General features: G+C 40.4%; 1 protein-coding gene across 3 annotated transcripts; it reads right to left on the bottom strand.

Annotated features, from left to right (window-relative positions):
- Positions 1–12,012: 12,012 nt before the first annotated feature.
- Positions 12,013–29,445, bottom strand: FBXO30 (F-box protein 30). Of its 3 annotated transcripts, XM_059841742.1 has the most exons (5): positions 29,255–29,445; positions 27,985–28,191; positions 24,645–24,749; positions 15,796–17,884; positions 12,013–14,949 (listed from the first exon to the last, which is right to left on the bottom strand). In XM_059841742.1, the coding sequence occupies exons 4-5, from the start codon at positions 17,866–17,868 to the stop codon at positions 14,746–14,748; spliced, it is 2,277 nt and encodes a 758-aa protein (XP_059697725.1). In that variant the 5' UTR covers positions 17,869–17,884; positions 24,645–24,749; positions 27,985–28,191; positions 29,255–29,445; the 3' UTR covers positions 12,013–14,745. The 3 variants fall into 3 exon arrangements, with proteins under 3 accessions (XP_059697725.1, XP_059697723.1, XP_059697724.1); XM_059841740.1 differs by lacking the exon at positions 27,985–28,191; XM_059841741.1 differs by lacking the exons at positions 24,645–24,749; positions 27,985–28,191 and having other exon boundaries at positions 29,255–29,444.
- Between the last annotated feature and the right edge of the window lie 27,227 nt (positions 29,446–56,672).

Raw genomic sequence — 56,672 nt, 5'->3', positions numbered from 1 at the left:
TGTAATAATAAATGCTGTGCATCAGTGCCCCTCACAGCTGTTTAGGATCTCTCAGTATATTTAACTTACAGCAGTTACTTGCTGAGTGGAAGCCTTGACTGACCTCAAATCGAACAGTGAACTAGCAACACAGTGAGGCTTAGTGCCAAGTTTATTTTAAAGCCTTCAGTTTCTTGTTTCTGCTACCATTCCAGGCATTTGCTAAAGCTGTTTCTAACTGGCAAAAGGGGAAGAATTGTATTAAAAAAAAAGAGCCAGCTTATTTTTACACAGCATTAGTGTGCCAGAAGGGACTCAAGAGAACACAGTTTCTGCAAGAATCAGTTGCTTTGTGGATTTTACCTAGATTGTACCAATACATAGTAGCCTTATGTAATTTCTAGCTAATTATCTGGTTTATTATCCAAAATTTGTGCAGGTGGTGGGGATCTCACAGGAGGAATCACTGAGGTCGTGTACCAACTTAACATCAACCCACCATTAGTTATTCCTTCAGGTTTCTGCATAGTGACTGTATCTATCTGAAAGAATTCTAGAGAAAAGTCTGAATGTCCAGAAATTGGAGCTGTGACTTTATTTGCAGACATGTAAAACACATTTAAAGGCATTTTCACTTGCTATGCACTAATCTTTTGCAGAATCACAATTCTAACATTCTGTAGAAGTCTAATTTCTTACAGTGTCTCTTTCAGGGATAAAATTTTCATGGTATTTTTGTGAGCCCAAGAGTTTTAAAGCATTTGTTACAGCCCAAGAAAACTTGGGCAAAATATTGCTGGCTGAAATTTTAGTAGACAGTAGCTGAGAAATTTGACAGTATAGAGCAGTTCAAAATTCAGCTTTTCAAGTGCAAAGGCATATTTTTCTTCACAATTTTCTTATTTGAAAAGTGTCTACTCGGTATAGAGAGAGCACACAGTTATCCGATCAATGTGAACACTACTAAAATGACAGTTGAACTTATTAGTTCCACGTTGGGGTAGCCTGTGTCTGCAGTATAAGTGTTCTTTAGTGACTCCAAAATTTTACCCCATAGCCCAGTTTGCAGCTTGGAACAGCTTTATCTGTTATTGCTGTACAGTGATCTCAGATGATAATATTTCCAAGTAGGGAAATCTGTAGTGAAGAGAGAGAGTTTGAATAACAGAAACAAAACACAAACATGGAAAGATCTGGTTGGAGAAGGAGGGAGTGTCCCTGATTGCAAGTTGTGGGTGATGTTTAGATTAGCAGTGCTCCTTCCTAGACTTGCCTTTCTTCCCTTTTTAGGTCATTTTCTTTCTTGTAAAGATACAGAGAAAGTGTTATTGCAATTCCCAAATGTTTCTGCTAATTATAGAAAAGAGAAAGGCAGCACATGGTACACACTCAGTCTTGCTTGTAAAAAGGCAAACATTTATATTATGTGATAAGCTGATTTAGATGTATTAGTGATTTGGGTAAAATGTTCTTTCCTAAAAAATTTAGACAGACTGTATTACTTCAAAGAGATTGAGCTAAATATAAAAGAAAGCCTATTCTAGTGCAAATAATTTAAGACCACCGGTTTAAGTGAAAGTTGATTATGTTGATCTAAACTAATCGATCTACAGACCCAGACCTTCTAATTGAATTCTAACTGTCCCTCTCATATTAATTCTGATAGAACTATGAACTAATGCTCTCACTAATACTTCTAATTTGGCGATACAGCAGCTAAGAAATACCTTTATAGACTGAAGACTGAAAGAAGACTAAGAATTAAAGAACTTGTTAAGAGATAAGCACTGCTATCCATAATTTTTAGTGTTGTTTTGTGTTGAGCTGTGTCAGAGCAGTGATAACTGCATGAACCATTTTAGCTACTTATTGCTAGGAGCAACCTTTTATGCAGACTAAGCTACAGAAGTTCTGTCAGGACTCACCATTTCTGGAACTGCATCGGAAAATTATTCTGCAACAACAGATAGGACACGATAGGAGATGGTGTCCACTTTTGCATGGGGGTTTTTGTAGCATATTTTAAAAAAAGTTTGTTGTTTTTAGAAGTAACTTGGCAGTATGAATATGCAATAACATTACAGTAAACACTACAGAAATACATACAGGAATAACTGATCTGGTAGGTTTCTTTTTTCAACATCCATTTAAGCCATCTGCATCCTCCCCAGCCTCATACGCCTTGGGAGCTGGAAAAAGTCCCAACATATTTCAGCACAGGGCCCTTTCAGAATGTCCTATTAGCCTCACCAATGTCCAGAAATTAACAAATATCACGGACTAGTCCAGCACATGGCTCCTTTCCTGCCCAGAGTGAGCCACACAGTTTTTGGAAGGATGCTCCATGTTATCTGTGGTGCATTTGCATGCTGTGACCCAACCCAACCCAGAGTTCTAGAACACTAGAACATGGCTCTTCTGCTGGGCACAAGGGGATGAGAGAGGCCAAGTGCTTACTTGGAGATCAAAGTACCTGGAGCTTCTTGAGTGAAAACCAGTATGTAGCAATAATCATTACAGTATTAACTCATTGTAAGCTTCGTTTTGAAACCAGGCTGTTACCACCAATGTTATATCAAGTTTTTCATTAAAATGTCTACTTAAGGGGAAAAATAAGTGTTTAGGCTGTTTAGAAACAAGACAGTGTAAAAACAAATATGTGACTGTATGGAATAGCAAAACTCTATTTCATTAGTTAGGAGGATGCAATCTGACCCAAAACTTATGTGCTATAATATGACATTAATTTTTAAGTAGAACAACGTACCTGCCTTTTTTCTGGGGAGACTTAAATAATCCTTCCACTTTAAAAAGCCAATGCTCACAGATCCTAATAACTGTGTTCCAGTATAATGCACCCTCTGTACCTGTGCAGGGTTTCACTGTTCTTGGGATCTCCAGGAAATTACTGATTGATAGAAAGTTCCTGTATATTATACTCCTGGGGTCATTTTACAAAAAAATTAATTGCTTACTTTTCATTATGCACACCTTTTAATTGCAATTGTTTTATGTATGACCAGCAACATTTCAGGAAGTCACACAGCATTAGATGTGGGGTAAAAGGTAAGAAAAGCAACCATGGGAAAGAAAGTTTGTCAAGAGAACTTCCTTCTCAATATGTGCTTAAGCAATAGGTTTCTAGCTCCAAAGCTGACTGAATTTAATAAACAGCCTAAAAAAATGGAAGTCTTGCTGACAAGTTTGACTAGATTTTAGGTAAGTTACTAATTACTTAAGTTACTATTAATTAGGTTAACTTAATTAAGTTACTGTGCATTTTACTGCATAATGATTAAACAGCTTTGGAACAAAAGCTGTTTGGAACAGTAAAGGTTTCCCTTTACTTGTTTTTTAAAAAAGTAGGCAAGTGAAGGATATTATCCTTCAAGACAGGGACCTATATCACAAAAGGGAACAGAAATGATTATTCATTTAAATATACAATTCTCAGTGGTTATTATATGCACCACATAGTGCAAGAAATCAAACTTAATGGTGACTGACCCTACCAATCAATTTATTGTTCTAATAATATTAAAAAGGTAAAAACAACTTAAAGCCTTTTTCTTAGACTGAAACTGGATCAAAAAATAAATCCAGAAGTTATCTTTAGATCAACACATTATTTTTAAGGTCTAGAAAAAGTGGCAGCAGAAATAAAAAAAAAAATTCAGAAAACACCCTGCTCCCTACCTAACAGTTCCTCAACATACAAAAAGTAAGAAGTGGTTATATCACCAGCTAAATCTTATAAAACAGAGATTTAATGCTCAAGTCTATATAACAGCACACAGACTATCTTACTCTCTTATCTTCTTTCCATGTATAAATCTGTTGCTGTATCACTGCATCAATACAACACATTGCTGTTGCTTATCTCTCTGGTTTCATGTATTTACCAAATTTTCCACTGCACATCTCTTTATTTCAAAGAATCTTTATTTTGGCTGTTTTGGCAAGCTTCCCTAAATTCACTTACCTGGCACACAAATAATCCTTGCTAAGAAACAAGCACTACTTTCATCCAAATAGAAAGAAACTCTGGGAAATGGGAATTGCAGTCTAGAATGAGAGTGTAAACAGCCTGCAACTTAGCAACCTTCCACAGGCCATGGCAACAGCCTGCAGCCAGGAACCAGGAGATGTGTATGACATACTTTGCAGACTAGATCATAGACAGGGGACTCCTGCTACTTAATTTGGAATGTGTATGTTGCTGTGTACCATAGTAACCCGTTTCCACTTGAGCTCAAGTTCTCACACAGATGCCTCCCCATTAGCACAGCCATCCCTCAAGGTACTGCCACAGAAACCACAGCTGAGCTGTACCTGGCCCCTAAGTCAGGAGCTGATCACTTGGTTTTTCTTCACCTGTTTGAAAGAATAATGGATTTTGAAGATCAGCCCAAAACCACATCCGTCGTGTTAATCAACAGTATTACAACAGCCTTGGAACTACAGCACACACTTCAAATATTCTCTGTGTAGAGTTGCACTTGAATTACACATACATTGTCTTGAACATCTATAAGAACACTTGAATTTTCAAATGACATCTTTCTCAGTGCTTACTTTTTATTCTTACTGCATGAAACTATAATGCAAGCTGTCTGAAATTTCTTACACCTGCGCCCTCTAAAGTGCTTTTAGAAAAGGTAACAGATTCATATATTAATACCAGGCATTAATTTAGTCAAAATTGCATATTTCTCAAGTATTACACTCATGACCTCAAATTCCAGGTAAGTGGAATTATTTTCCTAAATTATCAGAATTAGTTTTTGCTTGATAGCAAATTCCTTGTCTGTGAAACTTGTAGAATAAATCCTGATCTGATCTCTCACTTTTTAGGTTCCTGCCCATAAAACAATGAAATGGGAGGTTTTAAAAATATATTTATATAGGAATTGGAACTAGTTCCGTGCAAATTTCAAGCACTTTTTGAGCTCCTGTCAGCCAACTAACAATTCTTTGTTGCATGTAGTAGAATACCATGTTCCAACTTCTCAAGAACATAAACTTATTTAAAGAACAGTTTTTTTACACTGCACACATTTATGAGTAACCTAAATTTATTACCAAATACAGTTATCCCAGTGGCTAAAAGATTTCTAAAGAGGAAAAGGCAAAGCTAATAGAGCTGTAAGACTGGCATGATGGCCAGTCCGGATTGACAGGGGGAGCACAATGAAGCACTTGATGTGCCACTATTAGATTTCCTTTGGAAACATCCACATTTTAAGTGATTTAAACTGAAAGCAACTATTAAGCTCTGCATTTTCACTTTGACTGTAAGTATAAATATGCAAATAAAAGAACTTTACCTTTATGATCAACTTTACCTTTATTTAGTGTTCACTACCCTGAACTGCATTAAATGACACATCAAACAAACTATTCTTCAGCTTTTTGCAAAGACTGGTGTGCTAACTCAATCTGTTGCTTCTATAATCAGAAATTCTGAGAGTATCACTTCTGGCATGGTGAATTTGACTGGTGTTATTGCACAGTTCCTCCTCACCAGAACACCAGTGTATTACATGAGGAGGTACTGACTGTGGGTTTCAAGAATAACAAAGCACTTGTCTTACCTTTGCTTTCTGAACTACCTCACTTTCAGCTGTACACATACTGCTTTCAAATGACATAAACTCTATCAATATAAAATAATAAGCTAAGCTGATTGACAGGGTTTCCTTCAAAGCTAGTCCTAAAGAGTGATTATGCACACAAAAGACACATTTAATATTTTCATGTTGATCTCCATGCTCCTTTAGTCACTGCAGATACTTGTTTGTCTCTATCAGCCATCCTCCTGTGGGTTGGAAGTTAAGTCTGGCAAGTTATCAGTGTCAATTAAAAAAAAAAAAAAAAAAAAAAAAAAAAAAAAAAAAGCCTGTTGCTATGCGTGACCAGCAGAATAATCCTTGCTACAGCATGCTCAAAGCCAAGTTCTGCAGGAGAGGTGGCAATCACAGACCTATCCACATCTGTACAAAACAACCATCTGCAGAACAGCAACATCACTATTCGATTCCAGAAGGATCCTATGCTGAACTAGCATGAGACAGACTTTTTTAGATCTAACATTGCAAGAGCTGAGCCCATCATTATTTGCCTCCAAAATAACTGAGCCAAGGGTGGCATATTGTGTTGTAATAACTCAGTTATATCTACCTTCTAATGCTTTTCCTTTTTATATTTTTAAGGAGAGAGACAAACCAGTATTCATACCATTTTGGTCTCCATGTCTTTGTAGGGAAAGTTAAACCAATCGTACTCAAATGAGGTTCAGCCATGTTTTTTGCAGAGTGTTAAACACTAAACCTCACAAGGTAGGTTTTTATCTCTTCGTATTTAAAAAGCATGAAATAAAAAGCACTGACTGTCAGTGCCTTCATTTGCTAGTAGAAAGATTCAAAGTGACTCTAGCAAAGCCATTCTTTTTTGGAAGTTGAAAGCTAAGACTTTATGAGAGGTAACAGATAAATCCACACCTTCCTTTTACTTTATTACCACATAAAGGATTATGCACCTCTGGAAACATATATTTCATTTTCTGTGCTTTCAGACCATCTATTTTAAGCCATGGGTATTTAACAAAGACGGAAGTTTAAACTTTATGAAAATACAACTGCAGTTTATAAAGCTATGCAAAATGGTCTTTTACATAGATAATTTACACTAGTATGACTGTGGAGTAAGTGTCTTAGTAAGGAACAGCCAGTGGGATATTATTATTTTTTGAACAATGCCAAGAAAACTACAGAAATTAAGGAAAAAGGAAATATTGCAAAGAAGCTCTTCGCTGTCTTAACTATGCAGACACCAAGAGAGACTGATCCTTTTTCTACTGCTTCCCTCAGCCATGTTTTCTTGCAAAGGTCTGTGCATTTCATTAAAGCTCAGAAACAATCAGCTCAAAATGTAAAGGGGACTATTAAATTTCAGCAACTGATTTGGGTACTATGTACATTTTTTTTGAAAACTGCAATTCTCTGCCACTCAGAAATGCTTGCAAATATAACAGCCTTTTCTTTAGGGACAAGTCATTGACTAGAGACCTATAAAAGGGAAAGCCACTGAAATGTTTCATGGCAATGGACTAGAGTGATGGACGAATGGCACACTATTACCTGGAAGGGGCAATTTCAGACCTGGAGAGTCTTTGGTTTATAACTGAGATGTATTTTAAGCTGCAACCCACGTGACCCAGAATAGAACAGCTTGAAAATTGTATGGAAGTCAAATGAATCGCCATTTCCCCACCAACACCTCTTTATGTAAATTTAGCAATAGTGTTGTCATATGACAGAATGTGAACATGTACAAATGTCTATGCCATGAATATGTCTAACACATAAGCTAACAAACTTCAGATTGTTCTACTGAGACCAAAGCCACTCAAAATCTGTGAAAAGTTGTTATGTACATAATAAATCCATCTGATAGTTACTAGTGGTCTTTCTTAATTTCTGGTAAGGTCTAGGTCTATACCACTAGAGAATGAGTAGTTTTATTCTGCATTTATTAATATTTGCTTTGCTGTAGCACATCTTTGTTCAAACATTACTATCTGCATAAATTCAAGGAGACAGAAACCAATTTATTCAATGTATTGATCCAACTAAGCATAAAATTAACTCTACATGGATTTCAAAGAATTACTACAGTCATAGCTTTAGCATCTCACTTCATTTAAATGTGACTAGATCTATATGACCCATATAGTAATAAAGAGTGACTTTTTTTTCCTTACAAGTTGCATTATGGGTAAGTTCAGGAGAACCACTGCAATTACAAGCTGTGTGGTCACAGGTGTCTGGGGGCTGCTTAACCTTACTATGGGTGAGTCCCCAGATAATGATCCTCATGATAGTTTCAGCTTGAGCACAACTCTAAAACTGTACCACCATGGATGCAAGTAGTCACTCTAACCTGGTCAAAATATGGAAGAAAAACATGGTCACATGATCTTCATGCAGCCATCAGGCACTTTGCCTGAGATCTGAAGTCACATGGCATGCATCAGTTGGCCACTTGTTAACTTTTCCCCAAGCTCTGCTAGGTGACCACAGCTGCCAGGGAATATTCATTTACTCCATGTGTTGTTCTCACTAAGTACCATAGTTAACAGTAAGTTGTTCAAATGCTATCAACCAAGAGTGGCTTAAAGTTCACACAGAATGTTCCAAAGGCAGGCTGTGCCCTACCTTTAGAGAAGTGGATTTTAAACCACTTTTGCTGAGAGCATAAATGTGGTCAGAGCAAAATTAAAGAGCAGTTACGATTTACATTAACTGTCAAAAACATAAATGATTCCATATTCTCCACCTATTTTAATAATTCCTTACTTACATTTCATTTCATCTATGGATGTTCTGGCCAACCTTACTTACCACACCTCTGCACAAAGTAACTAATTCACACAGGTTTCTGTGTGTTATTCTGGGACTAGTTAATGTAGTAGGCCACAAAACCTTCTCCTGCATATACTCCCTTCCATGGGTGGAATCTCCTGCCAGAAGCCTGCTCCTGTGGGAGCTTTCCACAGCCCACAGCTTCCCTTTAAGGTAGATCCACCTGCACCCACATGGGGTCCTTCACTGGCTGCAGAGCTGATACCTGTTCCTCTGCAGTCCTCCATGAGCTGCTAGGGTAATGACCTGAGTTACCATGCTCTTTCCACAGGTTGCAGGGGAATCTCTGTTCCCACATCAGGGACCTCTTGCCCCTAACCCTTTGTGTCTGCAGGGCTGTTTCGCTCACGTTTTTGTCACTCTTCTCTCACAGTTACACAGTTGCTGTAAGTGTTTTTCACAGTTTCTTAAATGTCCAGTTTCTTCTCACAGAGCTTCTTCCCTCTGGATGGTAAAATTAGCAAATCTGAGATCATTAAAGTTTTACCTGAATATCAAAATGACAGTAGAAAAGTCGCATTGCCAATCATACAGCTTTTGTAAATGTGTTTAGTTTTGGCTTTGGTTTTCATTAATAAGATGCACTTGCTTATCTACATGCAGATTTAATTTGAACAAAATATGGAAACTGAGTTTTCTGTTTACTTCCCAGGTTCTCCTAACAACCATTAATCAACATTGTTTATACATTTAAAAAAATACATCACTGAGGATTTTTGCAATTGTTGGAGTAGGTTTCTTTTTGGTGTGGGGTCTTTTTCTTGGTTGGTTTGGTTCTAACCTTTATATTAAAGACTTCTGTGTAAATCCAAAAGACCATCTGCTGAAAAATATGATTACAACACCATTTAACTGATGAAAAAGATGCAGGTCACTTGGACAGTCTGTTTTATCACAAAATATGGAAGCAATTTTTTTTGTATGCAATCTCATCTACTCAGTAGTTTTACTGCATTGTTAATTCAAGAATATCCTACCCATCTGTATATTGAAAAACACACGTGCAGTGCTGTACCTTCTAAACATCTTGCTTGCAAGTAAAGCCACCTTGCTTAAACAACACAACATCCAGTCATCCCTTCCTCTTCAAATACACAATGACATGAAACTCCGGACAGCTGATGCTCATAAACAGCTGTCACAGTTCATAGCACTAATACTTTACCTTAACCAAGGTTCAAATCTCTTTAAGCAGCACACTATTTCCTGTTTGCTGCAAAGGCCTCTGGAATCACAGGTGGAACACAACTATATAATTAAAATACTAAAGAGAAAACAATATTCAAAAGATTACACAACACATAACAATCAAACATTAACACTTCTGAACAAAGTCCAATGTAGGTTCATACCAGGTCGTTGATTGTTCATTTGTTAACCAGTCACATAATCAGATTAGTTTTGGCCTGCAGCCTACCCCTGTGCTATGAATACTAATTCCAACCCAACTTTCATTTTACTAGCACAATTGCCTCCATTTAAATCACAATAAACTTGAAGGCAGCTCTGCTGTTACATACTTGGAAAACATAGACGAGGCTGAAAAAAAAGTCAAATGTTAAATGAAAAGCGTATATCAATCTATTTTTTCTGTTCCTTTCTTTAACATCTTGTACAATTCTCAGTTCAATATGACATTATGATATTATGAAACTGAAACAATTTTGTGAGGTCATTTCATCTTTTCCTACTACTGTTTTCCTGCAGCGCGTTCATTTTATGATTTAGTTAAATATCTCAATGTCAGCCCAGTTTAGGACGAAACGAAGAACCAGAACACTGAAATATCCTCAAGGCAAAAATCACATTTTCCTGATCCACTAATCTAGCTCTAATGAAATTCTAGCTTTCCTATATCTTGCAGTTAAACTCTGTATATGTTTTTTTCCTACTACTTGAAGCTGTAAGGAGGCTGTATATCTACTGCTGCATGTATCACAGAATTTAGTCTGTCAAAATGGCAGAGGTGTAGATTTTTGCCATCATACTGCATCTAATGATGATTAATAATGTTTTCTTGACTACCAGTTATTAGAAAGCTACACTGAATGCTATCAGTCTTACTCCTTGCATTCCCTAACACATTTTTGGTAGCTTTTTCTGGCAAATATCAATAAAAACCAAGCAGATGGATCCTCTGTCTCTGAAGGACCTTACTTTTCTATTATTCTTACCAAATACTGATACCACCAGCATGTAGAATCCACATCGAATACATACCTTGCATTCAGTAGTGAGGACTGCATTCAACTTAACTAATAGTTGATTCAGGAATGCAAGCAGTGCTTGGAGAGAGTTTACAACTAAAGCCCATTAAAGCACAAGTAGCAGCAGAATAACTCCTGCTATTATGGAAAAACTGATAAATGGCCACTGAAACACAGCTGCAGCATGTACAAGTCAAACTCCCATATTCTCACACTGTCTCCCAGAAAAGTCTGTATATGCTGGGACTTGATGCCAGAGTTATTCTAGCGTTTCATTCAGTTTCCCTCTCTAGTTTGGATTATTGCTTAAATATTCACCACATGCCAAAAAGTCACAGTATGAGACTCCCATTCTTCAAGCTCTGTTTTACATGCCATATCTTTTTATTAATACTATCTGATTACTACTTTTTTTCAGTGCTGTAAACAACTGCTAGGTTCTGCTCATCTGAAGATGATTAAAGATGTCTGAACCGACATTCTGAAGAAAGGAATTTAAATCTGATATTACAACAGGCATTGAACTGTCCACTGAACTTAAATCTCATTTTAGAAAACTGCATGCAGCACAGAAGAAGTTTAGCAGTAGTAATCTCAGAAAAGCAACCTAAAACATACAGGCAAACCCCCTTCAATACTTTAAGCATCAAGAAAGTTAAAGAAAAATATTTCCTTACACAGGAGAATATCTAATCCAGTTATGGACAGAGAAAACCAAAATGTGGTCTGTCTAAAAAGTGAAATAGGAACAAGTTTTTAGGATTGAACTTAGTGCAGCATGGGTACCATTTTTATTTGTAAAGACTATTAGTATGCCAGTATTAGCAAATGTCAGGGCAAAACATCAATTTCTGAGCACTCTTCTATTTTAATGATGTTTTATTTTGCCATTCCATAAGCAGTCCAAAATACAACCATTATCTAAACACCCCAAATTTTGTTTCTGTACTATTCTAACCTACAACTTCCTAGAAGAAGCTTTACTCACAAAACACCATACTGAAAATGTTCTTTGCAAACAAGCAGCATATCATATTGATCAGACAATCTTTTCAATTTATTATTCAGAAAAATCAGAACAAACCTACAAGCTACAATGTGTCTCAATGTTATGTACTCAAATCTTTAATTGTGGAAGGGAATCCATGCTGCATAATAGACCAAAGCAACAGAAATGGGTAGATAATCTGAAAATGAATGACCAATCTTCATACTGAAATGTGTATAAATATGAATAATTTCCAAATTATGTAATGTTTGAATGTTTGTAAATAGTTTCCCATATGTGATTTTACTCTTGGACTACTTACTGGAATCCTATAGGCAGACACTGAGCACCATGCTTGAACACCCAAAGGCTGGGGATAAGCTTTAAAGAAAATACAATCAATAATACTAAAAGAGAAACTCCAAAAGTTTTATTAAGATTTCAACAGACATTGAAAAAAAAAATTGCATAATGATTGAAAACATAACATCTTAAAGTAGCAATGTGGTATCAAGTAAAAGAAAGACTGGAACAGCTGTCTATATATGCTGTACGGAACATGTACCAGGAAAGGGATATGACATTTTTAAAATTCAAGGGCAAATGTGAACAGGTCACATTTTGATAGACTGACTATACACCATAGATGTTTTACAAACTGCATAGCAGTGTAAAAAAAAAAGTTTTATCCTAAGTATACTGTATTTCTGCATTTGGAGCAGTTTACAAGGCAGATATGTTGTTTACAACATTGATATTTTAATAGCTCTGGATTCTCATAAAAAATAAACTAATTTAACAAAAAAGCCTGTATCTACATTTGAAAATAAAAGTGCATGTATTGAGAAATAGTGTTATTTCTTAAAAAGAGTACTTTAAAAGTTCATTTTAATAGATCAACAACTGATGATACTTTAAATGCAGTTCTGCACTGTGCTACAAGTGAGGTTCTAACACCAGTTCCTCTAACTGAACAGCCTCTTTTCCATAAGCACCAAGACACGTGCCTGCCTACTGTACTTTTCAGGGTTCTGGGGAGTTACAAAGAATGCAGAGTACCAAAACCACCACATTGCTCACTAAAAAATACCAGTAACCCAAGATAGATGTTTTGAAGTAGATTTAGACAAAAATGCGAGCATTATCTCCTCAACTTTCAAGATCCTTCCAGTCACACAACTACTTTTAAACACTGGAAAGCAGCAGCAAGGAGCCATTAGAGCTGAAAGACAACAACTGATGAAAATCGTCTCCTGCCTTGTACTGAAGAATTTGTGGGTAATGAGCATTTCAATGTATTCAAAGAACCAGGCTGGGGGTGTAAGATTCCCACCTAAAACCCAGCTAGTATTGTCAGATCTGTATTTGATTCTAGATTCTCCTTTCTAGATAACTGTGGTAACAGCTAGAATTACTGCAAAGGTTGCTAACTTCTGTAGAGGGTTTACTCCTTTCTTCTCTTTACACAACAAAGAAGAGAAGTTGTGGAATGAGAACATGCAGTTTGAAGATCCAGGCAAAGCTTCTATTTGAGTTCTTATAATTTCAACTCATGGCACTGTTTTTTGGATTTTTTTCCTGGGCACCTGTAGCACTCTGAATAGAAAAAAAAGGCAGTGAATGTTTAGCCGGACTGAATCCAGAATGGGAAATGCACAGATACCAAAGCTGTGAACTGCAGCCAGAATAGCCATAAACAAGTGTCCGGTACAGAAATTACAAGTAATAAATTTAGCCATTTTTGTAAACATCTCCTCCTTACTAATCTCTTTTTTTTTTTCCTATAATGGAAATACACACTGTATTTCATTGTTCCAAGCTCTGGTCTGTTTCTGTTTTAGTTTTGTGGCACAGTTGCTAAGTGCAACAGGCTAGAGACATCGTAATACAAACAAGTTGGAAAGTCAGTTCAAGTTATTAAAGTTTTGCTATACCAGGCCATTTTTCATAGCATGCTATTCTCTGTTCACAAACACTTTGTAAGATCTTTGCTTATGGAAGACTGGAAGCAAATTGGAGTTATTGGTTTAACAAATGTGGATTAACATAACATTTCTGATATGCCTTATACAATTAACAAATCATGTCTCATCTTATGAAGATGATACATTTGCTATACATACCAGTAATTTAAAATGCTCCTTATAAAAGCAGCATTTTTATAGACAAATTAATAGAAAAGGAGACAATACATGTCACAACACCACAGAACAAGTAAAGCCCTTTCATTAGCTGCACGATAAATTCATAACTGTTCATCACATACTTTGAATTTCTGACTGCTCAAGCAATTTAACCCTCAGCCAACTGCAGGACAAGGAAAAATTTTCTGAACATTTGACATTAATATCATTGTAGGTGTGAGAGTAAAAACTAGTATTCCATGGTTTTAGCTCTAAAAGTTTTGCTCCCAGAAGTAAAACAACTTGTTAAGAGTTCAGAAGAAAAAATAGCAATTGTTGACATGTCAAAACAAAGTTGTACTAAAAATTAAGCTGCTGTAAATCTGAGTTCACTTATATCATTCCTAAAAAACCTTTCTTTTAAAAAAAAGCTGATCCTAGATCACCTGTTAACTAGGAAGAGCAGTAGAACACCGATTTAAAGAGGAAAGATGTGCTTAAAAGCTGTGTTTGAGACATCTATTATAAAGTTCTGAATTCTTCCTTATCTTTCAAATATTTGGATTATAATTTGCTTTTAAAAAAAAAAAAAAAAAAAGACCAGACACAGAAGGTACAGGATTTGGACAGAACTTTTCTCTCGCTACAATTACTACAATTCAGTGTTTCCTATCCAAATGTGGATACCATTTAGAGGCCATTTTTGAAATGTCATCAGTCAACAGCTACATGGGCACCAGTGAATCAGAAAACACACCTTAGGATTTTGTTCTTAAATTACATAAGTTAGATAAAACTACCCTGTCCAGCAAGTTCCGAATTTTTCAAACGTTAAGGCAACTTTCATTACTTTCCAGCTAAACAGTATTATAAAAAATAAATGTCACTTCAAACCTTATATACACAGTGACAGAGTAGATTTAGCTAGAAAGTATCTTTAGTACATTAATAAAGTGTCTCGTAATAATATTACCGAGGTTATATCAGGTGCTTGAGTGTATGTGCAATTGGAGTGGCTGCAGTACTTAAAGTACTGGCTTCAAAACAGAGCGCAGTGAGCGTCCCTCCTTGGTGAGCTCTCGCGTCACACACATGCATGGCAGCGGCACAGCCTCCTCTCTTCTCTCCACAGCGTTGTAGCTACACTTCTTCAAGTGGTCAGCCATGCTCACAATGTCAGCAAACTTCCACTCATTCACAGTACAAAAGGCTGTACTGAAGCGCCAAACCTAGGAAATAAACTGCACTTAGGCTCACAGTGTTTCAAGATACCTAAACTCAGAGCAGGAAATCACATGCTTGTGCCACAGAACTTTTACTTACTCAGGTAATGTCAGTAACTCATACTAAAAATCAACATGACAAAAATAGACTATTCAGAGCTTAGTATTGTTTGTTCCAGGCTGATTCAGACTCTAAGACAACTCTGAACACTGGGAAGAAACAAAGGCAATATTTTTTGTGTCCATAAAATAGATACAATCGGAAGTTAAATTACAAGGTATTTTAAGACCAGCCACAATAGTTCGTTTCTTATCAACGTGTGCAACTCCAAATGAGTGCTGCAAATACTCTGCAGTTTGCGGTGGGGAGAATGGTAAAAACTGCATTACACAAAGGTCATTCAAAGGTTTTAAATTATTGCAATATTTAAGGCATTCAGTACCAAGGCAATTAGATATGATCTCAACAGGCTTGAAAATAAAAATTGCTGTAAACACTACACAGGCAAGCAAAGCAAACTTTGTAGGCAGATTTCCCACTTCTATGAAATATTGATCTTCAAGCAAATCATGAAGTAATCTTTTAACATTTTAAAATATTGGAAAAAACAGAAGCTAATTTATTTACATCCAGCAAAAACTATACAGACTCTACTTCTATTTCTCCAAGTGTGGAGAAGACTGAGACAACCCGCAGCAATTTTCACTTTTTCTATACAACAATCTCTTTCTTGAAAGGTTATTATACCAAAATCCAGTAGTAACAGACATAATATTAAGAGAAAAACCAGAAACAGGACCAATATAATACTTTCCTTTTCACCTTCAAAATAAAAAAACGTAATAACTTACCTTTTCTTTTACCTGCCAAGAACTTCCTTCTGGGCACTTTCTCTTCTCCCAAAGCAGTATCACCATTCCACGTGCTTGAAGCAAGCTTCCACACACATCTCTCATTAAACGTGACACTCTTGAAAGCTGACATAAACTAAAGCCATCTAGAAAACTAGCAATGTGCTGCAGCACCTCAAAAGGTAGACTACTCAGATGGTCATTGTGTAGTCCAATTAAGCAGCTTTTTGCTGGTTCTACTAATACTGTGGATATACAAGGCTGAACTCCAAATGACCGTAAGTGGCGGTCATGAATAATTTTTGCCCCTTGTGTTGAAGGGCAAAACCTTCGTTGAGAATATGTGCACCCATAATATGCCAAAGGGCACCTCTGCTCCATCCAGCCATTAAGGCCAGCATGAATGTCTCCATGCACATTCTTAAAATGCGACGAAAATTCATTCCTTCTAAACAACTGTCCACAAACAAATGTAAACATTGAACGCTGTTTTGTTTGGTATCTAGCCACATATTCCAATACCAAATCCAATCCAAGGGTCTGGAACGGACTTGGATTTGAGAGCTGTGGGTTGGCATGATCACATGCAGAAGCTGAAGCTATTTCCCCCACCATTGTATTTGTGGCCAATATAGCAGATGGGAGAGAAAACGTCTGGGTCCCAAAGTCAACGTGATACACATCGACAGCGCGACTTTCTGATATCCCTCTACCTCCGGGAGAATCTCCTAGGCAAAACAACAGAGCTGCAGTGATTAGATCAATTCCCTGAAGACCCATAGGATCTTCTGTTATCTCCAAATCTGACGTATCAACAGCTTTGTCTTCTTTTGGTGTTGACCAATAATGGTTAACAAGGAATCTGTACGATCGATGCCGTAAAAGTGAAAATGCATCTATATTTCTCAATCTTTCTTGCTCCCCTTGTCTCTCTAACATTTCTTCTTCATTAGCATTATGGGGAAGTAGCACATGATTAGCACTGCCATTAACTAAGTGATCAGCTGGTGTTACTTCAACTTGCGCTGTTACAGGGCAGGAGCTGCAAGACTCTAATGCTTCATCATCATGAGATGCAGTACATTCACCATTTGCTACACTGGACGGTTTTGAGTTAGATACACCATGATCTTCACTGTGGTCCAACACCTTTGAACATTCATTTTCTACATGAAAGCCATTACATAAAAGTGAGGAGTCACTGAGGTTTAGATTTAAGTCATGGTTTTGCACTACATCATAACAAATATCACAAGAACCATTTTGCTCCATTTGTGAATTTTGACTCAGGCTATCAAAGTTAATTCCCCCAACTGCTCCTACATTATCTTCATCTGGATTTTCAGAGTCAGACTTTTTATCCTGAATAATGCCACTAGAAGCTTGTTCTTTAATCTTGGGATCTTCTTTCATTTCATGTGGTGAAACGCACAGGTTTGAATTTAACATACCAATGTCCCTTGTAGCAGTGTTCAGGATATCGAGAGCAGCAGCTAAACTTCTCGTTGTTTCAACAGTAGCTTGATAAAGTGCACCATAGGACTCTTCATCTACAGGCATCAAACCATTGGTATGCACTGTATCGGGGGCACTTGATTTGACAGAGGTTTGCTCTCTGGATTCTGGTATTTGATCACCTGCTTTTGACATCATAGTTGCTACTTTAAGTGATTCTAATAACATGCGCTGGTCTTGAAGAGCTAAAGCCATATCTAGCTGCTCCACTTCATCAACATCTTTACTCAGGTTTTCATAAGATTTTCGGTCAGCATAACTGACTGGCCATCTATTCCACTCCATGGTACAACACACCACACTTGCAGGACAAACTTCTAGATGATCAGCAATTTTATTTCGGGCTACTATGAAGGGACATCCAAAGCCACTATTCAAACAAGGCACTCTTTCAAGTGGACATAACATGCGATGTTCCTCAGCTTTACATGAGTGAAAAACTGCTCCACAAACCAAGGGGCAGCCAATCAAATCACAGGAAATGCCCGGCTCTGGTCTGGCCATACAGCGACGGCTGACACAGTTCACACAGTGTAAGTGCTGCTGATGTTCCTCCATGACTGTAAATCCAATTCTGAGTAAAGAGAAAGGAGACAACAGCATATAATGTTAACTTAACATTGTTAATATTTACTAGCTACTATTTGCAGTTTTGCCTGCTTGATCAGTAGAATTTTAAGAAAATGTGTATGTAACATCTTATTTCAAAGAACTGGTGCTTAAAAGTTAAGGGGAAAATTAAAAATACACATTTGTATCAGTGCCCAGAACATAGTCTATGCATTTATTTACCAGGTCTAATATACGCAACTTCAGTAAAGATGTTGTATAATCTTCACTGTGGAATAGCCCCTTTTCCCTGTTCATTGCAAAACGATCATTCCATGAAAAACAAAGCATGACCTTGGACTATATAGCCAACAACAATTATAAATGATACAATTGCACAGAGTACAGTGACAAAATAAAGGAAACCAGATTCATCCTCATGTCCAATTCTCTAAATTAAACAGAGGCAACCTGTTCCCCAGGCTGCCTGCTACCACCTAAGCCGCTGACACCCTCTTCTTGCAGTTCTGTTTAAGGCAATCTGCAGCCTTCAGCGAGCATCTCAATTCCATGTCATGTCCCATTCTCTCCCCACTCCCTGATTCTGACAGACTGCAGTCCTTTACAACAGCTCTTCACTCTTTTTCTTCATCTGAAGCCTACAGCCCCTCCCTTAATTTTCTACAGTAGTTGTTGTACAAGGGTAGTAAATAATACTACAAAATTACACTATATATTAAATAAGTCCTTTTATCTCTTTGCAAACATTTACATAAAACTTTAGTTGTCGACATGGTCCTATCTATATGTCCACTTCAACCCACAAAAGGTAATTTTTTAATGCATCCCATGGCCACCCCAATCACAATACCAGCAATTCAAAGTGTAAGGATATCAACAACGCTAAACAGCAATAAAAATCAAAATACTTACACCTCGATGGTGCAATCTACAACAACACATTGACACCAACAAAAAGTTCAATTCTTTGTTGTGGAAAAATAAACAAAAAGAAAGAAAAAAAAGAAGAGTAAACTTTGTGTCTTTGTATCTCACTTTGAGAAAGTCTGGAACTGCTCTCCAGCTGGAGTGCAGGCCCACACAAGATACCAAGCTCTTCCCTATGCTCTTACAAGCTTCCTCTCAGAAGTGATATCAGTAGGGATTAAAGTTCAGAGGTATCAGTGAATGACTTGTAGAGAGCCAAATCTCAAAAATACATTGTTCATTCCATCTTTTCCTTGCTCCTCTCCATCTAGCAATTTTCTTGAGAAATAAAATGCTCAAAGAATTTGAGGTTACTAAAAATGGTTCCTTATTCTGCTAACAAGTGCTCTCACGCATTGTCTTTAGACTAAACACTTCAGGTTTAATGCATTAAACCTTCTTAAATTAAAATTACTCTAAACTATAAAAGGAAAACTGCTTTCCTTGAAACTGAAGGCAAAAGGAAACAAAAGTGTCTTTTAGACATTCCACCTTAAATAATTTAAAGCTTCTAAAGAGAAATATATGTGACACCTCACTCACTTGTATTCTTTTATAATGCTTTGAAATTCATGCCAACTTTAAGTAGCAATCAGTCCTCAACCCCCCATGCTTCATAATTTGGATAACTTAAATATTTTAGCCACCTACTCTCCTGAACACTTTTAACAAAAAGGCATATGTGCTACACTTAGCAGGCAAAACACAGCTGAATTTCCCCCACCATACCTTAGCATTTATATACTGAGTAACAGTAAGTTTCAAATAAATTGTCAAGTGTATCAGTCACTGACTTGTGACTGACTTGTTCAACGTTTTTGCAAACATCTCTGGCACACAACCTGCTTTTGGCTCGCAAATTAAATCAGACAGCATCTACTACAAAGAGATTAAACATGTTCAGTAAAGAATTAAAAAATTATTTGACTTCTCTGAAGACCATTTTAGTTCTTCCAGCAAAGCCCTCTCTGAGTAATTCTTGCCAAATACTGTGGCCTGTTGTTAGACCAGAGAAAATCTCAGAAATTTACATCAATACTGAAACCAAACTACTTCTCAAGTCAACAGGTGAACAGAGATCAAAAGGAAGCTCTCAGGTTATGTGTGTATTTTAAAGTGAATAAGACAAAATGGAAATAGCACTGAAAAAGACAATTGCTAGTTTATAATGCCAGGGCCTTTAGAGAGCCCAGCCCCTACTTCATCTATCTAAACAGAGTCCTGCTCCCATAAATCAACAGCCGGCTCACTTCGAGCTGGCCAGCAGTGAGCCACTGGGAGAGCAGCACACGGGTGTGTTCAGGGCAGGAGTACCAACGACTCTTAGGCTGGGACAGTGTATTGCTGACTGAGCTCAGCTGCACAGGTCTCACCTGCCCATGAGGGTACCTGAGATGACCTCTGCCTCACTGTGGGGTTTATGGATGCTCTCACCCTATCAAGCGGCTTCACCATTCACTTGACAGCACCCCAGGTGCAAAGAGGGCACTCATGTCATGAGCTGCCAATGACCTTTCCCACAGGATGGAAAAGCTGGGTACAGTCTGACAGCAGCCCAGGGGTAGTGCTGTCAAGACTCACAGGACACCCACAGGAGGAGGAGTGTTCCTCCATAGCAGTGAGGGGCAGGCCTGGGCTGCCCTGGGTGCTGCTGCCGCACGACTCCATGCTGGGCACAACCCAGCATGGAGTGGGCGCAGACACAACATCCTTTCCAGAGCCTCATGGCTGCCTGTAGCCCAGTCCATACTGACTGTGACACTTTCGTGGGAATTTCACATCAACACCATCAGATCATGTCAAGGTGTGTTTCATGACAGCAATTTGGGCCAAAATGTTACAGATTTTGGGCAAGGTGGATGAGCCACCTTCACTCAACCCAGAAAGGGCACATACATGAATTATGTTGGAAAAACAGCACACACTGCCAAGCCAGCACTTTTCTACTGCTTCTAGGCCAAAGCTGGCCCACATGCAGCAGCTCAGGCCCACATGCAGCAGTCAAAGTGAGCTCGTGTTTGCCTGCACCATTTCTGGAGACATACCCTAAATTAGTCAACCATCATTAAATAGTATCTTTAAATAGCCTGAGCTTACACAGAACATTCTATTAAGACAGTAAAACATCCTCCTCCCCAGCACACTATCTTGGTCTTTACAAGTCAGATTGTGAAACTTGAGTTGCACAATGATACTGGCTTTTCTCAGGCTCCTGAACTCCTTTCACTCATAAGCTAATATTCATCAAAACTTAATTATTTCATATAAGCAAATGACCTTTCAAAGCAAGAAGGAAACAAAATCTGGTGAAAACATCAAATATCACTAACAGACAGTGTGTGAAAGCCAAAGCTGACAATAAAATCCCAAGTCCTATCAATAGCTAGATGCTAATTTGTTCTATTACAGATGCTTCAGATTGGTTTTATCAAGAAACAGTTATGCACAAAATCGATTAAATAGCTGAAGTAACTTATTCTCTCAGTTTCTATAAATAAGAATTTTACTCGTCACCAAGAAGCTTGATATTAATTGCCATTTATCTTAAAATTCAAATCCTTTGGCTCAATTCAAATCCTCTTCTAAACATACAATTTAAAATATCTTCAGACATCAGTAGACCATCAGCAGAACATTCACTAAATTTCTGCATTCTGCTTACAAGCCTTAACTCTTCAGTACCTCCTGCAAAACTTCAATTTAGTCAGAATGTTGCATTTTATTTATAAGTTACTACAAAGTCTCTTTAAATATATTAAATGTCCTTTTATGAATTTTTAATTTTAATACTTGAGCTTCAAACTGAACAGCTGTTTTGGGTAGTCATGAGTTTCTGGACCGCTTGAACTACTTTAGGCTTCTGATATAATTCAATTCTTAAATTGCAAATTAAGTCCAAAGGAAAAAAAACAAATGACCCTATCAAACTGGTAAAATAAATAGATAAGGCCTCACGAATTAGCACACTGATTAATCAGCAAATGGCCATGACTCACTCTATTTTGTAAGCTTTGTAAACTGCATAACTTAGCACCTCTTTCATTGATAGATTAAGGGCATTCACATATGAATAATTTCCCATTAGAGAACCAGGACCAATATATCATTAGTACTGTACTGAGAACAAGAACCACCCTCTTCCCAAATACTGCTTTGTAAAGAAAAAACCTGTCAGGTAAAGGGGAGATAAAGAAAATCCTTGCTGGAGGTAACAAGTCCTTTTATTTCCTCTAATACAGAAAATTGAAAGGGCTAACAAAGAATGTCATTGCTGACATAAAGAAAACTACCTGTTGTTAAAACACCAATAATATTGACAGAGCTTATATCCCACTGTGTTCCTTGTCACAATACGGTCAGAACACATTGTCAGATCAATGACTACAGCAAGAACGAACAGCTGTCCTTTTCTGATAGTGTAGTGTCAGCAACCAGCTTCAGTTCCTTCAGTTCAGGGTGCTGAAGTACATACACTCGACTGTTACTAGCAGAGAAACCTAAAAATACATCCCGTTCCAGTGAGGTGACCACTGCTCTCAGAATTTGTGCCATCACTTGATGTTATTGTACATACTATACAGTCAGCTGACTAAATCAGCCAGAACATGCTTTGAAAATCTGTCATAATTAAAAGGATTAACATTCCAGCTGCTACAGCCACGTGATTTCCAGTTGCTGTTGTAACACAAACATTAAAATAGCATAATAAGGGTTTCAGACACGCACAATGCTTCAGCTCCAAGTGTGAGCTCCCTCCTTCTTCTATACCACAAAAACTGTATTTAGTATTATCAAACCCAAAGCCTTTTTGCTCACTCACTCCTATATGAATACTTTGGGACCAATAAGACAGGAAATCACAGCAACCATTACTGCTATTGGAGCCCTCCATTACACAGCCCCCTATCATTCATCAAACCTATAAAGCTCAACTACCTTTAAGACTCTTCTATCAAATTCAATTGAATAGACCAACAGGTTCTTAAATTACTGCTTCAAGGAAGCAGAAGACTAGAGACACACAAGCTGTACTACAGGTTTAAACTCCCAGGAGCATCCAAATCCACCCACAAGCAAATACATGCAAACCATACTAAAAAATTCCCTTTTGTTTTGGACACTGCAGAAGTGATGCCTTAAGTTTTAGCTTTTATATTTTTCAGATCCTGTACTGCATTAGTGTGTAACTCTGAACTCCACACAGAGTGTTAGTAAGTCCTCATCACAGTTTGGCCTGACAAAACAATCTTTCCAGGCCTGAATACCAAGGTGATCATCACAGCCTCAGGCCCGAAAAGAATAAACAAAAGTAAATTGGGGGAGAGCAAACTGGGGGAGTGTGACTTCATTACCTGACGCTGTAATTGGACAATTAACCCCTGATATGCAAATAAACTACACTTGTATCTGCCAAAAAAACTCATGAGTGTCATCCATCTTGGGTATAGCCTCCGTGAGGCTCTTGCACTGCCCAAGGTGTATCTCTTAAAGGCCTTTAATAAATGCTCACTTTATTCTCTAACTCTGTCTAGCCTCTGTTCAAGCTAGCTAGTCCAAGGCATCAGAAGAGACAGCTGTGTATAGTCATCTTTTTCCAAAGTTTCTGTTAGGAGCTTCTCTTTCAGATGCCAAACATAAATTCTCAGCCTTACACAATACTAATTACAACCCCCTACCCCTAAGTTCATCAGGACAGCCCTGATTTCTGTTACAACAAGGTAGACCAGGGAAGCTAAAACTATATTCAAAACAGTTGGATGGATGAGTGTTCATTGCATTCTCAAACATAAATTCATCCACAACAAAGACAAGAGCATCTTCCCTGGCTGGTAGTGACTGCACATACTGAACATACTAGAATGAGTTTACATTAATTTATTGTTAATCACTGAAAACATGAAAAGAGCTCCTATTACTAAAGCCCAAACTACTTTGTAAGCAGGATCCTACTTCAACCATTACCATCATAGTCTACAGCTATTATTATATAGTACACAAAAAAGACAGAAAAAGGTTACCCTAAAACAGAAAAAGGTTACACTAAAACATGGCTTTTTACTGCTAGAAAAAAAAAAAAAAAAAACCTCAGGGGGACACATACTTCTGCAAAGATTCTAGTTTTATCAGTGGTCCGGCATCAAATGAATATATACTAGCTGCTTTTTTAAGCATAAATCAAAGTTACCTATGCGCCTCACAAACAAACCAGACCAAAAAAAAGAGAAATCTCTAACTACAGCAGAAATAATGAGCACTAGAATTATAGGGAATTGCAACCTTTTTTATGGAACCTTATAATGAAAGACTTTTCCCTGTCTGCCCCTGCCCCAAATATCCTTTCTTCCTAGTGGCAAACCATCTTCCTACCATACAGAGAATGCAGTGCAATTATTTCCTTCCAAATCATTGCAGCCAAAAAAAAAAAAAAAAAAAAATAGAATTCAAGGGGAAAAGAGCCAAAGCAAAACACTGCTTTGACTGAAGGGGACCCTCCACTGATGCCCTACCTATCTGGCTTTGTTACATTTTAGAACAGAAGCTCTGATGAAATGATAGAACACTTTCTTCTACCCTTGTTAAACTCAGTTAAAAGAGTGCTAAAAATCAAAAGCAAAACTACTAGGCTTTCCTTTAGAGTACTTTTGTGACAGATCTGCCATGCATTCTTGCTTCCTTGACAGATTTCCCTGAGAAGAAACCCAAAGACCTCAATGTGCCTTTGGCCACACACGGACACAGGACAATTGCACGAGGAACAGCTACACTTGCTGCATGGCTCAGGCACAAAAGCACTCTACCTGTTGAGATGGTGACAGAGCAGAATCAGCTACAGAGCCAGTAGATTTCATGTGTAAAGCACTTCTGAACTTGAACACAGTGTGACTCCTCGATTGCTGCAGATTCTGCAAGAAATGAGATCAGAAGTAAGGCTTCATTTCAGGTGTAGACATTACTTTATGTATGTACAGTACACTGAAAAGGTCATGCGTTTACACTGTCTGGGCTACAAACACTGAAATCTTTTGTAGATTTTATGGGAATATAAACAAGTTTTTAATAGACTTCTCAAGTACAACCTAAGTTCTGTCATTTTAGCTTATTGCTAGCTATTAGTCACACTGGATGGTAACCTAATTATATTTAAAGCTGTAAGAGATTATTAAAAGTTATTACTCTGAGCTACCGCACTTAATTCACTGCTCTGACCACTTCAGGAAAAAAAAACCTAAACTCATATGTAAGATTGCAACAGCTGGAGAACTAAAATAAAAAAATAGAGTTAGATTCTTTTACAAACTGCATTTAAGTCTAGTTAAAATTTGTCCATCTTCAGTCTTCATATATGGGAATCAACTGAGCAGTTGATTACTATTAAAAAGCTTTTTACTGTAAAAAGATGCTTCTTCCATTCTTTTATTCCCAAAGATTACAACTAAAACTTGAGAGAGGTGAAACCGAGGTGATATGCCCAAAGGAACAATTATATTCTTATCTCAATACCAATTCACAAATCCTTCAGAAAAGCAGGGAAGAAAATAAGCCATTTCTCATTAACCAGAAACAGAACTACTGGAAAAAATAATGCGTTCTGTATTACAGTAGGTAGTTTTAACCACCCAAAAGAAACCAAAAATAAATCCTTCTTACGTAATATTTTAATTCATACATGTTGCTGCCGAAGAATTCCTGACCTCTGCATACTTACAGAAATCAGGCCAAATATCTCATTAATATACTGTTTCAGGTCTTACTACACAAGTTTAACCAGGCCCCACAGCAAAATGAGAAAACAACTTTAAAGTAAATAGACTATGAAAGCAACTTCTCTGCAACATCCTACACTGAAGTGCAATGCCATGTATTTTTTCTGTTAAAATACACCTCGTTAGTAGACAATGGCCTGACTAATATGTAGCAAAACAGACAGAACACAAAAAAATTTAACAGACATACCCACAAGGATACGCTATCAGATTACACTGTAGTAGAAATTATGGGAGTTTGTCTCAAAATATTTCAAAAAATTTGAAGTAAAACAAAAATATTCAATATTATAAGACATACTTTTAACAACTTTATTCTATTTTCAGGTATTTCTTATCAAATGAAAGACACTTTTTTCAGCAACTGTCAGGCTTTTCCCCCTTCCAAACTGCTTGGTTTTAAAACCAACAAAACAGTAAAAAAAAAAAATAAAAATTAAATAAAACCATTGTCTTAACCAAACCTCACCTATCTCAAATAGGTGACAACAGAAAGCTGGGAATATATCTCACAGTGAGCATGTTATACCAGCTCTTTCAATATGTTTCTAACATGAATGAAGAACTGGAAAACATGAACATCTTTGCTACAAGTTCGTACAGGGTTCTAAGACATCCGATTATTCATCAATTTGTTAACTCTAATATCATTTAGACCACCTTTTCCAAATGTCAGCAGGCTTGATGCTATTTCTTTTGCCCAAGGACTCCAGCAGAATGATCCTATCCAAACACATTCCTTATCTGGTGACAACAGTGACTCAGACAAAACAAGGTATTGTAAGAGCATTAAAGCTCTGCCAATAAAGCACACTCCTATAAAGATCCTATTTGCAATGATACTATCACACCAACAAATTTCTCTGTCAAACAGGACTTTTGGAAAACTACAGTTTGTACTAGAGATGTTTCTAAATAGACAAATAAAAGCCTGAACTTCAACTAAACACCACCCACCTTCCCACACCTCTACAGCAGTCTGAACCAGGTATCACACTCAGCCTGAATCACTACCGAAAGTTTTACATGAACAGCTGTAACTACATCACTCAAAAACTTACCTCACCATGCCTCTCATTCTCAAGTCTTAAGTTTAGACCTATCATTTTTTCATTGTGATCTCACATTAAGAGCTGAGATCAATGTTGGACATTTGGTAAGAAACAGCACAATCTACTCAACTGGATGCTGTATTGACTGTAGGGGTTTGCAGGGTCCTGAAGTTTCAACAGCATTAAAAGATTACTAAAAGATTTTAATAAGACACCAAGTGTCACATTAAAAACTATTAAACACAGTAGCTCGCAAAGTAAGTCAGAATCTAGAGCTCCCCTGCCATTTTAACTCTCTTGGCCTGTTTCAGACCAATTTATATTACAAGACTTTTCAGTCTTTTTCCTTCATTCAATATTGAGACTAGACAGCGCCCTGACACTTAGGACAGCTTACACAGATTTCTCTGTAACCATCAATAATGCAAATATTCATTTCTTTGTGGTCTGTTCAAGAATACTTACCACCCCTTATACAATCTAACCATCTCACCAATAGATACATTATCTTTATTCTCATTATGCAGATAAGGAAACTGAAGGGAAATTGTCACTCGGACAATGATGACTGTACATGATTCCCTGCTCCCATCTTTATTCCACTGGATCTCATTGCCAGAGGAAAACAGCATTTGCCTCTTTTTAGAGAGAGCCCACCAAAGAAATAGGTCTACCGATATGAGGGAAATTTTGCTCCTTTTAGTTCAATTGGACTGAAGGCAAACCAGGGGTTTCTTACACAGCTGAAATCTGCAGCAGCCACAGGAACTCATTTGAAGACTAATAACCATATGCTTTCTTCTTCACAAAGTTGTAGACTACACCCTCTGCTGTAGACACTCCTTACGACCTAAAAACCTGGCTGTTCAAAAACAAGCAGAAATCTTGTTCAGAAGCTTTCCAACCAGATATTGCTTGTTAAATGCAGCACTTATTTTGCCCATTTGACTTCTAACTTTGAAGTAGGAGGCAAGGGATATATAACCTGAATTTAAGAAGTTAATTGCATAAATGCAGAATTTATTGCAAAAGAAAGAATATTCAGGCAGCAGAGTAAAAACACTGCTTTTGCATAGCTTTTGCCCATTCTGCTGGGATTCTCCTGTTCTCTAACACCTTCTAACTTTGGAAGCAAATGAGAGAGAGAAGAGACCCCACAAAAAGTCTCACCTTGAAGTACAATCCCAATTCACTCTCTCTAATCTATTTCTTCTCTCCATGAAACTTGACCACTATGGAGAAATTCCACATCGACATTTACATGAATACAGAGTAAAGCTGCCAGTGCATTTTTCAGTATTCCAGGTACTCGACTTGCTTACCAACAAAGTTCTTCTAATATGTTCTGTACTTCTGGGAGAAGGGTGCAGGGGAGAAGGCCATAGATAACTGACATCCTCCTCAAACCGGATGCATGCACCTTAACCCCCCAAATCACAGCACCAGTTAAGGTGTATCACATCAACGTGAAGCAGAAGGCAGCAGGTTTCCAGGTGAAGGACTTAACCATCAAGTACTCCACACCAATTCTAGAGAAAGCAGAGGAGATAGCCTGCCTTAAGTGCTAGCACAAGCAAGGTGAGGCTGTTACTTCAGGGGCACTGGGTTTAGACTACTATGCTAACAAACACTTCTATGGCGTTATTAACAACACAATCAGGGAAAGGGAAACAAGGATTATGAAAAGCTCCTCAGCCAAATCCGAGCAGAGCTTTACAGAACAAAAGAAAACCACCTCTCCAGCCCACGGGTTATTTCCCTTAAGAATTTGGAAGACCTGCTGCGAACAACGGCGACGCTAGAACTTTTGGAAGTGAGGCCACACAACCGTTCCAAGACGCGAGCCGTTCAACAAGCTGCTGTCATCTCCCTGTATGCTTCTGATTGCCGACCCGTGGGGTTACAGGAGTACAACCACACAACCCTCGTTACCCTCCGAAAGGAGGGAAACAAAGGCTCCACCGCACGTCAAAAAACTGCCATTTAAAAAAGTGACTGAGAGAAGAGAGAAAACACCACCTCTTGCACGGTCTGAGCACATCTACTCGAAATAACACACACACACGGGGGATTAGAGAAGGATTTCAGCAATACCTCTGGACTATTTGCTCTCTTCTCCCTCCTTTCACGCAGAAAGGCGACTCTCCGACTGCGATCTCACAGCCCCAGGCAGACCCCGGCCCTACGCCCTTCCCACGTGCAATCGCGACACCCCGACAGCGCTGGCAGCACGGCGGGGTCAGAGGAAGCGGCCACGGCACAGCTCGGTCCGCCGCCACCCATGGGCCCGGCGGCAGCGGGCAGCCTACACGGCCCGGCGCGGCCCGGCCGGCACACACCCGGCACTCCGGGCCCCGGGGGGCACGGGGGGCGCGAGGAGAAGGCGGTGCCGGCGGAGCCGCACACCGAGCCCCTCGCGGCCTCTTCCAACGGCGACCTGTCAGGGGTGACGGCGGGGAGGCGCCCCCAGGCGCTCGGGCCCCCGCCGGGCCGCCATTTGTTTACCGCCCGGCTGCCGGGCAGCGGGCGCGGCCCCAGGCGGGCGCAGGGCCCGGCTCTCCCCGCCACTCGCGGACAGCAGCGGCGGCTCACCCGTCCCCGTAGCTCCGCAGGCAGGCGAGCAGGCGCGGGTGTCTGCGCTGCGCCTCGCGCTTTCCCCCCGCCGGGCTCCGGCAGCCGCCGTACTCGCTCCGCTTCTCTTCTCTTCTCTTCTTGTCGCTTCGCTCCGCCTCTCCCGGCCCGGCCTCGCCGCCCGCGGGGCTCCCGGCGCGGCCCCGCTCCGGCCGCGCCCCCGCCGGCCGCGCGCGCGCGTGCCAGGGACAGGGCCAGCGAGCGCGCGGGGCGGGGCCGCCGGGGGGCGAGGCCCGGGAGCGCGCGCGCGCCGGCGCGGCCCCGTTCCCCCTCGGCGGAGGGGTTGGGTGCCCGGATGTCGCGCGCGCGCTCCCCCCTCTCCGCGCGCGTGCGCGGAGGCGGCCGCCACCGGGAGCGGCGTGTGGGGCTGGGCGCGCGCCGCCGCCTCGGGGCTGCGGGCCCGGCCCGGCCCGGCCCGGCCCGGCCCGGCCCGGCCCGGCCCGGCCCCGCCCCGCCCCGCCCCGCCGGGAGCCCCTGCCCGGCCCCTGGGGTCGCTGCTCCGGCAGCTCTCCCGAGCCCTCCTGTGCAGGCGGTGGTTCGGGCTGAGGGCACCGCGAGCACGGCTGCTGCCTTGAGTCCAGACAGCCCCGCTCCGCTCGCCTGAGGCCGGATCACCAGCCTTGGTTCCAGCGTAGATCCACCACCACCACCACCACCACCACCACCACAATCCATCCCGTAACCAAGTCACCTTTTCGGGGCCTCTGCAGGCACTGGGCCTTGCTAAAGCCATCACCTCAACATTTCCTGCCAGCCGTCAGTAACACCGCAGCACCCTTTTCGGTGTTTCTGGCAATGCTTCTCTAACACCTTTCTTGGAGTGTATTAAGACTTATGGTCCAGAACTTTCTTCCCAGAAACTTGGCTGTGCACCACAGGTGCTGGTTGCTAAGCCTTCCTTTGCAGGTCCTGCCCTTCGGCCTATGGAAGCCAGTCCTTTAAGAGGCTGTAGCTAGGCAGGAATTACACAGGGTGTTGTTACCCCTGTAAGGGTTCTTACTCCTCATGTGCATGCCACGCTTTAAGGGGCTGCAGTGTGTCATAAGAGTCCTAAGGGGAAAAAAAAGCAGTTTAACTTGGACCATACCCTTTTTTCAGAGGGAGAATTTCAAATGTACAGCTAGATATATGTGTGGCCACAGAAGATACAGGGCAAGGTGATTAGTTAATTGACAAGAAAAAATATATTTCTTTAAACTTCCAGGAAAACCTTGTTGGTCTGCACCCAGCTTTTGAAGACCTTATTTCCATGCCATTTGTGTAGATTTTTGTTTGAGAGAGGTTATACATGTTTAAAATAGATCAAATAGATCCTCTCAATCTTTCAGCACCTAACCCAGGTGTGGCGAGTAAGTAAAAATGTGACTGTTTCAAATTTGAGATTTATCATCTTAGAAGTCTTACTTTTTCCTACTCTTAGAGAGCACGAAGGAAAGGCTCATTTCAATAAGAAATCGTTTCCATGTTAGCTTTGTAAGACAAAATGTAAGATGACCTTAATATTCAGGCATCATTGCCAACACTTCCTGTAATAAGCACTCTCAGGATTGCCCCACCCTTATAGGACAGCCTTGATCTTCCTTGATCCTGAGGACAGGCCCTTTTTCCCCTCATAGGTTTGATTATAGGATCTGTATATATTAATCTAGCCAAGTGAGCTCCGGAAGATGGTAGGGATTGGCATCATGACTCAGAGAAGCCAAGCAGAATCGTTTCATCTGCTCGTCAGACAATTATATAAATTGCTGGGCAGAATCCATGTAGACAGTCACTGCTTTTCACAACTGCCTCTTACTGGCAATGCCTGCTGTGGGACAGGTGAGGTTACTGAGCTGCTTGCTCTCACCTCAGTGGAGTGTGCTTGCTGGCTGGCTGAGGTGTTCATTACACGGGCTGTTGCAGGGCTTTTGTGGCTGGCTGGCTCTGTGATGGAGCTGAGCTTCTACAAGAGAATCCGGGCTTTTTATTTTAATTGCTTCTTTTGGGTGAGGAGAATGAATTTCTGTGGCTTGGACTTCCTTTCCCATACTTCAGCTGAGACTTGTCTGGTCATTCAGTCATTCAGGGGACAATCTGTTTCTTCTCTAATGCTTAGGTGCATATACTTGCTCATGGTCCCATATCCGATAGTACCCCACCTGACAATCATCACCTTTCTCATGAACTGCTGCTTAAGGTAAACAGGTGAGTTTTAATCATACAGTTTGTCTGTATGATTAAAACATTGACCTACAAACCAGAGGTCTTTGAGGATTCACTGGGTGAACAACTGGAGGGGTTATTTTCTACTGGCCTAAATCCAAAATGACTGAAACTTCCTTTTGGTTACTCATAAATGGAAAATTAATATCTGTTTCTGGTCCACTATTGTTCTGTACATGACACTGTCACTGAAGCCAACAGGACAGTGAAGTATAAATTCTTGGGGCAGTGTGATTTGTGTCTCTCCCTTCATCTGAAGTAAAGACCACATGAAATGCCAAGGCACTTCCTGAGGTGTGCAAACAATCTCCTGTAAGCGAGTGCCTGTATGTGAAATAAACCACATTTATTCCTAAGGTTGTGGGTAGTGCAATTTGTTTGCTGTCACTTTCTACAAAATGTGAATTATTTAAGCACTTTCTAATTTCCAATTCGAACTATCACAGTTGCTTTTCCCTGATGGGTATTAATGTCTGGAAATTCTTTCAACGTGGAGATACAGAGCGGGAAAACAAATTTCAAGTGTTTCCGAAATGCATTTGCAAGTAGGTTTACTAATGTGCGAGCGGTGGTATTTAGCAGTGTGTAAAAATAAACAGCTGAGATCTGCCCACAAAGCCACACATGCAATTTGCACAGCTTTGACAGCAGGATGTTTCCAAACAACAGAGACCTCAAAAGAAGTTTTTTGCAGCTTTTGAGCTTGTGTTTTCAACCTAAGCCCATTAAAAGGTCTGATACTTACTTTAATGCCTTTATGGTTATACCTTTTCAAGCAAAGCCTATCCTCTTTTATAAGGTGCTTTGTCATTTAAAAAAAGGTTATTAAATAGCCTAGAGACGTGAAGTAGCATAGTAATCATACTAATACCTTTTTAAAATATTTTTGAGTTGATATTTTAAAACATCTGGAACATTGATTATAAAAGAAGCTGCCTGATAAGCTAATGAATTTTGGGATTTTGTGTTGTTTCATCCTGCTCTGTTTTTATCATAAGAAGGGTTTTTTAGAAGGAAAATCTGCCCTCTGGGGTCAGATGTTTCAATGTCAGCATAATTGCCCACCTACCTATTTACAACCATTAAAGCTGCTGTGGGTGGTTGCTCCAGTTGTTTTGTGGGAATTCTTGGTCCTCTGACTCAGGTTCTGGGATATAAATACTTTCCTAATCACAGAATGGTTGGGGTTGGAAGGGTCCTCTGGAGGCCATCTGGTCCAGCCCCCTGCCAAAGCAGATTCACCCAGAGTAGGTTACACCGGATTGCAACCAAGCAGGTTTTGAATGTTTCCAGAGAAGGAGATTCCACAACCTAAAAAAGTCAATGGAATTTTAATCCTGCCAAATTGGACTCCCTTGGTTGGTTGTAGACCCAGGAGGAAGAGTGTGATACTAAGCATCACAGTGGTGGTCTTCTAAACAAAAGGAACTCAAAATGATCCAGTGCCATACACATGTGCAGGATACGATTTTCTGGGATATGATATTGCCTCTTCAACTCAGGAGTTGCTTTCATGGGGAAGAGCTGTTTTCAGCCCTGTGGGTCTCTCCTGTGGTTTCACAGGATCTTTATCCTGTATGATCCATCCTCTATGAGAGGATGAATCAGACTCCAGTCTAAAGGGAAGACTGTCCATGATGTGGACTTGCATCTTCCATTGTGGATGACAGCTAGGCTAGACAGGACTTTAGGACTGAATTGTTCCTAAAGTTGTCAAGTACAGCATAGGCATAGGGAACCTGATGGAGCTGTGTCTGATTTGAAGTACTGGAAAGAGGGAAAGAGGGCCTCTGACAGCACATTTGAGAAGAGCTGTGTGAATGGCTGAGTTTTACACAGCAGCATCAGGCTGCTGCTGCTCTCTCAGCTCATGGCAGATTTGTTTTGGAAGCTGCAGTGCTTAAGAGGATCATTGCATCTCTTGAGCTTAGTAGTTCAAAACTGTGTTTTAGCAGAACTAGAGTGCCCCATTAAACAAATAAAAAACAGTGACATAACACCTTCACTGGATGTAATTCTCTTTGGCACTAGTCAGTTCTTTGTATAGCTACACTTCAGCAATTTTTATCTGTTAGTATTTTTATTTTTTCCATATGTTTGGGAATGTTCTTTCTAGCCGACCTTGCCACACTGTGTGACCTCTAGTTTTAGTGATTCCAAGCTACATCATTTGTTTTAGAAGTAAAAGCAAAAAGCTAGCTAGCACTGTCATGGGTGATTAATTCAGAAGACTTAGAAAGATTCAGTCACTCACTAGTGCTTTTCATTTCTTTTCATTTTTCCCTTACAAAAGTGAACTGGTGGTGTGACAAATGTCACTTCAGTATTTTATCTGAGGGGGAAAGGAGCTGAAATCAAGTTATGGAACTACTGAAATGTTTGAACTTGTCATGCAGGGCTGCAAGGGGAAGCAAGGGTGAAAATACCATATACATACTACTGCCTGCTGCACAGCACCATGGCTTATTTCTGGCTTTGGCAGTATTGTGATAGGTGAGAAGAAGAGTCAGGACTAACAGGAGTGCACTTAGAGCTCATTCATCACCCAGCAATCTTTGAACCATTTGTCCCTCAAAATGTCTGGCTTTAGTTTTTACCACGGCTTCCTGACAGGGAGGCATGGTAGCTCCCAGCCCTTTGGACTGATCAGGAAGCAGTGTGTTCATTAGTCATACAGGAACATCTGGTTGGGCTGTGCACACATGTGCTAATCCAAAAGAGTACAGTGGCAAAGAAAGCAAGCCACATCATGATGTGTGCATGAAGACATTTCAGTTTTTTTGGATTACAGGAGACTTCAGTTTTAATCTCAAGACAGTGATAAGAATTCCAGTTCAAACCAGTGTCACAGTTTTTACTTTAAAAGCATGATGATGATTTTCAGTAGGCTACATAGGATTTTCTTGTTTCTAGTGAACCACTTTGTTGGAGTTGCTTCCCTGTTGGCTGTCAGCTGCTGCTTAATAGGACCATAAGAGACCGTGTGAGTGGGAAATGAAGTTGAATTTATTATTTCTGGTCATTCTGCCATAATTAGTACAATTCTGATAAAAAAATGGCACATTATAAGGCGTGTGTGTGCTTCTCTAAAATGAAAAGTCAATTAATGCTCAAAACTGCTTGCTCAGGTGCAAAAGCTGAACAAGAAGAGGAAGGAACAGCTCTGCCAGTTTTCTGAGGCCATGTATAGGAGCTATCTCCTTTCAAGAGAGGGCTCTGACACCTATATATACAAACCAATATATCATGTATTCCAGAGGCACAGAACAGCTTGTCCTGCAGCCAAAGCAGGACTATCTGCTACTTAGAGGACTTGTTGTGGAGCACTAACTTTTTTTGCAGACAGGCTCATTTGAAGTCATTTGAGGTCAGCAGAGGCCTGAACCTGCACACAAAGATGTGGAGCTGCAGATGGCCCAGGGCAGCTTGCACAAGGGTAGCTGTACTGGACTGCATTTTCCACCATTGCAAATCAATGCACTTCTTGCAAAAGTTGTGGTGTTTTTTTGCAGAAGTATTGTTCACAAAGAGGTACTAACAGTCTCTGAGAATTAATTCCTAATCAAATATTATTTTAGTCATACAAGGGATACACCCAGCAACAAGAACAATGAAAGTAAGTCAGTGGGGCTTTATTGACTCTCCCAATTGTACTTGTGGTTCAGAACTGTTATCAGCAATGCTGTTCACATCCAAACTGGGGAAGTTTATTTGTACATATTAGTGTGAATTACTAGGATGGTAAAGGACATACTGGAACATATGTTAGGATTTGAGCTCAGGTTTGAAAGATATATTTTTACCTAGTGAGCTTGAAAAATTTCTGTTTCTTTGTCCCTAGTATTTGCACATTTGACAAGAAGAAATGTCCATATTTGCTTATATTTCTGTCTATAATATATAGAATTATATGTATTTACATAGAATACCTTTAAACATTATATTTCTATATTATACATAATTATAGGTAATTTCTATATACTATATAAAAATAAAATTATTTTCTTGCCAATAAGAAATTAGTTTCTTACTCTTACATGGAACAAAATTCCATGTACGCCAGAAAGTCTAAGTTTTGGTGACCAGATGCAAAGACAAGTAAACACTGTGGCTGTTTCAAATAATAGCTAATACACTGTTACCTCTTCATGACAAAACTGACAGATGTATCATGAGGAGATAAGAGGCAGTTTTGGCATGACAATGAAAGGCACAGAGCAATGTGATCCTAAAAGGAAGAATTCTAGTAGGATTTAACCAAGAGAGCAATATTACAATGAATGCTCATATTTAGAAGTATATGTGCAAAATGATACAAGATAGCAGTTTATTTTTAAGTTATTTGTACAATTTGCCTTTTACAGTAACGTCCTTGATTCCATTTTTTTTTTTTCTAAGCAGGCTGATTCAACTGAGACTCTCTGCACAGAGAATATAGGTTATTCCTTCATATTAATTGCCTGTGCCTGCAATGACAGGTTAAATCTGTCATCCTGCACACTCCCTTTTTCCAAGGACAAAGCCTTCCCTCTCCCTGGGCAGATCAAGTTCTAGGGAATGATGCTGGGGAACTCCAGTGAGCAATGCTAGTGAATCTCTCAGCATCTTGGTTGGAATGGGGAAGGGAATTCCCCAAGTGCTCAGTCATCTGGGGAAAGATCTTGATATGCATGTCACTGTCTTGATTCAGTTCTGCAAAAATAGTGAATTTCAAAAACAAGACTGCAAATTAAGGAAGAACTTTCACCATCCATAATAAAACAGATCAGGATTCAGAAATTCTACCCCTCACACACCCTTGCAACATACCCAGAACTGAACATCCAGGTCAGCTGCACAGACGAAAATAAAAACTTGCTTCACTGATTGGGCTCTCAGCCCCTCCCATCACAGCTGTGCATAGAAGTTACTGGGGCTGTAGCTATCTCTCCTGCTTCATAAACACACGTGCTGGAGGCTTGCAATGCCCCACTTAAAGATCTTTTGCAATACCAAAGAAAGAGGTCTGCAGAAGGATTAATTAGGCAGAACTCCAGTTTCTTGTCTAGAAGCAGGAGACTAAATCTTGTCAGATTTATGAACCTTACACCTCGTAAGAACTAACTGCAAAAGGCTGAGGAAGGCCACTTGCTATATAATAGGCTAAGAAATCATTGCCACTTTGTTCCAAAACCCCAAAAATTGCATGGCAAAAATCTACCCTATTCCACAAAGAAAAGATGAAGTCAGCTACTGCAAATAGATGCTGATGTTTAAGGCTGCACATTTTGAAGAAGATAAAAGGTCAGCAATGCATTTTTAAGGGTTTCTTTTCCTCCCCCATCATTTTTATTCATATGGATGTGTAAATGTAAAACAGCTATAGTTTATAGTAGTAGGAAGGAACTTCTTGAGGAGTCTTTGTTTGTCACATGAGCAATAATCAATATGGAATATGGCTTGCCCCTTTTGGTACCATGATCTCCTTTTCTTCATAATCAGATGAGGCTATATTAGGTCCTCATAGGAAAAATAAAATAAATCAAATGCAATGTTAAATTACTTATTTATGCCCTTCAAAAGTATTTTATGATGACATTATTTTGCTAAGGTTTTGAGTCACAAGGTGAACTAAGGACTGGTTTAACAGGATCACATGTTCCTAAAGTTTTGGGGAGTTTGTATTTTCAAAGGAAGTCATGCTGTTGTGTGGACAACTTACATAACAAGGTCTGAAGCAATAACTGACATTTATATCTGGAAGCAGAAGCAAACCCTAGTACTGTTTTCCTCAGACTTTGTTTGTTGAGTGCTTTTACAATCTTGTGACTTTCAGACTTAGCATCTATTTTGGAATCCATTTCCAAAATGTCACAGTGTCTTCTGCTTTGATTTCTTCCCTTGTTTAATGTCAGTGTGGTGACTTTCAGATATATCTTTAAAGAGATAAACTAGTTCATAAAACCTTGTTGCCATGAGGCAGCTGCCATTAATGATTAAACCTCTACCACCTGACACCTATCAAGTAGATATTGTATTTTGTGTCATGGTATCTCATAAGCACTAGGAATACAATATAATATTTTCTCCTCTGATCTACAAGGTATTCTCCCTCTGGGCTTTGAATAATAAATCTTCTTGCTATTATCATCACTATAGGATGCCCCAGCATAAAACAATCTGTTCTTCTGGGATATTGTAGTGCTCCCATTAGACAACTCCTGTTTCAAGACCTCATAATTCATTGGCTGAATGCTTGTAAATGTCACCTAGTTATAACTCCTGTAGGAGCAAGTACTATCATGTGCTTTCTGGCACTGCATACCTTGTCTGATGAGACAGAGACAGATTCTTTGCTGTTTGTTTTCCTTTGGGACTACAAGTGTGTCATTTAAGCTGTAAACTACCATCACTACGGAACTTTTCTTTTTCTGTGCACATCACTGGACAAGCTGCTCTAGAAATAATATAAAGTATCAGTCCAAATAATGTAGACAAAGCACAAATTGATTTTAATGGGATTTTTGCCTCTTTAGTTGTGGTTAAATTGTTTGCCATCTAGCTGCAATAGTAAAGCTAAAGTAAAAACGTGTGCTGATTGCTTCTTAGTTTGATTTCTGCCAAGTCATTGCACAGGCTTGCTGCAAGAATTATTATTCTTGTAAAGGGGATGCTAAAACCCCGTGGTTGAACACTGCTCTGGGCTATGTATCAGCTAAATGATGGCAGCTGGGATTCAGAAACTGCCATGTAAGAAACCTGCTCTCTTGGCCCAGAGGTAATGTAACTTCATCTTTATCCTCACATCACACATGCAGAGCTTACGGGCTTGCAAGCAGCTGCTGTGACACATCTGAATTCTGCAAAAACATGAACACCTGGATTGTAAACCCTTCATTCATCAATATAGACAGGGTTCATCCTTGGCAACTTTTGGGCAACTGGGTAAAATAAAAGCTATGATGCACTTTGATCCAATTAACTTTTAGACTGTGGAACGGGTTTTATCAGACATGGAAGTGATTTAACTAAACAGCAAAATCCAGTGACTAGATTTGATATTCATGCATCCCACAAAATAACCTAACTGTGAACTGAAGGAATCAAAATCAGATTGAGAAATCAGTGAGAATTTGCTAAATTTCAATAATAAACTGGTTACTTATTCAGAAGACTCTTTAAAAAAAGCTACTAACTCCATTTCCATATTAGAAGTCCCAATTTCCACTTCATTTTCAAATAATAATTTTAAATTTTCACACTACTTTTTAAGCATTTTTAATTTTTCCAGATTTGCCAGAGGATAGAAAAAGTGAAGGACTTCAAGGAAAAAACCATTTATTTAGTTCTTTTGTCTGCACTTTCTTCTGTGAGAGTTTGAATAAAATCAAAAATCAAAAGCAAAAAAATCCTGGGGCGGAGTCACAATATCTTTTTCTGAAACAAGGCAGTGTCTGAACAAGAGTGTTGGCTGTTGTGTTGGGTGTCATACAACCCCTTGTCTCAGGTGTGTTTTTACAACATTTCTTGCCTCCCCTTGCCCATGCCTGTCGTTTGCCTGGTGCTCAGAGATCCCTCCCAGGCCTTCCCTTTGAGGCTGGGCAGCCAAGGGGGCTGGCTCAGGGGCTGGAGCAAGTGACCCCTCTGCTTTCATTCCTGAGATGGATGTGATTTAATGCTAGGAGTGAGCAAAGAGTATTTTAATGCTTGTTCAAAAAGCTGTTACAGTGAAATGCTGAGTTAATTTCATCTGCAGTCAGTCTTGGTGTGACTTCTTGCAAACATTTGACTGTAGAGTAAGGCACATTTTACACCATTGCCTATGTTTATTGTATTTTAGAGAAGAATCCAATATTGCAAGTTCTCAATATTAATGAAAAAAGGGGTTTTTTTCTTGTTGGGTCAATTTGATGGTCACGAAAGAAAATGGATTCCTAATAGGAGGTGTAGATCCAGCACATTATAATCTGGATATTCTGGAGACATTACAGATTTTATTATAATCGTCCATATTTAAAAAAATTAAATTAAAAAAAAAACTTAGCCAGAAAGTTCACTTTGTGATCCAATTCTCCTCCTGTAGAGGAGAGTTGGATCACAAAGTGAACTTCGGGGAACATGGTGCCAGCCTGAACTAACATGTCTTGGATTTGAGTTTTCAATGAAATATGCAAACAGGTAATATACTTGGAGTAGGACAGGGAAGAGTGACTCTGTTATTGTAAATAAATTTGCCTCAGTGAAGGTTTTCACTGGCTGAAATGTTCAGTGACAGTTATCTATTTTATTTATTTCAAGCCTTTACGCAGGTTAGTTTGCACACTGTAAAGTTTAAAATTGTCCCTTAGAGTGAAAACTGTGATGATCATTTTATTGAAAGATTTAACTTGAAATTGCAAGACAGACTACCCTCAAATTACTGGCATGCCTGTTTTGGATTCATTCCAGAAATATTTGCATGCTCTCACCCAGCTGCAGGCCCTGAGGGAGGGGACACACATTGTAAAGAATCCTGCTGGGGGGACAGCTCCTGCTAACTTGCCCATTTGGCTCACAGTCAGTAACCTGCCTCTGCACAGTGGTCCAAATTAAAACCTGATGCTACAAGAAATACCTGCTTCCCTTGGTAAGCCAGAGCTCTTGGCTGAGCTGGTAAACCAGCAGAGATGAGGGATTAGAGAGGAAGATGTGATGGGCAACTGGGGACAGCAGTTTAGTGATGTCTTAACCTGGGTCAAGAGCAGCTGATGGTTAGTCAGACCAAAGCCCACATACTTGTCCCTGCAGTCTGCAGCACCAGCTATTGCTCATCCCTGGCTTGTCATTCCATTTATTACTGGCAGATAAACACATTAGCTTGGTGTTTCTGCTCAGATTATCATCAGCAAAAAAGGTAATATATTCAAATTATTGTCAGTCTTCATTTTAGTAATGCACAGAGATGAACTGCAAACTCCTCACAGAAGGATGTGTTTTGTGCAGGTTTACAGAGGTATCATAATGCAAATCTACATTTACTTAACAAATTTTCTTTTCCACCTACATTAGCTAGTGACTATTTTAATGCTTTCCTAAACTCTGGAGTAAAATTACATGGGAACTTGTGCAAGTATGAAAATATGTATGACTTTATTGTCAGACTGTACATGTTATTCAGCTAAAGACACTGCAATAGAATTGGTTAATATAGAGAATTTATCCTCTGTGGTAGATTTCTGTTTTGACTTTTCCTTTTGGCCTGGATTGAAAGGATGACTTAATTTTTTTTGTTGTTGTCCATGAAGTAAGAATTCAATAAATTATTATTTTTAAATTTCAAGCAGCTATTTTTCAACTATTTAATCTCATAAAGTAACAATCTTTGTTTGGAATAGCTTCAACTCCATTTATAACCTATTACATCCAAATGAAGCACACTGATTTTCTTCAAAGCAGTGATTCTTTCCATTATTTTCTTATAAAAGTCAACATATTCCTGTGGAAAATTATTCCATTTCACTGCATATTTTCTACAATAAAAACATGCAGTTCAGAAAATGTTTAATTATTGTATAGGAATGCAAGCCTTCCTTCTATAAAGGAGTACTGGACAGCTGGGGGCAGAAAAGCCATGGGAGCACAGGGGCAATGTTGGCAGTCCATGTCCAGGCAGGGCGGATGAGTGGACCAGGGCAAATACACAGAGAGAAAGTACCAGGTATGGACACAGGAGAGCAAAGGTGAGGTATTCTGTGCAATCTCCTTCTCAAGAGTAGGAGAGCCAGGCAGAGAGCTCCAGAGACAAGAGAAAAGACAACTCAGAAAAAAATTAACCACAAAAGTACTAAAGGTGCCGTTTGGCCTGACTCTCTACTGACTCATGGCAGCAAGGATGCCTGTTCCCTTGGTCAGCTACAGCAGGTGTGTCAGATGAGGCTTTGTGTTGCTCAAGCCTCCTATTCTCTGTGATCTCCTCTCTTGACCAAAAGCCGTGCATTACCTACCAGCTAGGTGAGGATTCAACCTTTCTGGCAGCATCCTTTGTGTGTAATACCCATGAAATGCATTTTTCTTGTGAGTTGTTTACTTTCCATCCCCATCTGACTGCCTCTGTCATTGTGGGGAAACAACAAAGGGTGCCTCTCCACCAGCTCAGGATGGGAAAGTCAAAGGCTCAAAACCTGATGCAAGCCACTTCAGTCATCACTCATTATGCTGATCTAAAGCATGATCTAACTGTAATGGAACTTTCCTATGAAAAGAGGAAAGTTTAGGAACCAGAATGAAGCATGAATAGAGAAGCATAAACAGGAGTCAGGAGAAGGACCTGGGGCTTACATCTTGGGGTGGTCATAGTGGTGATTGTCACTGTGACAGAAAGGGTACAGAACCCCATGGCAGAGCTTTGTGAGTCATTATCTTCTCTGCTATCTATTGCCATTTCAGCACTCTGGCCTCAGAGAAAATATGGCAGTCATTGTCCTTCAAAAGTTTTTTATTTAATTAACTCTTAATGAGAATATTTATATTAAAACCCCCTGTGCTTAACAACTGAAATGATTCCTTTATTACATCATTAAGCCTCTTCCCTGGATTAAATGTTGATGTTTATGAAGTGCCATGAGAGCTCTCTTCTGTTCACAGTTGGACTTGATGATCTTAAATGTTCTTTCCAACTTAAATGATTCTGTGATTCTGTGCTTGTGAAGCACAGTAGTGGTAGCAGCTTTTTGGCATCAGCGTGTCTTCTACCCTTCACCTCAGAAGTATCTTTGATGGATTGACCCTAGCTGACATCACGTGCCCAACAAATCCACTCTATTACTCCCCTACTCAGATTGACAGGAAGATAAAATGGAACACAAAACTCATGGGTTGAGACAAGGACAGGCAGAGTTCACTCACCCATTACCATCACAAGAAAACAGACTCAACTTGGGGGAAATTAATTGAATTCATCACCAATTAAAATCAGAATAGAATAGTGATAAAGAAACCCAATTCTTAAAATCACCTTTCCCCCACCCCTCCATGTTCAACTTCACTTCTGACTTCTCTACCTCCTTCCCTGAGTTGTGCAGGGAAGAGTAGAGTGGGGGTTTGCAGTCAGTTCATCACACATCGTCTCTGCCTCTCCTTCCTGCTCTTCTCCTACTTCAGTGTGAGGTAGCTCCCATGAGAGTCAGTCTTCCATGGACTTCTCCAACCTGAGAAGTCCATGGAACCTTCCCATGGGCTGTAGAAACTGTTCCAGCGTAGGTCCCTCTCTGTCTCTGCACACAGCCACACAGTCAAAATCCTGTTCTGGCATGGGCTTCCCAAAGGGTCCCAGGGTCCCAGCCTCCTTTGGGCACCCACCTGCTCTGGCATGGAGCTGCTCCATGGGCTGCAGGTGGATCTCTGCTCCACTATGGACCTCCATGGGCTGCAGGGGCACAGCTGCTTGCCCATGGTCTGCACCACAGGCTGCAGGGGAATCTCAGCTCTGGTGCCTGGAGCACCTCCTGCCCCTCCTTTGCAGTGACTTTGGTGTCTGCAGAGCTGCTCCTCTCCATTTGCACGCCTCTCTCCAGGTGTGCTGTGCAGCAGGGTTTTTTCCCTCTTCTTAAATGCATGATCCCAGATCAGCAGAGGCACAGTGACCGATGAGCTTGGTCTTGGCTGCTGGTGGGTTTGTCCTGGAGCCAGCTGGCATTGGCTCTGTCAGACATCGAGGAAGCTTCTGGCATCTTCTCAGAGAAGCCACCTCTGTAGCCCCCCACATAACCAAAAGCTTACCACACAACCAAAATATAAGCATATAACTTGCCAAACTGATTTTAACAAAAATGCTGTCCTTCAGAGTTAAAAATGCTGTAACAGTTCATATATCCTCAAATTTGCATCTCTAGAGAAATTTTCATCTTCTATATTTGGTGTAATTGTTCTGTGGACTATTCAGATCAATCACATAGTTACAGTGAAACAGTCCACGAACAGTTCATAAAAAGCATGTCTGAACTGAAAAATCACTCTTGGCATGCTTTACATCTGTCCATATTTTGGTGTTTTAGTTTTTATTTGCCTTCTTGTGTCTTTGAATTGCCTCTTATTTTAAGAAACAAAAATACTGCTTTTGAAATAACATAAGCCAGTATATTTTCCAAACTTTGGTGGTGCCAGACACACCGTGCTTCTGATGCCACACTCTGTCAGATGATAGATGAAACTGAGTTCAGCAAAGCCAGAAATTAAAACTCAAATCCTACTCAAGTCCCTAGGGCACAGGCACAGTAACTGCAGCACGAGCTCAGTGCTCTGCTGAGTTGGGATCCATGGGTGAAAGGCTACACTGAACTTTTCACTGGAATGCTGAAGCTGGCCCAGAGCTGCCCATACTGTCAGATCAGCCCTTGGTTCATGGAGGAGCGTGTCCCCTCCACGCTGTTGGTGCAGGGTGATTCTGACATTAATCCAGTGTGTGAGCCAGAAATTCCCCACTCCAAACCACAGGACACTAGGTTCCCACAAAAAAGGAGAATTGGCCAGTCCCATGAATCTTCTCCCCTCAGGGGAGAAGCTGTTTGTAGGTGTTGGTCCCAGTCCCTGTGGCAAACTAAGGCATTAACTCAAGAGCTTTCTGACTCTGAGACTTTTATCTATAGGATCCCAGTAAGTGTACTGAAAATTTGCAGGGCTTTGTGGCCTGGGGAGAGACCAAAGCTGCAGTTAGTCATTGTATGTATGTAAGTTAATCATGAGATCTTGCAGTTTGAAGCAGACCAGAACCCATTCTGCCAGCCTCATTCTTTATTACAGAGGCCATGTGAAAAGGCTCTCTTTTAAGGTGAGGAACATCCCTAGACTTTAATTTTTCTCTTACTGCATCTTTAAACAGGACAGTTTATTAGCTTCAGTCAAAGGGAAAAATAGAATTACCTGATGTCAACAGCAGTTTTATTCTACCTGCCAGGCCATTGTGACATATAACTAACAGGATGAGTGTTGGCAAGTAAGCACAGTACTGATAAAGGTTCTTGCAATTATACTGGACATGTTGCTCTGTATTGTGTTTGTGCAGACAGTATGTGCACCAGCAGAAGTCTGAAGGTTAATGAAGAACTATTAGGAGATAAGGAGACTTGTCAGCAGCTGCTGTTTGTACAAACCTTCATAAAGGGAACATTTCCATCTTTATGCACACGCAGCTCCATTAAAAGCAATGACTGTTAAAAGCAATTATGTTTATTTTATTAGCACTGAGGCATGAGATTGCTCTGCTCCAGAGTCTGCCTTTCAGAATGGGGTGGTTTGAGGGGAGCCTTAGGCACATGCTCAAGGCTTGCTTTTGCTGGCACCCTAATATTGCCCTAATATCACCCTAGTGCCTCTGAGGGGGCACTGCAGGGTATTGCAGGGAGTTCCCTGAAGCACCACACCATCGGTTAGCCAGCATGGTCCTGGCAGCTTCTGAGCCTACAGCCCACACTCAACCACATTTGATAGAGGTGCATTGCCAGGGACAGTAAAGTGCCACATGTGTCACGTGTAAAGGAATGCCCAGATGAGAAGGGAGACTTTGTCAGTGCTGAGAGGGAGAAGGGCCACACCTCTCCCTTTCCTGGGAAATGAGGTGCTGGCAGCCCCACTGACTCAATGAACACATTGCTCACTAGCCCCAGGCTGCCTTCCACCCAGCCACAGACCACTGTGGGGTGGTGAGCACTTGGAGGTGCTGGTGAAGGCCTAAAAGGGAGGTGAAGGAGAGCTAGAGGCATTACTGTGCAAATGTCTAGGGGAAGGAACACTCCAGGCTTGGGCTGATGAGGTCCTGGATGAACACCAGCTTTCAGCAGAAGCTGGGACCGCACGGTCTCTGGGTCCCTTCCAGCCCAGGGGCTCTGGAACAGAATCTTAGAATGCTTGGCAGAAAGTAGATGCTCTAGAAAAGCTGAAAGGAAACAAAACTTTTTCCTGGAGGGGTTGACAGAGGCTGGTGCCATGGCAGCGGGGTGGAGGTGGGAGGTGACATGCAAATTCATAAGGAGACAGCCTTTGTTAGCTCTCAAAGCAGAGCAGCTTAAGAGGAGAAAATGAACATTCATTAGTCTAATTTCAAACTAACAGCTGGTGCCAGACATGATTAAACTCACACTGTGTAAGGCAGTGAAGCCAAAAGTACACATCACCTTTTCTGCAATAGGTGTTCAAAACCTGGAATTCAGGCAGTCTCACTCACATGTCCCCTCCTTCCACATGCAGAGTACCCTGGCTTCTGGAGAACTGTTGTTCCTTTCAGTTCCCCAAAGCACATGTCTATTTGTCATGATTTTTTGCACATTTTAATAATTCACACTGCAAATTATGGCTATTATAAAATTATAATTATGACTATTAATCCAAGGAATCTAAGAGTAGAAAGCTGACGTGCCTTGCTGGATTTTTTTCCTCTCAAATTATAATAGATATAAAAAAATCTTCTGAAATAGTAAATAGCAAATTTTAAATAGCAAATAATAAATCTTCTGAATTTGACCTTTCTTTATAGTTGTAAGATTCTTTCTTTAATGTATGCTCTGAAACTGCACACATAGCAAGTTTTTTTTCTTGTCTATCTAAAGATCTATTCCCACGGACTTTGAGAAACATCAGCTTCTTGCTTAGTGTCTGTCAGTCTTTTAAAGAAAATTTACAGTTTTGCAGAATAGGCATACTTGCTCTCATTGCCTAATGTTAGTAACATACCAGTGGATCATACTAATATATCATACTACTGATATTAGTTATTCAAATGGTGCATTAAATTTATACAAATTCTTCACAGTCATAAAATGTTCTGGAAACAGCAGGAGGCTTCACAGATGTTCAACTGAATAAAAAGAAATTAGGACAGGTCAATAGTGTAAAGAAAAGACAGAGAAGACAGAACTGTGTGCCTAATCCTCAGACACATGCTATTCTGCAGTTTAGGCCAACCCATCTGCAGCACCAGAAGAAATAGACACAGCATTAAGGGAAAAATAGGTTTCTTTCTGAGAGTAGGCCGTGGCACATTGCCACTCCTCTTCCTCACTTGGTTAAATTGTTTTTAATGCTGAACATAAATATTTCCCTTTCAAAACCATGACATTTGACATTTGTCATTCAGGTGTAATCTGGATCTGGATAATAACTTTTAGCAGCTTGTTATATATGAACATCAGGTAATTTTGTAGCTGCATTATCTACACATACTCTGGGCTCTGAAAGAAAAACATTTAATTTCTAAAGAATAAAATAAGCAAGGAGCTATTAATTATAGCTGTGCTCCGCAGCAGAAAGACCATAGGTTCAAAATACCGAAATAGGGGCTTGGGTATTTTCTTAGAATCAAGCTTTCAGCCATGGCATGGAGAACTCTGAACTGCACTCCCACAGGATGCCCAGTAGATATCTAGGAGCTGCACTGATGGAAGATGCTGAGTTGGAGGAGATTTAGATCCTCATTTACCCAGAATTTCTTTGGTAGCTGAGTAGAGCTCCCATTTTGGCTCACAGACAGCCCTGAAATAATGCAGACAGAAGCACTGGGTTTTTTCTTGCAGAGTTTTGCTGTTGAATCAGAAGGAGCCAATCTCCTGTGTCTGATCATCTGCCTGGATCATCTGAATTGGAAGGCAGCTATTATAAAATCCTCTGAGCTTGATCTAGGGAGCTGCAGTATAAGTCTTGTTCCACTCTTGCTGCTTGATTTTTGCTGCAAAACATTTTCTTACTGTGATGGTTTTGGTTTGGATAGAATTAATTTTCTTCACAGTTGCTGGTGCAGGGCTGTGGTTTGGATTTTTGGATAAATGATGTTGGTATCTCAGAGATGTTTTCATTACTGCTGAGCAGGGCTTACACAGAGCCAAAGCCTTTTCTGCCTCTCACCCCACTTCACCAGCCAGGGGGCTGGGAGTGCACATGGAGCCAGGAGGGGACACAGCTGGGACAGCCGACCCCAGCAAAATTCCAAACCACTTGGGATCACAGCATTTAGAGCTGGAGGAAGAAGGAGCAAGTAGGGGGCATCTGAAGTGATGGTGTTTGTCTTCCGAAGTAACCTCCACACCTCATGGAGCCCTGCTTTCCTGGGGATGGCTGAACACCTGTCTGCCCATGGGAAGCAGGGAAAGAATTCCTTGTTTTGCTTTGCTCATGCACGCAGCCCTTGTTTCCTCTTTCAGCTGGGTGTATCTCAAGCCATGAGCTCGTCACTGTCGTGATTCCCCCCACCCCCGTCCCACCGAGGAAGAAGCGAGCGTCTGCCTGAGGCTGCGTCGCAGCTGGGCTTAAAGCACACACTTCCATAACAGGTGACATTTCCCAGAGCTTCAGTCTCGGCACGTTCTTTGAATCAACTGCCAAACTTAAGAAAGCAAGCAACAACAAAAAATTGCCTGGATGGAAATCAAATGGATGTTTATCTCTGATAAAACAAGCAGACCAACAAACAGGAACATTTTGAACCAATTCAAATGTTCAGCTTTTCCCAGGGGTTAATTGAAAAATGAGAAGTTACTTTAAAGCCATATAAATATATTTCTTTCTGAAGGCATTGAAATAATTTATTTACTTTTCCAACATGAAACAATTAATTAAAATATCAAATATTTCAGTATTCTTATAATTCTGTCCTCTTTGGTTTAACTGGAGCTTATTGCCAAATTCACCTTCAAATTCTTTCTTTAGGAAAGATCTTCCTCATCTCACTTCCCTGAGCCTCTGCTGATTTATGCCTGATGGGAAAGAGGTCTTGTGTCATGTGAAGTCCTTGCAATGATCAGAAGAGGTTTGCAGCTGAACTTACAAAAGGAATGGGATAGATGTTGTTTTGTCATTTGTTTTCCCCAACATTCTGGTCTTTCACCACATTGACGGCCTGGAGTTGTCTCCTGGAGCTACCACCACTATTTCTAATTTCCAAAAAGAAAAATTCTGTGTTCTTTACTATTGAAAGAATTATAAAGCAATAAAGAGAAAATGGTTTGCCATTTCTGCTCTTTCCTCTGACACAAGTCTAGTCAGTCATCTAAATTCAGATGAAAGTCTAGAGAGCCCACTGTACTGCAGGAGCAGTCTAACATGGCATTCACAGTCTAACATTATCTGTCTGTCCAAATTTGGTAAGTTTTACCTTATTCAGTGAGTCTGACTACAGGAATATGTAATTGTCACTGAGATAAAATGAAATTATACAGATTACAGGGGAAAAAACTCATCAGATGAAGGTATAAAAATACCCTACTTATTTCATGTGGATGAATATTTCACAGAATTTGAGGATTCTTTTCAAAAGAAAGGTACTTGGAATCTCTACCTCAGTCAGGTCCTTGGCACAGACAGGAGTTTCAATGATTTCTCTATAAACATTAAAATTACCATTTGAGTTCATACAGCTGAGGCCAGTTTGATTCTTCATCCTATTAATCCTAATTCAGATTTACCATAACTTTCTTACCTAAAGATTTACAAAAGATTTCTGGATTGAAATTTATGTGGAAATACAGCTGTTCTGAGGCTCAGTCACAAAAAGCACAATGAAATAAGTACAGCAAAGGCAGAAAAGTCAGAATGTCTATTTAATTAATGTCTATGTCTATTAATTTCCTATTACTTTGAGCATTATATACATCCTGATTAGAAGTTATATTCTCCATGAGATAGAGTTTTGAAAATTCTGATTAAAAAGGTACAAAAAATTTAAATATTTTGACATTTAAGAATGAATAGCTCTTATTTTAAGTCAATAAGGTGAAAATCCTGCTCAAACCCTTCACGTTTCCACTCCATCCTGTAGGCTGTTTTCTTCCCTGTGACCTACCTCTTGCCACTCACTGCAGCTTTCCCATAAATCCCATAGTGCACCTTGGCCCCTGGGATATTTGGGGCATTTATACTAGCAGTCTCAAAGGAACGTGATTCAGGGAAAACTTTTACAGGAACTGAATCTTGTATTTAAGGTGTTTTTTGCCTAGAAATCCCAGGTCAGCAGAGTATCAACTTTGCACTCCACCTACTGGTATTGCCTTGTGAGCCCCTAATCACGTGTGATGCCCTCTGTAGTACAGAACTCACAGGTACAGGTTTAACTTTTAGGAAAACATTTCTTCTCTTTGACTCGTGTTCAGATCAGTCTTTTATCCCAAGCGTGGCCTTTAATGAAGAGCTCTGCATTGTTCTGCAAAGGCCAAAGGTGAAGTCTGTGTGTGCCTGGCTCTCAGCAACAGTGCAACGGGCACCCCTCGAGGAAAGCAGGCAGCAGCTCTTAGGGACATTTCCTTGGGTCTGCTGGCCTGCCTGCTTGGCAGCCCTTTCCTTTAGGAAACTAATGCAGTGGGGATGGACGTCTCAGGAGACAAAACTTAGTCTGGAAACTCTCATCCCTGGTTGTGTGAGGGGGTGACTCAGAGCCCCTTCATGAAATCTTATCATGCTGTAATCTAATTCAGCAGTTCCCTGACTCAGAGATTGCTGGAACAACATGTCAGACAAACAGTAATTACTGCCCCACACCTTGTCACACAGGGTGGTTAATGATCACTGAAATTAGGAACCAGCCCAGCACCTTTTCCACAGGTAGCAATAGAGACTCAATAAATCTTTTAAGCATGATAGCAAACAAACTCCATCATAAAAACAATTCTGTTACTCCTTTTTCTTTTTCATAGGCCAATTTTTCAGTTGTGAAATACATTGCAATCTTGAAAAACTTCCTTTGGGAAATAATTTAAGCAACTATTTGGGCCTGACACCTTCTTTTCTCTTACACAAGCCACCCATCCACAATTTCCTTAACAGAGGACGTCACATTAATTCATAGAGATGCAAACATTTCCTATGCCAATGTCTTCTTAACAAGAACAACAAAAGTCTTCTGAGTAAAAACTGAACAGGAAACCAAGCCTACTCTATGCTCCAGTATTAGTAATACCACAGGTTCCTCTTCTGGAGCCTTACCAAGGGGCCTTACAGGCACAGGACAGAGTTAAGGTTGAGATCAGCAGCAGATCAAGGCATGGCTCAGTTGCCAAGGGGCTCTGGAATTCAAATTTGTGAACCAGTATGGCAACCTGGAGAATGGTTAAGGAATTAAGGAAAAAAAAAAAACAAAATCCCCAAATCTCATAAATGCAATCCAAGGTGTTTATTTTAAGTTTCATTAGTGCTGCTAAACATAAATTCTGGAGAACTGGAGACTGGCTGGTGGAGATCCAGAATATTTATGTGGAGCTGAAGCACCTCTTCCCTCACCTCTCTATCGAGCATACCGTGTCTCCAGAAAAAAAAGGCAGGAATGGAAAAGAACATCCTTTATTTTTGCTGTCAGATGTAGGACCCTTCTGCTCAGACCTCAGAAATCAGTGCAAGGAACAAATCCTAATGTGGAGTTTGTACTGGGGCACGTGTAGCTTGCTTTGCAGGTTCTTGTTTGCAATAACTCTCTTGGTGCTGAAGGCAGCATGCACTGCTTACACAGCAGCTTCCAAAGGCTGACCTGGGTACAATTGTAGATCCTGAGTGACTGGGAGGTACTGACACCTTTGGATGGGGTAGGGAAGAGTGGAATGTTTATCACCAAAGAGGCTTTCCTGCCCCTCAGAGTGAAAAGGGAATTTTGATGAACTGCCCAGTAAGGCTGCTGGAACCAGAAGGCTTTGGAGGTGTCTGCTCTGACATCAAATGATGGCTTGACAGGACTCCACACCAGTGTGCAACAGGCCTGAAGGTTCCCTTTTCCCATGCACAGCTCACTCTGATTTACAGCTGCACTGGCAGCAGAGCAACCACAGCTGAGTGCCAGAGGAGCTGATCTGAAGCACCAGAGCAGTGACCCACAGACACTGCCACAGAAGACCATAGTAATCTCCTCCTGTTGGCAATGGAGAGAGCAGACCTCAAGCTGAAATATGATCTGATAGAGGAAGGTCCACTTGTGTCTTCCCCTTCCTTTAGTGTACATATGAACTCTCTGGGAAAAGTAACAAGGAAATACTGAGCAGTAATTGCAATAGTAGACAGGCAATATTCAGCTTGGCTTTGCTCTAACAGCAAATCCAGTTGGTGATGTGGAAGAGATGATCTCCAGCCACACGAGCTGTTAACTTGAATGTGACATCCTCTGGGGCTCAGCTCCTAACAAAGAGAAGCCATGCTGGTAGAGCTGCTGAAAACAGCACTAAAAAGAAGTACTGAACTTCCCCCTCTGGTAAACGAGGGACAGAAATCCAGCAACACCTCTGGTTCAAGGCTGGGGCTAAGATCCCAAGAAGGTGATCATGCCAGGGAACATTTTAATTATATTGGCCAGGGTGAAAAAACCCTGATGCCTTCTATCCAACCTTTGGAATTATTTGTACAACCTCTGGTATTTTGCAAAATGAAGGGAAGATCATTTCTTGTGTTTGCAGAGTTTGCAAAGGGAGAGCTCCAGCTCTCTGTTTACCACTGAGTCACCAGCTTAACATCAACTTGACCAATCCACATGAAGCTGCAGCCAGTGACTTCCACCTCGGCAGCAGCAGCTCCCTCTCACTGCCAGCTAACCCCTGGCACAGAGCTCTGCAAATGCTCTTCCCACACTGCAGACAGAAAGTCCCTGCTAGTTTAGAACCAGTTCTTACTGTAACTGGAGCAGCTTATGATGGCTTCTATGTATTAATTGTCATCCAAATTGCCTCAGTAGCTATTTGTTTTAACTTCACATGCTGGAGTGTGAGCTGCAGGATGTAGAAAAAAAAGGCTAAATAAATTTCTGCTTTGAATGGATGATTTGTATCTAAGAAGGGGTTCAACTGAGAAACAAAAATGCAACCATATGTTGTATCTAACTCAGAAAGTCTGATGCACAGGGGAAGTGCATCTAAAATACAGATTTTCCTTTCTAAATAGTCAACATCTTCATCCTCAATTTTTATAGCAGTTCACTTACTGTTCTCTTGGAACAGAGTCTGAGCCTGTAATTATCAAATGATGCATACCCTGGCTCAGGGCAGACTGAGGCTGGAACTCCCAAGGGATGGGAGACAATTGCTCAGCACCCATTACAGTTTCACTGACACTTAGAAGAATTAGTGCACTTAGAAATTGCAAGACACAGGAAATTCTCAAGCTGACTCCAGGAATCCATGGAGGCTAAATTTAATCTTCTTGAATGTAGGTTTTCCTGCAGAACAGAAGGGGGGCAGATGCTGCCCTAGAGAGCTCAAATATTTTTCTTGGAAGAAACCCTATGCTCCTGTGAAATAGTTAGCAGGGGTCTGATCTGTCTCTCCTTTCTGTAAACATCCCAGTGTTTACAGCAACATCACAATGTTAAGTATTACTGTACCAAATCCACATGTCCCAAGTCATGAAAAACTTCATAGAAGGCAACAGGAATTTGTCTCTGGATAAGGCAAGCTGCAGCTTGCTCTAGATGGATGTAACCAGAGCCAAAGTTTACTCTCAGTTGCACTGGCACAAGCACGACAAAACTCCATAAAGCTCCAGATTTACAGTGGACTGACTGACAGCAAGACATGTCCCTAGATACTGAAACATACCCAAAGGAATCAACTTATTTGAACATCTCATTGGAAATGGCCAGTAGCACACCTTGCCTTTTGATCTTGCACTCCAGCTGTCACTTCTGTTTGGCTTTTAACTGTTGGAAGTCCAGATTTCCCCTTTCCCTTTGCCATATGAATGCCTAAAAATTTTTGTTCTACTAACACACCATCTTCCTTATTCAAGATACCATGGATAGCTAAGCAAAGGAAAACTAGATGTAGCAATAATTTCTTATTGTGTGTGCTAGAAAGAAAAAGTTTCTCCCCTCAGGCATTACCCATGCACTCCCACTTTGCTTATTGCAGTTCTCCATCACACATCCCCATTCCCATTCTTCCTGGAGGAGGATTACAGGTCCCAGTCATGCATTCACAATTCCTTCAGACAGGGGCTCTCTGCAGAGGTCTGTGGAATTGACACAGGGACTGTCCTGGGCAATATCAGCCAGGAGGGATTCAGGAGCCAGATTTGGACTCAGCCTTCAGTCACATGCCACAGGTAATACATCCTCACCTGCCCAAAGCCGGAGGGGCTTTCCTTCTCCTTCCCAGCCCAACCTCAATATGAAATGGATGTTTTCAGGGTGATTCCAGTGAAATCCCACCTTTCCTTTCTGATCCTGTACATCACATTACAATATTTGGAGCAGAAGGGATCTCTCTCTCCAGCAAGGTGTAAGCGTACTTCATTAGCGCGAGTGCTGGTACAGGTGATGCCATAAAGTGCTCCCACCATAACACTCTGAAATGAAAGCCTGCATCTCACCCACACCAGCTGCTGAATCAACCAGACTCCACTGTGGACTTTCTGTGCAATCATCTTTTAACAACTGCACCCCAAAGAGCCTTGGTGCCTTCCTCTTACACTCTTCACACTTTGCTGTTTGTTTGTTCCAAAGTGTAACAGATGTATAAAAGCCTGGATCAATGGCTGCAGTGGTTTAGATGGATGTACTGCCTTTTTGATAGGAAAACTTTATCTCCTGCCTGTTTACACCTAAGTACTTCAGTATATCAGGTCATAACATGCTCTGGTCTGTTAATAGTTGAGGTGTTTTTCCCAAGGTCACACTTTGTTCCAAATAATGGCTAGAACTGACACCTCTTGAGGAAGACTGCCTGGCTGCTCAGTGCAGGACAGCTGTCTAAAGCTGTCAGCCGAGTGTGGGGGACATGGAAGACAATCCTGCTCTGCCTGCACACAACGCTCAGTAGCAGGGAGTGTTGCAAGGAACCCAGCAATTCACAAGAGCCTCTGTGGAGCTGCATCAATAGACAATAAATACCACAGAAAGAGCAGGAACAGGATCCCCTTGTGTGCCAGCAGGCACCGTGCACGACAGCTTGTGCTGAATGGCTCCAACAGCAGCGTGCCAGCAGCCCCGGGCATGCAGGCAGCCCAGGAGCAGCACCGTGCCAGTGCTGGCTGCCCCTGGCCCAGGTGGGTGAGCCTGCTCCCCCCACAGAATGGGGAGGCTGCGGCTCCATCTCCACTCCGCTGCCATCTGGCTTTGGGCAAGTCCCTCCACCACCCTCATGTCCTTTGCAGCTTCTGTGCAGTGTGGTGGCAGGTTGTCCCTCCCTGTGTATCTGCTCCACAGACCATTTAACTCCACAGAAAATATCCTATTATGATTTGTACTTTGGATTAGATCCCACTTGTGCAGTGCCAGGAAAAAATAAGGCCCTGCTGCAGCACTGTCTTAAAACTCAGTTAAGATACCTTTTTTAATATAATTTCTCATGCTTTATCAAGAAGTTTGGTTTTATGAAATGTGTCAGTTATTTTCTTTATTCTTTACGTTCTACCTAGGTATAACTAAGTGCACTTTTTTTTATATTTTATTAAATTTTGAAAAATCTTAAAAGGAATTATAAACAGTAATACATGAACTGCAATATACCAAAGGGCCAAAGAGGTCTCCTAATTATACCACTCTCTTAAAAATAGTTTGTGTATATTGGGATTGACCAGGACTGATTTACAGTTCTAGGAAGGAAAATATGATACAACTGATCCAACAGATACCTTTATCGAGGAGATGTCACAGGCTTGGTCTCCATGGAGCAGGAGACTGTAATGAAGATTTGCTGTAGGGAAGAATGAGCTGTTCCAGAAGTCAGCAGTTTTGGAGCTGGCTTCAACCAACCACATTGGTTGGAAAGAATAATTATGGACCCCTGTGCTTCTACACATTGTATAATTGTAATTGCAGTGTTGAATAACAATTATTTACATATTTGCAGAGCATTCCTATCAACTGATACTATTTAACAAGTAACATCTATCAGGCAATTCAGTTACACACTGAGGAATAGGAGCACAAATGATTAAGCACTGTCTCTCAGAAGGGGCACCAGCTATTCTTCCACAGACCAGGAAGATGGAAAGAAAAGGTAATGAATGTTACATCAGTCAGTATTATTTCAGTAGCGGGTTAATTTAAGACAAAAATTGATGTTCAAAAAGGCTTTGAAATAGCTACAAAGCTACAGAGACACTATGATGTAATTTTGAGAGCAAACTCTGAGTGCAAAAGAAAGGCTATTGATGGGAATGTTAACTTAGTCAGAGACCAAGAGAACACAAGGTTGTACATTTATCCATACCTGATAATTTTCAAATAAAAATTTAGCTTTGCTACTTTCTAAATAAATTATTTCATTTAAACTACAATAGTTGTATAAAAAAAGGAAACACAGAGGTAATCAAAATACTCTTTCCTTGGCTTATCATCCAGGAATTTCAGTTTTGGAACATAACTGAACACTGTTCTTTTCTCTCCTGTGGGTTGGTTTCTGAAAGTCACTAACTTGCTGCTGCAAAAGCTGATTAGTTTCAGTGTTCTCTTACTTGAACAATTAAATTGCAGGACATGAAATTGCTTGCAAATTCCTGGGAAAATATCTGTTAATATGTAGTTATATGAAATAAAACTTTTTCTATCAAAATGCGTGTAATTACAGATTTAAGTCCAGGGTGGTGGCTTTGGACTTCAAAACCTCTCCATAGAATCAAGAGCCCCAAAAAATGCCCAAAAGGGGTCCTGTGCCCAACAACAGATTTCCTGAAGTGTGGAGCGAGTGGAAACTTAAATACTACTCCGAAAACCTTTCCTCTCTATTTTAGAATCAAATCCCCCAGGACAGGGTTGGACACCCCTCTCTACCATTCCCTCACTCTCATTTGTCCTCTGTTACAGCAGCAGCAGCTGTAAGTAAGCAGAAGTAAAACCTCCCTCACCTCATTTGCTTTGGTGTTTCATGCCCTCTAATTCTATTCTAGAGGTTTTTAATAAGAGCTGTAAACGATTCAGGGGCACTCACCTTTGTTAAGAACAAGTAACAGAAAAGAAATACACGCTCCACAGGGAAAAAGGAAAAGCCCTGCTGAACAGTGGTAGCTTGTTGATGAACGAAGCGTCTGTTAAGAATTCTAGAAACTTTAGAAGAAATCTATGCTTACAAGATGTTTGAAGATTACAGTATACAAAAGGAGAGATTCCCCAGAAATATCCATGGCATGTCCCTCACTTGACACAGTTGGCTCAAACCTCTGGCAAGATTTCTCAGCACTCGTTTCCCTGCACAAGAGGACTGGGCTGGGCTAACTGCCTCTCATCCCCACTGCAAACATTCTCAAGGTGCAGAATTTCCCAAGTGGTAAT

This window comes from Haemorhous mexicanus, chromosome 3 (genome assembly GCF_027477595.1).
Source record: "Haemorhous mexicanus isolate bHaeMex1 chromosome 3, bHaeMex1.pri, whole genome shotgun sequence".
NCBI lineage: Eukaryota > Metazoa > Chordata > Aves > Passeriformes > Fringillidae > Haemorhous > Haemorhous mexicanus.
The sequence above is the reverse complement of the archived record's forward strand: the minus strand, read 5'-3'. Positions and strand labels throughout refer to the sequence as shown.

Bases quoted from the DNA above. Each gene is read 5' to 3' on its own strand.
- FBXO30 (XM_059841742.1), bottom strand. From the start codon at position 17,868: ATGGAGGAACATCAGCAGCACTTACACTGTGTGAACTGTGTCAGCCGT. The intron at 14,950-15,795 runs GTAAGTTATTAC...TTTATTTCCTAG, and splicing joins CTTGGCAGGTAAAAGAAAAG to GTTTGGCGCTTCAGTACAGC.